Source organism: Ptychodera flava, chromosome 5 (genome assembly GCF_041260155.1).
Source record: "Ptychodera flava strain L36383 chromosome 5, AS_Pfla_20210202, whole genome shotgun sequence".
NCBI lineage: Eukaryota > Metazoa > Hemichordata > Enteropneusta > Ptychoderidae > Ptychodera > Ptychodera flava.
Genome location: NC_091932.1, coordinates 28,697,869 through 28,769,957, shown reverse-complemented (window position 1 = coordinate 28,769,957; position 72,089 = coordinate 28,697,869). Strand labels below are relative to the sequence as shown.

Genomic DNA, 72,089 nt, shown 5'->3' with positions numbered 1-72,089 from the left:
AGCTCCGGTATTGGTGCAGTCTTCAGGTCCGATATTGGTGCAGTCTTCAGGTTCGATATTGGTATATTTATTTTGCGTGTTTTTCAGGTATTTGACCCAGACTCAAACACAAGCAAAACGAAACGATTTACCTTAACAAATGGACGTCAAATTATTATATTAAATTTCATCAGATAGGCTGCCCTAGAGAAATCGGCTGAAAAAGTAATACAAATCATTCTACACAAACTAGACCACTTAACTGTAACAATTTTTAGTGCACTTAAAGTATTCAGTAAGAAAATTACAATGCGTGTGTACCAGTGCAATTGAAATTCTATCTATCCGAGTATCGATTAGATGCTAATGTCAATCGGCCTATCGTACTTGGCAAAGCACTGAGACTGCTTTACACCATGTAGATAACGAAATCGCGTTACCTTTAGATTCATACAAGCATGTGATTTTGGTGATACTCGACCTGTCAGCGGCATTTTGAGACAATGTGAATCATCGCGTTTTATTACACAGATTAGAACGTCGATTTGGTGTCACAGGTTAGGGCCCTTCAGTGGTTTTTATTCATATCTGTCAAATCGACTGCCACTTGTTACCATTGAAGGCAATACATCATGTAAGGCAAGTCTGAAATGTTCTGAAAACATGCCCTTTACACTTCACTACCGGCTTGTATGTAAATCTACAAGAAGCATAATGTCATTATCATATTTATATCCTCGATCAGTATAAATTAGGCCAAAGTAATTAAATTCTTTGTTTTGCGTCCCAACCCGTTTAAGGTTTTCATAAAAAACACCGTACACAGTGTATTTGAATAGGAAATTTTAGGACATGGCCGCTTAGCTTTTCTGAAATAAAATTTTGTACAATTTTTTATTTGCTGCCATCAAATTACAATGTGTTAATTTTCTTGTGTGTGTTTTTCAGCCGCTTAGACGCGTACCTTTTCCCATTTAGAGTGGACGCAAAACAAAGAATTTACTTACTTTGGCGTACTGATATTATCCCTATCTATATCTTTATTATAGTGAATGAAATAGAAATAAAGAAACTGATTAGGGATGCTCAACATTGATAGGTAATTATTGCTAATACATACACAGAGAAGAAAACAGTCTTCGCCTCGCACATCGTGAAAGGGACGACAAAGTGTATAGCAAAGAGAACTTAAACTGATTGAAGAATCTTGATTGCTCTGCGCAAGCCACACGAGTATTCCCGAAGACGAGGGTGAAGTTAGATTGTCGACAGTACCTTGTACCTTCTCTTTTCAATTAGGCTGATTGGTACAGCCTCTAGCACATACGAAGACTGGAGGTTTCGCAAGCGTAGCGCCGAAGGAAGGCGCTAGTCAGTAAGGGACTGGTCAGTTTCTTCGGCCTGGGGGGGGGGGGGCGGTGGATTATTTTTTGCCAACGTCAAAAAGTGGCTGAACCCCCAATTTTTAAAACAGGGTGAGCCCCCGCTATTCCAAATTTCGAAAACAGGGTGACCCCCCCCCCCGCACGCGACAACTGTTAAACAAAAGGTGGACACAATTTTTTTATATATATGCATATATATATGTATATATATATATATAATATATATATACATGTATATATTTATATATAATATTTTACATACATTTATATTTTAACAGTCATTCTGTGTTTTAAAGAAAGTGTTGACATGTCAGCTGTTATATAGGAATTTCAAAGTGTCAATCTTACAGTTTGAATACAGTACATTTTGAATGAGCTGTGAATTTATTTCACATTTTCTATGCTTAACCAGATGTCCTGAAACTGTTGTCATTTTTCTATCTCTAAAATAAGTCACTCTATCAAATATATATTGTGAAATATTTGTGCATGTTGCTTTCTCATACTGAACTCTCATAGAGAGAACAGAAAAGTATCAGGAATTTGTCTTTTAATTGCTTATCATATGAAATGCAGATTTCATAACGGTACACTTTCACTTAGCAAACATCAAGATATCTCTGGCATATATCTCTGATTTATGAAAGTATGGCGCCCGAAGGGCGCGAAGAAAAATATGAAACATCCTGATATCTCTGATACATATGTCTTGTATATTAAAGTCATGCACAGGAAGGGCGTGCTGAAAAATGTCTGATATATTAAAGTAATGCGCTCAAAGAGCATGCTGTAAAATATTGAACATACAGATATCTCTGATATATGTATGCTTGATATGTTAAAATTGGGCGTGCTGGAAAATATGTCTGATTATTAAAGTTACGCGCCCTTCGGTCGCGCCGAAAAATGCAACTGAATGATGAAATTTGAGGCTGACACGATGCATTTTAGGCAATGATGAGCCTGTATCGAAATTCAAAAACACACTGACCCCCCTATTGGGCATTTCAAAAACATGGTGACCCCCCACCACCACAAAAGTCAAAAACACTGTGACCCCTCCCTCCAATGAATCCACCGCCCTCCCCCTAGGCCGAAGAAACTGACCAGTCCCTAATGCAGCTGGCATGAGCACGAGTGCCGAATCAGCTGTATTCAGCTCCAACGGTTAACTCGGATGGCGGCCATATTGAATTTCAAAAATACTATTATTACATGCCTCGTATATCGAACGTCGCGCGCTCCATAGGATTCAATGGTAACTTGCCGATGATGTCGCGGGCCGCATAGTCATCACTTGACTGAAAGTGAACCGGAACTATTTTCAACTTGCAAAGTTTTGGATGTGAAAGTCTTGAAATTTCATCTTTTGCACAGAAAATCCGGGTTTTGGAAAATTTCGCATAAAAATATCGATCAACCGCATAACAGTAGTTTAAATATAGCAATGCGCCATTCGATGATGAAAATCGTTCTATTTCTAACAGTTTTTCGTCTAAAATGAAAATATTGCATTTAACTAAAATTTGCCAATAAACGTAAATATTTGTGGTGCAAACTGAATAAGAGAGGCATGTAATAAAAATATTATAGCCCAAACAAGAGACTATGTACCCCCGGGGCAGGAGACCATTTGCCCTCCTTACGTCGGGCAAATGGTCACCTAGTACCCTCGGGCACATAGTCCCATGTTTGGGCTATAATATATAATATTTGCATGTGACCCCTGTTTTTTATTCTTGATGTGTTCAGAGTATACAGTTGAAAGTTTCCTTGACGAAATTTGAACAAAAGCTTCAGTTGCTTCTCTTTCAAGTTTGAGGCGCGTTCTGCCTTATGAGGTAGAACGTGCCTCGGGGGCAGACAATCGGACTCTCAAATTTCTACAATTCTTTTCTGATCTACCACTTGTGGGGGCTCATTCTAAAGCTCTCGAAGAAATAAAAACTTTTGCCGTCTTAGTTTTTCAAAAATCCAAAATTTAATTTTACCCCATAGAGTTAACACGGGGATGGCGGCCATTTTGAATTTCAAAAATTGCAAAATGTTGGGCAATTGTTTCGCTAGTTCCGAACTTTGCACGGTGACCCCCGATTTTTATTGTTGATTTGGCAAGAGAATGGTTGAAAGTCTCGTTTAAGAAAGTTTGAGCAAATGTTTAAGTCTTTCACTTTCGAGGCGCAGACTACCTTAAAGGAACACTGGGGGTTCGCAAACAGCTTTATCACTGAACAACATGATTAACTGAACGCAACTTCCAAAGCAGAACAGAGAATGAAAATCAGACAAATAGTCGATGTCAACCTATACTGACGCGAGAACATGGATTGAAGACTGTCGCTTTGACGTGTTTTGTCCTCTGTGAATGTCTTTGTACAGGCACAGCTATGGAACTCCACTCCTACATATGATGCCGTTACACACAACAATATATCAGAAAACATTTATCACAAGAATTTCGAATAGCCTTTCATGTTGGTGTCAGTATCGTGAATTTCTTTGTGCTTACAGAACTATTGAAAGTCATGTCACCACATGACGCCGTTGTCTTTTATGACTTCTTCTACGTATTTGTCGTTTGTGATTTTTTTAGTATTGTTTTCTTTCTCATGAATATGTATATTATTTGTTTTGCCTCCGGTGGGTTTATTGTACAGTTGTAGGTCTGGGTTCCGGTGTTCCGTTGTATTGTTCTGGTGACATGGCTATTTTGTCATTTCCGACTTCTTGTAATTCTGTTTTCCCTTTCCTTTCATTGGCTTTCTCTCGCCTGGAATTTGATGGGGAATTCTCGGTGCCTCAAATTCGATTTGCCACCTACGTGAGCCATAAAATAACTTGGGCGAGAGATGACTGGTGACTTATTCTGATCTCTTGTAAGTTTCAACCTTGGTAACTGAAGGTTGGACACAGTTATGGCTGCCTCTTTCCTCCACGGTAGTTGATGTGTAAACAATGCATCTTTTGACACAATGCAATATTTGTGAGCAAAGCAGCGTGCCTCCCAGCTATATTGATTCAAAATAAAAATAGCTGTAATCAGGGAAAATGTTACATTGTCCATGTACTGACATGGTATAATGCGAGTGGGATGCGGGATTGCTGGATAGCTGAATAGCCCCTAAATAGCTAGGTAGCTAATAGCTACGTTAGCCATAAGAATAGCAGGGCCGCTCCAGGCCGAAAGGGGTCTTAGGGTCAAAATTGTCGATTTTGAGATTTTTACATTTTTCAATAGCTGACATGGTCATCTTTCACAAAAAACGTCTTTTCTGCTCAATTCACTCTATAACCATGATTTTAGCCCTTCTGAAAATGTGACCTTTGACCTCTGTTGACACACTTTTTATTGTGATTTCCCTCGGGATCAGTTGTGGTTGCATGTGAAAACATTATCATTTAAAAAGTGTTAATCCCAATTCCTTTTGGTATTTCCATATATTACCAGAGATCAACATCTTCTGTATATAAAGGTAATGTCGTTTGATGGTGGACGATTCCATTTTATTCATGGGGGAGGCAATGTCTACATGCATTCATTTTTATATGGAAAGGGGAACATTTCAGTACAGATGCAAACGTAAAGTCATCATTGACTACAGATTTTGTGAATGACCACAAATGTGATAGTGTGCTTTAGAACAATTTGTCACTTCCTACTAAAATCACTTTATTAGTGACAAATAACCCTTACTAAAATGACAACCAACATCTCTCATGTCAAGGGCATTTGACGGTGGTTTTGAACAACCTGAAGGGGTCAGTGTGTTTTAATTGTAGGAATGAAAGTGTTCAGTGATGTTGTAGTTAAGTCTTAGCATTTTATTCAATGACCGGTGACGTCATATGCATAACAATATACTTTCTATTAGTTGGGTTATTCTATTTTTCATAGGGGTGGTAAGGATTCACAAGCACAAAGCTCTCATATTTAAACAAAAGCTCTTTTATTTACACGTGTACACACAATAAACATGTAAAAACTAATGATTGTGGTACGGTGTTACTTCAAAATTACATTAATACCACCAACAGGAGTATTTGTTGAAGGTATGATGCAGCTATTCATAACCCAAGAAACATTCATATTTCCCAAGTCAAGAGCATAAAAATACATTTTATATTAAACTGCACCGAGTTTGCTTCAATTGCCCTAACTGACATTAAGGGCATATAAGGAGTAATTCCTACCACAAATATTGCATTTAAGAACTCTTGGACAATTCACCATAAATGTAAATGCATGATAATATGAAATATATTTCAAAGCACTGGCATGAAACAAAATGTGACACGTTTTATGGACAACAGAAAAATTAGGTACCACTTCCTCAGGAAATGCACATAAAAAGCACCCTAAAGTGGGCGGCCCATCCATTAAAGGGGGCACTATCTCTATCTTTTGTCTATTTTTCAAATTTGTTGTTTTGTGTTATCAACTACAATTTCTCTTCTAGTACCCCACAGAATAGTAAAATTCCCGATATACAATTGATTGATTGATTGATTGATTGATTGCACAAGGTATTTGTTGGATGCTATTAATGGAAAATTCATATGCTTTCTAAAAGTTATATTGGCCAAAGTCCAGTAAGAGTACCCTACGCCATTGAATTTCTTTTAATGATATGAAGTGTCTTATTCCAAAACTGACAACAATAAAATCATTGCAGTTTATTTTACATACTTGGTGTCTACCAGATAAAATAGTTTTTATTGCAATGTTACTGTAATATGTCTGCATTTACTCCTCAGGGCAAAATTCATGTCTGTAGGGCTCTCTTACATATGGAGCTATGATTTAGTCAGCTCCCTCCATCTTGCCAGACTAAGACCACCAACAGGCAACAAGTCTGGCTTACAGATGGGAGATGGAGGCCATGAAACACCTTGCTTTACAAGATCAATTCTTTCCTCGCTGTCTGTTAATACTCTCCGTACAAAGACACAACCAGGGTTATCCTTGGTAAATCTGAAGTGATGGTAGCCTCGAATTCCCTTAACAGGTTTCAAATATGTAGAAAGAAACTTGTCCCATTTGTACCACTGAAAATTTGGTTCAGAAGACCCATGGCACATGTACAGTTTTGAATTATTGATTTTTGCACTTTTATTTACTAGTTCACCTAACTGGCTTACAGTATCAACATCACTTCTACGATAACTTTGACGAATCTTTCAAAAACAAGCATCGCATATACATTTAGTGTGGCCTGGCTCTAAGAAATGGTAATTGATTTCATCGTGTAATCCTGTACTTGTGCGAAAACAAAAATAATGAACTACAGTTTTATTCTTATTTTGACCTCCACAATTATCTGCATGACAGTGACAGGATGATTAAAATAATTGTCGAGCATACAAACAACATTGTTAGCACCATGACAACTCTTGTTGTCGATACCTATAGTCTGTGACTCATCAAAAAGATAATTCATTTGTAATTTAAGCCCATCATTGCATATGCGAAAGCAGTTGACACGCAAGGGATTCAAAAAATACAGCTGACTGACCTGACGAGACTGGTGAGGTAAAACAAAACTCTGAGCAAAGTCAAAAGTGTAATGAACTGAGTATAAATCTTGTGAACATGCAGTAGCAGGTAAACTAAAATCTCTATCACGTAACTCATCCTGTGCTTTCCTGATACACTCATTCAAAAATTTCCTTTCATTCTGGGCTTTTAAAATGTGTTCAGAAAAGGATAAACTATTGATCAATTTGTCGTCCTCAGTTACTGCATACTTTAAATTATTTCGGAACTGTTCACACTTAGCACAAACATCTGTACACGGTTCCATCTTCTGTATATGGGGGACACATGACAGCCAAATGTTCCGAAAAGTTGTCTCACCAACATGCTGTTTGATTGGCTCACAGTCATTGCATGCATCGACATATTTATTGTACACATCTGCAAATCTGTCACTCGAAGGTAAGTAAACAGGGGCCCTCCCATCTCGACCACGGGGTGCAGCTGGCATAGGTAACCCGTTCTCTTCACCATATCGTACCAAAAACTGCACTACATCTTGACTTACCTGAAAGAGTAAGGAGAAAGGACTATTATTTTGCATCAAGGAGCAGGGGGAACAATATTACTATGTAATATAATAAGAATTCAGTAAACTACTACATATGAAAACCTGACACAGGGCTCAAATTAAACTTTTTTGAATGGTATCCCACTGGGACTACAGCTCATAGCCCAAAGCCTATGATTGGTAGCCCACAAATATTGGCAATTATACAGTCCATGTGACACTTCTTACTTTGTATTAGTCATGCAACAGCAAGTCTGGATTTTTGTTGCAAGTCTGATAGAGAACAATATAAAGTAATATTTGTAAATATTTTGTCAAATTTTCTTGTTTTCAATCTGGAAGAAAACTATGAACTTTCACAAATAGGTAAGTATCTGTACTAACAATGAAATTCCTGACAGAAAAAAAAAATGAATAAATTTTATGAATGTTAAATGTCAATTATGTCCTGTGTTCAATCTTGACAAAACCATGAACTTTCACAAATAGGTAAGTATTTGTACGTACTAGTAACAATACAATTTCCGACAGAGAATTAAAAAAAATGAATTCCAAGTGTCAAATCTGTCCTGTGTTCAATCTTCAAGAAAACTTTCAACTTTCACAAATACTAGTATCTCTACGTACTCGAAATTTGCGGTAGCCTAAGAGGGCTACAAAACTGGATATGGTAGCCCCTGTGTCATCAGATATGTATGTTTATACATACTACACAATTCCATGATTCACAGGAAAAATCCATTTTAATTAACTATAAAAATTCTATCTTGCAGACTACACAGTTAGTTAAAGTTTTAACATGACTAATTTACTTACTTCAAAAGAAAATGCATTTGCTGGTCTCTTGCCCTTCAAGCCATGATGATCTCTCGGAACTACACCATGCAACTTGTAATGTGACTTTAAATTACCAAATCTCTTCTTTCCTAATAAATGCAAAGAAAATACTTAACATTAAATTGCATAACTGTAAAAAGTAATATCTATTTCACTTTAACCAAAATGATCAACAAAGAATGACCATAGCATGATCAAATACTATACATAAAATGAACCCATGCAGTTGCCTGGGTTTTCCAGTTAATGTTTCAAAGTTCTCTCCTTTTATGATAAGGATACAATTGTCAGCATTCTATTTAGACTCTCTAAACTTTTCTCTTTATTGTCTTAGCAAATTTAACATGCAAATCGTAGAAAAATAACTAAATTCATTAATACACGCAATATTCTAGGGACTGAAATAATTTCTTAAAATTAAAAATGGTAGGAAACTAGTTGAATACACAAAGGTCATGTAGTACGCCCCCACGAGTTGGGAGGCACCACCATACTACTCTGAAATGGCACATAGGGCTGGAAAACCATGGTACTTCCGACAATGATCAATACGCAGTGAAAATCGTGACATTTTTCACTTTCGAGAACTTTGCTTTTTTGTGAATTCTGTCTGGCTGTATGTATTTCAATCAGAACCATGGCGGCTGAGCGACATCTGGTTTGTTTACTTTACTATGCATCTGCGTTTCGATAGCTGATTTCGACGGTAACATAACGATCAAATTCTACACGTCCTCGAAATTCAATTCCAAAAGACTTGTAGCTCATTCTGATACGGTAAAATGAATAAAAATGAACCGAAGTGTACAATTTTGAAAACAGGCACCGTCGATTTCTACAAACACTGACACATTCAAATCTTACTGTAAGAAACTGTACGTGCAATGACGCAAACCAAAGAAACGAAATACGAGTGATGACTTACCAATATTATGAATGTACCGCCAAGCTTTTTCACACACAATCTGACCGGAAAATCTATACTGGAAATGTTGTCGTTCTCTTTTCCCTCCTCCTTTTGGATCACCCATAACTTCGCTCTGCTCCAACTTTGACAAGATCAACACATCAAACTGCTCTTTCGGGAACTCGGCCATGTTGATTCGGGACTCCCACACACGGTCAACATCTACACCGTTGAACTTGAAGCAGTGATTTGTACAACCGCAACCCGTCTGCATCGTTGCTTGTACAGATGCCTTACTCAGATCATCCCTGGGTCCTTGGTCATCCCGAACTTCATCGGATGAGGGATATAAACGGGCTAATGCGGCAACATCGGGTGTTTCCGTGCCCTCATCGTCGCCAGAATCGTCGTGCACCTCAGCGGTATTGGTTGATGCATCGACAAGGTCATCAATATTCTGGGAGTTTGAGCGAGATCCAGGTAGACTAAAGGTTTCTGCGATGTTATTTTGAAGTTCTTCGAGCAGAAATCGTATTTCAGGATCGATTGTATCATCAATAGGTACTTCTAGAGACATATTGGCTGATGCTAGAGGATTTATACTGTGCGATAAGACTACAGACGACACGATCAGTTGATCGACGACACGATCAGTTGATCACGTGTCGCCTAGTGGCGGGAACCCGGCCGCGGGAACCGCTGTCAAGACTGTAATAAACACCAAAAACACGAAATAAAACTCCAGAAATCGGAAAAACACACATTAAGAAAGGTTTAGAATTTGTTAAATAAAAAACTGTCGAAAATATCATATGTATGTAGAAAAACCATTTTCTTTTTGTTGAGGTTCACTTTATTTCAATGTCAGTGGTGCAGTGCAGTAAATATTGATACTTTGTATTCGAACGCATTGTATTCGAAACGACGCGCACTCCGCTAAGACCCCTTTCTGCTTATATTTAGCTGTCTGTGGATATTACGTTATAAAGCTAATATGTAACAGGTCTGACCTGAGAGCGAGCGCAGCGTAGTATATCGTCATTGATGTTTTCAGGCAATAGCATGCTAATTTCTGTGTTTGGATGCATGATTCATAACTTACCCATTGACTCGTTGAGGTTGAATTGTTATCAATTGTTTTCTAGAATAACATTTATAGCAATTTAACTCGGAAATGCCAAGTTCACCAACGAAAATTATTTAAAACTGGTAAATTATATGATTCCGATCAGTTTATTATATTAAACAGGGGCGGGAACAGAGGCAGTCTAATGTAAAACACGTACTTGATATTCCCGTCGGTAGCTAGCTCTCAGCACACTATTTTTAATTCTCGTGTGAGTTGACCGTTCGTTCTCGCGAGAGTAGGCTTGTTTCAAAATGGCGGCGCCTAGTGATGACCGATCCGGGCCTTCAAAAGTGATCGAAAATAGTCATTTTGAAACAAATTTCACACTTTCTTTGGAAGAGAGAGATTCTTTTGTCGGCAATACACATTGTCGAGTAGTTTTTATGGTAGATGATATCTTTAATTTCACGCAATCCGTGTAAAAGTATTCAAAATGGTCGCCTCCATGGAACTGTGCTCTCTTTTCAAACTCGTAGGTATATAGAGATTCCATTCTAAATTTCTTGTACACGCATTAGTCTTAATGCTCGCTTCGCGAGCGGCCTTTGGCCGCTCTCGCTGCGCTCGCTATTATTAATTTCCACAGGACACTTTTAGCTGCTAATAAACGTAGTAGGTAGCTATTCAGCTAAAAATAAATGATTATGGTAGGGCTAGCTATTGAGCTATTCAAGCTATTAGCAGGTTTTAGCCGCTATTAACTGTTATTAGCTAGCTGTTATCTGGCTACCAGCTAAGAAGTGGACACGTCTGAAAAGGCCTGACAACTACTTACAAAGGAAGTTACGAGCGTGACTTTTACTTAGGTGTACAAAGAATTAGACATCTTATAAATATACTGAATAAATATTGACAACCAAGAACGTAGTATTGAGTTCTATATGGAAGATATTTTCTTTCATGCAAGTGTAAGTTTCTACTAAGCACAGCACATGGCATATTTTCTGCATTGAGAGCTAAAGAAATCACAAATTGTACGTATTGAGGATTTCATTCACTGGCATAAAAAGATTTGTTGTAAAACGAACTGGTCATGAGAATTTTGCGATTGGTAGAACCAACTTAAATCCTATTTGACTTCACGAAAACAATTTGTAAAATTTCAAGTCGCTGTTCTAAAATCACAAATTTAGAGGTTGGCGTTCCACAGGGATCGATTCTCGGCCCTCTACTATTCATTACGTACGTCAATGATTTGCCACTGTATTTGAAAAACTCAAAATCAACATCATTTGCTGATGATACCACAATTTATGTTACTGGTAATAATATTGGAAAAATTACGACGGCACTTAACACAGATCTTACGAACATGCGTGGCTGGTGCTTGAATAATAGATTATGTATAAATGCAAACAAATCAAAGTCTATGTTTATCCAGAACCTTATCAAGCAGAAAAAGGTCTCTGTAGCTCGTACTTTCAACCTTACATTTAGATACATAGACGATGTTATTTCATTGAATAACTCTGAATTCAGTAAATATCTCGCTATGATTTATCCTCCAGAATTGGAGATTAAAGAAACTACAGAAACGGCCTCTTCTGCTTCATATCTGGACATTTTACTTGAATTTGACTCCAATGGTCACCTTTCTACTAGGCTATATGACAAGAGAGATGATTTCAACTTTAGTATAATTAATTTTCCACACCTCATCAGTAATATTCCACTCTCACCTGCTTATGGGGTATACATTTCCCAGCTTATACGATATGCAAGAGCATGCAGTTCATATGGTGATTTTGTAGAGAGACATGGCCATCTCTCTTTGAAACTGTTAAATCAAGGTTACACCAGAGCAAGACTTGTCTCTACATTCAAACGCTTTTTTGGCAGGTATCGCAAGCTGGTAGATAAATACAATATCTCTCTTCGACAAATGATCACTGATGGCATCGGTGACATGGGGCCTTAGTTAGTGACCACTACCTATCTGACTTACAGATTGATATATGGCGGGTGCCACATGTGGGGCAGGATGCGCTTACTATTTTCGAAACACCTGACATCACTTCTTGGTCTTTTGGCCAGAGGTCCATATATCTTTCTTTCATGAATTTGACTTTGTTTGTGTACCGTCTATTTACTGTCTGTTCTGTGCTGTTTTGTGTCTATGTTTACAACTATTGTCTTACAAATTTTGACCTAGTGTTATTGGATTATGGATTGGTATGATTGCGATTATTTTAATAGCATCTGCGCACAAACGTTCTCACTTGAATGCGCAGTCTCTGTCTGTTCTGTAAATAATATAAATTTAGACTGTGCTAAGAGCGAAAAACTACTTGGTGTCATGATAAACCATACACTGGATTGGTCTGACCATATCCGATCGATTGAATCTACAGTTAAGCCCAAATTATACCTTTTATCAAGATTTAAGCGATTCTTGACTCTACATTCAAGGAAGATATTTTATTGTAGTTTTATTTTACCTTACCTTTGTTACTGCTCTATTGTTTGGGGTTCAACATCAAATACTAATTTACAGATTTTAGAGGGTCTACAAAGACGTGCAATTCGTATTATTCTTGATACTGATTCCAGTGTGCCAACCAAGGATCTTTATCATAGATTAAGATGGTTACCACTCGCTTTTAAAATTCAATTAAACAGGCTGGTCCTAGTTTTTAAAGCTAGGAAAAAGCTCGCACCAACCAATATTAATGAACTTTTTAACGAATACCGTCCTTCGAGAAACTTACGATCTGCAAATAAGCATCTTTAAACATTCCAAGAGCCAGAACAGAGTTTTTCAGAAAGTCTTTTCAAGTAACAGGTGCAATTGAATTTAATAATTTACCTTTTTATCTTAGGGAGCTGGAAGATGTTAATGATTTTAAAAAGGCTTGTCATAATTATTTATTGACCAAGTACATCGAAACTTGTTAATGCTGTTTTCTCACGCACTGTATCATTTCTTGCGTGATTTGTACTGTGTCTCTTTTAATGTTTGATTGTATTTGTGTTTTTAAGTCTTTTTGTGTCTCGACCTCCATTAAAAGAGGTTTTCGTAACCTATGGAGTTATCGAGATTAATAAATAAAGTTTAAATAAAAATAAAATAAAACTTGAGCAAATATATTAAGTCACATGGCTGGTTGAGCGGTAGAGTAGTTATGGTCAGTTAGTCTCTGTTTGAAAAGCTTTCATGTGATTGCTTGTGTCTGAAAAAGTTTCATATGATTACATGTACTGATAGAGGCCACAGGCGGCCCAATCACTATTAATAAGCTTATTATTGAGTTTTTCTCAGTTTTCTCTGTCGCTGTCAGTCCCTCCTCTTTTCTTGATGCTCTGAGTGATCGTAGTAAATGAAATAAATGACTATATAGCCTAACCTTTAGCCTCTTGATTCTTTATTTACTTTAAACTCCATTACAAGGACGTTTATCTCTCATATACACATCTTGTAATTAATTAGTAAACACAACTAATTATGCTAATCCATGAAATTATCAAGGGTTGGTCAACATTGCAAAGATAGAGATGTAAATGAAAAAGGAGTAACCTTTCCTATCTTTCGCGATGTTGACAACCCGTAAAATCCCTGATAAGTTCACGGATTAGCATAATTAGTTGTGTTGACTAATTAATTACGACATGTGTGTATGAGAGATATACGTCCTTATAATGGGGTGTAAAATAAATAAAGAGTGACAGAGGCTAGGTTAGGTTATATAACCATTTATTTTATTTACTCCGATCAGTCAGAGCACGAAGAAAAGGAGAGAAAATGATAGAGAAAACAGCGAGAAAAACACAGTAATAGTTTTTGGGCCGCCTGTGCAGAGGCTTATACCTTGTACCTGGAACAGGTTTTGCATTATCTTTTGTTCAAAGATTTATCAAATATGCATGTCAGTTTGCTGCCGAACACAAAAATTGTTTGTAGAAGACTTCTCACAACTGACAAGTGCATATACATAGGAAGATACACAAGTGTTTGGACGATAAGCTGTTGTTTTGGCTTGACCTCTGTATTAAATAAAAGATGTGCGAGAATATGGGTAAAACCAAGAAAGTAATATCAAAATGTCAGGTTACTTTAGAAATACCTAATTGCATTGAGCATTTCTTGTCGAGCGGGGCTCTACGGAGGAAATGGTGAACGAGGTAATCATTTTTAGCTCACGTGTGTAAACACGTGGGCTATTGTCATAGCGATGTCTGTCTGTCTGTCCGTGTGTGTGTGTGTGTGTGTGTTAGTGTGTGTGTGTGTGTGTGTGTCTGTCTGTCTGTCTGTTTACACGATAACTCAAAAACGCCTGAACGGATTCAAGTCAGATTTGGTACACAGGTACCATATGCTACTTGCAAGAAATGATTAGATTTTGGTTGGTGTGGCTTGCATATTAATGAAGTTATGCAATATCGTTTTTTTCCGTACAATGGTTTCCCTATGGAGACGGTAATGACAGTGTAGACATATATCAAGAAATACTGCACAAAATTTCATGAAACTTTTCACAGATGACAATCTCAGAACATTATGATGATACTGTGAGTGTCATGTCAATTGCCTTCTCATTTGCATATTTAATGAACTTTTGTTATTAGTGGGATAACTCTGAAACTTCTGCACCAAACTTGATGATAGTTGCAACAAATATTGATCTGATATATATCTAATTATACTTAGAAGCATTGGACAGTGTCAAGTTAATAAATAGGTCATTTGCATATTTTATGAAGTTTTGTAATTAGTCATATAACTTCGATATAACTTCACCAAATGTGATGACATCTGCTGCAGATACTGATCCGACTGATATCTAACTGTAGTGTAAAGCATTCAGTAGTGTGAAATTAATTAAGGGTTCATTTGCATATTGAATGAACTTTGTAATTAGGTATATAACTCTGAAATTACAGAGCCAAAGTCTTTAAAATTGGGTACAGATATTGTTTTGATAAATATCTAATTGTACTGAGAAGTATTTGGCAGTGTCAAGTTAACAAATAGGTCATTTGCATATTTTATGAAGTTTTGTAATTAGTGATATAACTCCAAAATAACTGCACCAAATGTTATGAAATCTGCTGCAGATACTGATCCGACAGATATCTAATTGTGGTGTAGAGCATTTACTTGTGTGAAGTTAATTAAGGGTTTATTTGCATATTTAATGAACTTTGTAATTAGTGATATTACTCCAAAATTACAGCGTTAAATTTGATGAAACTTGCTACAGATGTTGATCTGATAAATATCCAATTGTACTGAGAAGCATTGAACAGTGTCAAGTTAATAATTAGCTCATTTGCATATTTCATGAAGTTTTATAAGAAGTCATATAACTCCGAAATAACTGCATCAAATGTGATGAAAACTGCTGCATATACTGATCTGACAGATATCTAACTGTGTTGCAAAGCATTTAGTAGTGTAAAGTTAATTAAGGGTTCATTTGCATATTTAATAAACTTTGTAATTAGGTATATAACTCTGAAATTACGGCACCAAATTTTGTGAAACGTGCTACAGATATTGATTTGATAAATATTTAATTGTGCTATAAATCATTGAACAGTGTCAAGTTAATATAGGGATTATTTGCATATTTAATGAACTTCGTAATTAGTGACATTACTCTAAAATTACTGCATTAAATTAAGTTAAATTAAACGTGCTACAAATGTTGATCTGAACGATATGTAATTGTCCCATGAAGCATTGAGTAGTATCAAGTCAATTAACAGCTCATTTGCATATTAAATAAAGTTTTGTAATTAGTGATTAAAATCTGAGAGTACTGTGCGATGTTGAAAAAACCTGCTTCATTTAGTGATAACATATATCTATTAATGAACCTGTTGTAAAAACACGTGAGCATATTCAGTTCATATTTTGTTTATTGTCTTTAAGTTATAAGCGAAGGGTAGAATCACGTCAAAAGACCACACTCTACATGAGAATTGGTAATGTTTATGCTCACTTTACAGGTTTTCACAGATACTAATAACGGCGACAAACATGAATGAATAATTTCACAGGTTCTAAATCAGACAAAGAACTGTGACCAGTAAGTTCATGTGGAAAAGCGGGAGCGCAGCTGCGAGATCACTCAGATCGGCAGTGGGGATAATTTTAGTAAATAAGAAAGATATCGACAAACAGGTGCTTCATTGCAAGAGTATAATCACACTGTAAGACATTGCAAGACTTCTCAAGTTTAAAAGTTCGTAAGCAAATGTTGGAAATGTAATGAGAAAGTCAGATAATACACGTACGAATTGTATGTCACCTCATTCGGCGTGTTAATGATGATAGTATAAATTTCCAGGCAAGGCAATAATTAATACGGGAAAACATGACAGTGATTTTGCATGAATAAAATTGTTAAGAAAATAGCTGATTAGCTAGCTAATAGCCCGCTAATATTGGCTAATAGCGGCTAAAAACGGCTATTAGCTTGAATAGCTGAATAGCCAAGGATTTTGGTATCATAGCAGAATAGCTGAATAGCTGCTCAACAGCCCCGAAGCAGCTATTAAGTTTCCGTCATTAGGTTCCAAACATTAATAGCTGAATAGCCGCTAATTATCCCTTGAGTCATAGCTGTAAACCCTCTTAGCTGAATAGCTGCTAAATATGTCAAAGCTGGCTATTTTGTCTATCCAGCAATCCCGCACCTTTATGGAGTCGCTGACTGGATAAAAGTTTAGGAAATTACTACATTTACGGACACAGTAAATGCGTTGAAAAGTGGAAAGTACACTGCTAAGGGAGTTAGCCTGGCGGAAGATTACTTTGCAGGGGGGCCAAATGTGAACTACAGTGGATAACCTATTGCAGCAGCGGTACGATAACATCGACTGTGAAAAATACTAGGATCTGCAGTCCATTAAGATCATTTACATAGAGCACATTGTTGCAGCTCCATGGTCTCTGCGTGGAGTTTCGTCACATTTTCCGTTAACGGCGGGTGCAAGGTTCATTTCCTCGATATACTGATTTTTAAATAATGCCTAAAATGACTTTCCAACAGGTGTAACGCCCATCCCTGTGAAGATTTTATCTCGAAGCGTCCCTCACGTGGCCAAGGCGTGTGAAGTTCATTGACTCAGATCTAACGAGAAGCAGATAAGAGATAGTGTGGTAGTTTATTAATATATTCAATAAGAACAATCGAGAACGGGATATTCCATTGTGTGATTTTATTTAAGAGACAGGTCAGTTTCTTCGGCCTGGTGGGGTGTAGGGGGTGGGCGGTGGATTATTTTTGCCGACGTCAAAAGTGGCTGACCCTCCCCCTATTCGGACTTTCGAAAACAGGGTGACCCCCCCCCCCCTGCGCGCGACAAAGGTAAAACAAAAGGTGGAATATAAATTGAATAATTCAGTGTTTATATTTTATATATATATATATATATATATATATATATATATATATATATATATATACAGTTTTTGGGGGTATAATTTAAACACTCAGTCATTCTGTGTTTTAATTAAATTGTTGTCATGTCAGTTGTAAGATAGGAACTTAAATGTGTCAATTCTAAAGTTTGAATTCAGTATTTTGAATGAGCTGTGAATGTATTCCACTCTTTTTATGCAAAACCAGATGTCCTGAACTGTTGTAAGAAAAATGTGATAATGAAATATTAGTGCATGTTGCTTTCTAATACTGAATTATCATAGAAAAACAGAAAACAGAAAAGTGTCAGCAACTTGTAATGCTTTTCATATGAACTGCAGATTTCATAATGATTAGTACACTTTGCAAAACAGACTTTCAATTTACAGACATCAAGATATATCTGACATATATCTCTGATATATTAATTTCCTGCGCCCGAAGGGCGCGCCGAAAAATATTAAACATCCAGATATCTCTGATATATATACATATCTGATATATGAAAATCATGCAGCTGAAAGGCATGCTGAAAATTATTGTTTGATATTTTAAAGAAATGTGCTCGAAGGGCGCACCGAAAAATGCAACTGAATGATGAAATTTGTGGCTGACACAACGCATTTTTCGCAAGTATGAGCCATGTCGAAATTAAAAAACAAACTGACCCCCCCCCCTATTGGGCATTTCAAAAACATGGTGACCCCCCCCATCACCAAAGTCAAAAACAGGGTGACCCCCCCCCCATGAATCCACCGGCCCCTCCCCCTGGCCGAAGAAACTGACCAGTCCCTAATCTTAAGAAACAATCAAAGACTGGCGGCAAAATTACCTCGTGATAACCATTGTAATAATGTAAGATTTAGAGACGTAAGTTTATTTAACTTTGTAGAGAACTTACTAGAGACATTACTTATCAGAGCTGAGTCGGTGAACGACACGGTCGCCATCTTGTAATAAAGTACAAGGTTGTGTTACAATCTACATCTTGGTGTGTCAGCTTCAGTTACTGAAAGCATTACGATCCAGACTGGTACCTCAACTCGTAATTCCCCTAGCCCTGCGTACAGGTCTGTGTGTTCCCGGCGTTATACGGCCGGCCTCCATCACAACAACTCGCCCTTCACAGAAGTGCACATCATAGTAATAGCGATCTGGCTTATTTATGTGCATGTCAGAGAAAATATTTCCCTTAATTTCTCCAAATTATGTCGCTGCAAATACATGTGGAGGCCGTATAACGCCGGAAACACACAGACCTGTACGCACACAGCGTGAAAAGGTAAAATACAGAATAGTTCTAGATTTTGGTAAATTATTACTAAGATTACAAGAATTGGATGACATAAAAATGGTATTCACTTTTCATTGAATTACCTACAAAAACTTGGAATTGGAAAATGTAAAACATAAAAGGGAACCGAAAAATTTTAAGTCCCCCCTACATGCAGAGCAAAATTTTCAAGTCCCCCCTACTACCCCCAAAATTTTCGAATCCCCCTAAATTCCTCCAGCCCCCCCCCCAACTGTTTTTTTTGTGAACGCAGCCTAAGCCAGTGAAAACGTTTTTACTCCATAAACTTCGAAATGAGCTCCCACAAGTGGTAAGTCAAAGGAATATTGTACAGGGTTTGGGAGTCCGAATGTCTGTCCCCGAGAAGTATTCTATCTTAATGTAAATACACGTATTGCTATATTGAAGACGGAAAGACACAATAGATGTATATGCTCACAGTCACGTGTTTCCCCAAAGTCGAACTCCTCACGTCTTCCCCGGTTACACTTGTAATCTTAATATTGATCCTCTCCCCCTATTTTCTCACACTCCAGAAAACACTCTGCCACGTCCACGTAGTTCGCCGCCAAAGCCACGTCCAACGGCTGACAGCCGTTCTGGTCCTCGCATGTAACATCGGCCCCTCTCTCAATCAGAAACACAGCGACGTCAGTGTGCCAACATCGTGCTACCTGTGGAAGCGAACAAAGTCTGTCAAATATACAAACATACTAGATACTAAGCAGAATACTCATCCGCTATTAGGACGAATGCTGTTGTGCATTAAACATCTTAAGTAATGTTGTTTCGAATAGGAGTTCATCATTTCATTACAGTAACTGTTGTTATTGTTCTTAATGTCCCATTCCATGACTCCAGTAACTTCTAATTCATTTTCCATTGTGTTTGTGCTGTTTTTAACCCTTGGAGCGCCAAAGTCAATTTTTCACTTTTATAAAATATACCCCAGTCAATTTATTTCGAGATTTTGCCAAAATTTTCATTGAATAATGTAGGCAATGAAATGTGATGTCCATTCGGTCCAAAATTATCAAAAAAATACAGAAAAATTATAAATTTTTGGTGTGAAAAATTACAGCATCCATAGGGCAAAAAATATATTTTGTACCTCTTCTTGAAATAAAAGTCGTATCGAAATCCCGAGTGAACGCTTCTACGTCCGTGACATTGAATTTAATTCACGTTAGAATTCATTTGTCGACAGTAACAATGTATTTGTACACAATATTTTGCATTTGCAAGACGTATACTTCGTATCTCGACACACGTCAGAGGGAAGAAAAATGTACCAATTTTCTAGCACAAAACTGTACATCAAATAAAATAAGTTACAGCTGTTACATTCAGCAGTGTTCCTTTCTACATTGCGAAGATAACCTTGATTAGTAAGCGTTCATAGACAGTAGCAAGAGGTTATTGGTGATTGAGTCTTGATTACTTTGAGGGCGCCTTTCAGTACCGCTATGAAACTTCAGACCTTGCCCCTGCAAGGTCTCGTTACTTCAAGCTCGACACCTCACACAACTAGCTTGACACTGAAATATTTCATAGAATGGTATTTGCCGTAACTTTTGCTTCCTGGATTTTCGATCTGTACACGCAGTGTAGGTTATTTTTACTTCCAGAGCCTACTGCCTTTTGACGTGGCCTTTTATATCTTAAATGTTTGAGAAGTGAATGAACGTGAATTAAATGGCCAACAGTATAAATGCAGGCTTATCATTTAAAGGGGATATATTCACTAATTGTTTTGAAGCAATGGATAATTGTTGGTTGCCGTTTTACGAAAACGGTATGACATTTATAATATGGTTGAGGCGTAAGGCGTGACTTCATACTTCATTTTCTTGAAGTACTAATGGCTGACATTACAATGTACTTTAAAAGTTGACTCTAAGAACGGTTGCGCATGTGTGTTTTTGAAAACGAACAGAAATGTTAAATCGTCCACTAGCATCCTAATAATGGCCTATCGCCCTTCTGCCGCCAAGAAATTTCCAACCCTTGAAGTTCTTTCGAACCTCAACCCGTAATTGAAGCATTTGCAAAAAGAGCGCGTCTCGATTGAAATTATCGAAAAATCTGTTTGTATGTTTGACAGAAAATATATATCTCTGTTTACATTTATTGCAGATAGAGAAGCTCAAATATATGTGGAAGCTATAATCCAAAGACAATGCGACTTGTAAATTTCGATCTTTCCAGTGTATTACAAATGGAATATCAAACAACTTTATCGTACCCACATTCACCAAGACTGCAATGGATGTACCACCAACAAATATAGATTAGATAATCTCTCTCTCTCTCTCTCTCTCTCTCTCTCTCTCTCTCTCTCTCTCTCTCTCTCTCTCTCTCTCTCTCTCTCTCTCACACACACACACACACACACAAAGCGCATAAATACTGATATAGAAAAGGCGATGTAGCGTAACTATCCACGGATACAACGCTAGCTACAAAGGCAGTTCAAATGTAAGAAATTGATGTTGGTTAAATAGTAATGTAACCCCGGTTACGAAGTAAGTCACGTGATTTGATCTTCCATCCCATCTGGCAGTTAAGTAATCAGATGGAATTCCTTGATTGCCGTTATCTCCCACAATGCACTGCAAGCAGACAGATACACAGCGTGAAAAGGTTAAAATACAGAATGTATTGACCCTGTATTTTGGCTGTATTTGCTGCAAATTCAGACAGATACAGGTAAATACAGCCATGTATTTATGGTAAATACAGGGAAATTCAGCCTGTATTTACCTGTATATGCACTATTTATACATGGTAAATACATCTCCTGTATTTGCCTATATTTACTGTAAATAAAGGGCTACATTTGCCTGTATTTACGTGTATTTCCAGCCAATGTGCTTGCAGCGCTTCCTGTTTATTTTTCAGGATTTACATAAATTCTGTATTAATATTCCAACATTACCATATACTGCATCTGTAATTATTTAATGGAAAAAATGTCTTCTGAGAAACTGCCACTCGACTGATTGCTTTCAAATTTTGCACGCAGGTAGCCATGTGTGATCATGGAGGTCTCTCCTTTTACCTCCATGGCATGATATATTTGCGCTTCTCAAAAGTTGGAATGCTGGCAGTGAACAATACTGGATTTTCACGGAATATTTTTAGCCTCTGATGACCGGTGTTGTCTGTTTGGTGTCCACTTTCACAGTGAACGCCGCCATAGCTTCGCCCCGGGTGGAGGGAGGGACAGGTGGACGGCTAAGAGATAATCAGCTATTTGAAAACTTTGAGTCAACTGTGGTGGTGAAAACTGGGCAATCATAATGCGTTGATGAGATGAGATCTGCTGCGTATTTCCTCACTGTTTTCAGATGCAATGAGTAGAATGACTGCCTTCCTCTTAGAATTTTAAAATACACTTTTTCTGTTAGACAGGCATCTAATGTACATAAAAGTTCATTCAACGGGTTTGCTCTTCAAGCAGGAGACCACAAGATGACAAATCCATCCTCCTCTTTTTCATTCAGGAGTAAACTCGTCAAAAGAGTCATGTTGTCATCATTCAGAAGCACACGACGAATCGTCTTCATTGCCTGCAAGGCAAAAAAAATTGAAAAACAGATTAGTAAAAAGGGTAATTAATAACAGAGGCAGTAATGAATAAATAAGAGATAAGAGTCATCGCATTACTGAATAACAGTGTTATTTAAATTTGTCTTTGCAATTATCTATGAAAATTCTGTGTTATTTCTATCTCTTGATTCTTCATTTTAAAATTTCGGCTTCTTAACATTGCTGAAAAAGATCGATCTGATATCTTATTATTTGCTATAAAACAATACTGCATTAACATTGGCTAAAGAAATTGTGTGAAAGTATCAGCGCTAAAGCATCAGATTAACTTTGGTGTTACATACAGAAACCCAAATTTTTAGACGTTTGGAAAGGTTTGGTCAGGTGTAAAAAGTGTTCTCCCAAGGAATTTGGGAATTTCTGATAGCAAAGTGGCTAATTTGCGTAACAATGCGATTAATTATAGTAGGGGATGGATTGTATGAATGGAGATGCACATGCCTCTCAGAATGCTACCAAAAAGACTAAAAAAAAATTGAATGGCCTCTTTCTATGATGGAACCATAATACATAGTATATAAATTTGAGATATAGGAATTAAGAGTCTGGTCAGATTAATCAAAAATCAACGCAACATTTTTATACAATGACTTCAATTTTAGAGGAAAACAAAAGACAGAAACGCATAGTCTTCTCGAGGACACCGCGACATTGCACTTTTATATGATATCCGATATTTACGACTACTAGATTATACAATATCAAAGTTAGATTGACTAAGCTACATCTATAAAGGGCTGAAATCTCCGATATATATCGGATATTTACTTGCGATTTGACTGAATCTAGTATCGTCTAGTATCGAAGCTAGAGTCAGTCCTTGGAAGTCGGGTTTTGCCAGAACTGTGAAGCGCGAAATCTCCGATATATATCGGATATTTACTTGCGATTTGATGGAATCTAGTATCGTCTAGTATCGAAGCTAGAGTCAGTCCTTGGAAGTCGGGTTTGGCCAGAACTGTGAGGTGGTGAAATCTCCGATATATATCGGATATTTACTTGCGATCCGACTGAATCTATTATCGTCTAGTATCGAAGCTAAAGAGTCAGTCCTTGGAAGTCGGGTTTGGCCAGAACTGTGAGGTGGTGATCTCCGATATATATCGGATATTTACGAGCGATTTGACTGAATCTTTTATCGTCTAGTATCGAAGCTAGAGTCAGTCCTTGATGGTCGGGCTTGGCCAGAACTGTGAGGTGGTAAAATCTCCGATATATATCGGATATTTACTTTCGATTTGAATGAATCTAGTATCGTCTAGTATCGAAGCTAGAGTCAGTCCTTGGAAGTCGGGTTTGGCCAGAACTGTGAGGTGGTGAAATCTCCGATATATATCGGATATTTACTTTCGATTTGAATGAATCTAGTATCGTCTAGTATCGAAGCTAGAGTCAGTCCTTGATAGTCGGGTTTGGCCAGAACTGTGAGGTGGTGAAATCTCCGATATATATTGGATATTTACTTTCGATTTGAATGAATCTAGTATCGTCTAGTATCGATATCAGAGTCCCGAAATAAATATCGGGTAAATATCGGAGATTTCACAGATCTGGCGTGCCGAGGCACGAGGCAAGTCATTCTATTATCGTAGTATCGATATTAGAGCCCCCAAATCGCCGAAAAATTTAGGGTAAATATCGGAGATTTCACAGATCCGGCATACTGAGATACAAGGCAAGTCATTCAAGTATCGTCTATAGTATCGATATTAGAGTCCCCAAATCGCCGAAAAATATCGGGTAAATATCGAAGATTTCACAGATCCGGCGTGCCGAGGTACAATTTACACTTTTCCTTGGGTCTGATGTACGGTATGACATGAAAAGGTCACATTAGCATAAAGAGCTTGGGACAGGAAGCTAGGAATTTGGTGTTCATTTGCACATTGAGCTACCAAATTAAGGTAGCTCCAGGATTTGCAACAGTCAGGAATATTGATGAATGAAAACATATAAAAATGTTAGATACTTGTATCTGATAAAGACATTGCTATACAGAGCTATATAAGAAAAAGTATCAAAAACACTGGGACTTGGGAGAATAACGATACATACCTGGATTAAACAGCTGTCCAGCTGATGTTGTGTCACTATGAAAACGGCTTTTTTAGGTACTTGTCGAAATGTCGCTGTTGTTGAAAAGATTGCTCTCTTCCGTCCAAGTTTCGAAAATGGGTTGTGTAGTTTCGCCCTGGTTAAACGGGGGTTGAACTGAGAATAAAACGTGTTGCTAGTCGAACTGAACGGCTCGTAACTGCATGACGACCCACTCAGGGGACCAACTACAACTTTAGCACAGGTGCAGCATAGTCATCAAGGTGGCGCTACAGGAAGAATTGGCTTAGACGTTATTATTAATTATGTTCAATTATGACAAAATGCAATTTTTGTCACTCTCGTAAGACAAAAATATTACAGAATGCACCATATATTTGTGATTCAGATTAATTAAGTGACAAGTGACAGTTAGGTGGTCAATTTTACATACAGACATGCCTGTCCCGTCCGTCTAATTACGGATTCACTGGCTAGTTCTTGCTCTTTGGGTCAATCGATAAAAGTATTTTATCTTCAATATTAAATTGACCGATATAGTATCCTAAATTACTGTGGCGGGTTCCTTGTGAAAGTACACAGATGTGTCAGATGCAATAAACCGGAAAGTTGACGAGATCTTTGGCAAAACAACCATGTGTTGGCCTGAGTGAGTAATACGGCGGAGGCTAAAACCTTCATACTGACTGAGGACAGAGTATTCACACATGGAAACGGAGATGTCAAGGAAAGGCGAAGTTTACTTTTTAGAAGAATAAAACGTATATTCTCGTTATGTCAGTCAATAAATCGATATATTTTCGTTCCCTGTTTGATGAAATCCTAGAAGTCTCACGTCTTGGGACGGCCGACTGTGATTAGATATTTGACACATGCTTTGATAAAAAGTATTTTTATCTTCAATATTATATTCTTATTTGACCGAAATAATATCCCAATCTAACATTACAAAGACGTAGCCCGTGCTTCAAAGTTGATACTTGGCGAGATGTTTTGCAAAGCGGCGAAGAAATGTTGTATTTGTAAGCACGGCCGCGCCCTGAACCAGGTCTATCTACTATGCGTGTGCACAGACAAGGAGAAGTATCTGTGCGTGAGAGAGAAATAGATTTCACAACAAGCATGTGTGTCTAGGCAAATGCGATAAATCAGTTCGATTGAATAAAACAAAACTGTTTTTTTTTGGTCGGCAGAAAATGAACTATACATTCATGATTTATGCAATCCATCATCGGGGCAGAGCCTCGGACTAAGCTAGGAATTCTTGACCACTTGACGTGGGATTCGATTGAGAAACTAGAAAATAAAATTTCTTGCGCCGCTGTTGGACTCAGTCACGATGTCACGATGTTCTTGAATGAGCATTATTACTTTGAAAAACGTAGAACCCTAAGGTTATATTTTTGATTCGATGTACGACTGTACGGTACACTGTCGGATGAACGGATATATCAGACGTATTATATGCTCTCAAAACCAATATAAATTCCACCACAGACACGTCACTTGTGTCTCTTCCTGAACGTCCTTCGAATTCGACCCGTGACTGCGACCCTTGTGTTTGATGCATTCGGTAGTTGAGTATTATAATTGATTAATTTACAGATTCACGTGACTGAACGATCCTGTTGATGTGTAGGAGCGAGACGGCAAAAGTACAAGCCAAAAGGGGGCAGTAAGTAATACATCGCATGTTTTCTGAGAAAACCACCGGTTTCCATAGCTACCATGCAAAATCCGGGCTTGATCAATGTTACTGTCCTGTTTCCGACAACAACTTTCGGGCGTGCGGTGAAGGTAGTTATATCGAGGTTCAGATATTCGAATGTTTTATATTCAAATTAATAGCAATCACACCCATCTGTAATCCAAAAACAGTCATGTTAAACAGTTATTGTACAGGTCAAACACAGAACAGCACAGCAACATTATCAACCAAAGTACCGGTATACATGTCGGTCAAAGTCGTGAGAGAAAGATATGTGGACCTCCAGTAAAAAATCACGAAATGACGCCACGTGCGTCTTGATTACATAGAGATTACAGTTACCTCTACGTTGTTAGTTTTGACATAAACCTAGAGAAATGTCTCTTGGGTCTATGGTTTGAGGACCAAACAAGCCTCAAGGTTGTAAAATTTCTACAACTATCGCCTGCTGTTGCGATGTAAAAAAATCATGCTGTTTCTCTGAAGTCGGTATCATTTCTCCGTCATGTTATATTCCAGGTCCCTCCCGTGTTGTCATACACATTCTCAGCGGTAAAAAATTATATTGCCATTCAAATATGAGCTTGCTCGTGCGTTAAAGTTTATTGACTTTCAATGGTGATAACTTGCTCCATGCCTTGACATGTCATCAGTTACGAATTCTACTGGCTTTCAAGACTAAAGACGCAATATTATCAGCGTTGCTCATGTTCTGAGTGTCTGATATTGAACACGGCAGGAATACCCGTTCAGAAATGGACATCAACATTGAGTTGTGACCGCGAACCCAAAATAAATGTCGACAAACCAAACATCGAAACGGCCAGACTGAGAGAGAGAGAGAGAGAGAGAGAGAGAGAGAGAGAGAGAGAGAGAGAGAGAGAGAGAGAGAGATTTTACGTTTCCACGAACCGATCATGTTCTTTCGGAAATCGCCGTCGGGTTGCACGATTACGCCGTACGATTACGAAAATGTACGGATACTTTCCTGAAATTTGACTGACATTAAACATGTAGAACACAGCAAAAGAGTTAAAGTCTTCTGATGTTGGTTTCGTAAGTTTGCAAACTTAGAATACTCACGGGAAAATATTCTTCATCATCGCGTTTCTTACGATAGGTGATGTCAATTATAATTATTTGATCGACGTAGATAATGCACTACACGTCTCGATCATATTACCTGCCTGCCACAAGTTACCTTTTTCGATTGGAGAGAAAATACACATTTCCCAACACATATTTGTATTCTATAGCTGTGTTTATACTGTGCCAACCTCAGACCATATTTTGATGTAGCTCTGGAAATGCAGTCTGCACTGTGTGTAAAGTCCCTCCATCACGGATCTGTGCTCTGTTGAAAACCACCTAGGAATCTAATATGTAATTTTTCGCTTTTTTTAAATACTTTACAACTTATTGTAAATGTACGACTTCTAACTTTCTTTACACTTTAAGATGTAACTAGTTTATGGATAACAATGCGGGACGAATTGCTTGAAAGACGGAGAGTGTTACGGAGATATTTTATCTCAGACAAATGTTAATGAACCTAGCGGTCTTGGTAAAATGTACAATTTTTATTCACTTTTCTTAGGCTTGATGTAGCCATCAAGGTATGGGCAGACCTCCATGGTGTAGCTAAACTGCAATACAGAAGCCGTAAATTGGCTTCACTCGTTATCACTGTTTGGGGGTACGTCCGGATGCATGCCAGCCGTCATTTTTCACAATGGAGACTCATAGCTTGCATTGTTCATCACATTATATTTTTGAGCCAGTCCGTCTTGGAATTTGGGGCATAGTTCGGCAGAATGAGGTATATTTAAACATGGAAAGAGTAGCAGAAAATCTGTTCAGTGATTGGAGATCTGATCATGGACGTAAAAATGAGGGTTGACTTGAGAATGGATGTAAAAAAGAGATGATTGTGGTCGAGATGACTGTGACTTGGTCACCTTGTCCCAAACCAAAGTACCAAGCCACAGTCCCTCCACCCACGGACGGTGACAAAGCCTTGCTTCTGTGATCATCATTGGCTGTCATAGTTTCACCGGTTTATACTTTCATAGTTTTTCCATTTTTACAGAGCCATTGTCGGTATTATGAATGAGAAATGTAACGCCCCGAAGACCATGCCACAATCTATTCAAAAAAATTATGTCACCATGTTTCCACATGTACTGAAAGAATTTTGTCATCAAAAAAACCGAAGAAAATATATATGTTGGGGAGGACAGGGATTCACTGGCAGCCCAGGGAATTTGTTCAACCGGGCACGATACACTAAGTGTACGTCACGGTCCCGTGTGTATGGAGGTAAAAAAGCGAACACGCTGACCAGAAATGTTTAAAGGCTGTATTGGAGAGAAAATACACATTTCCCAACACAGATTTGTATTCTATTGCTAATTTATTTTCTATTTACTATTTATTTTCAAAGGCCGACACAACTTACGCGACGTCCACCGATCGGCCGGTCGCGATGTGTCTTGAAACAGCGGCCACTTTGATTTTGACATGCCCGTGCATCCAATTTGTTTTCGTTTGTGACCTAGAGCATAGAACTACTGAATGACGACCATTTGTCGATGTCGGGGCACCAAAAAATTCATCCATTCTTTGAAGCAATCTCCATATAGAAACATGTTTGATGTGAAATTTCACAATCGTCTCGTTATTAATTCGACCATTATTTCGGCGGTGTTAATTTCCCATTTAATTCGATCCGACGATTTAAAATCATAATCATTTTTGTGCTCGAAATAATGGGTTTTTACGGTGATATTAAGATCCCGTACACATTGACAACGCTGGAATTTTACCTGCAATTTGGCAATTGAGTGAACAACTGAAGTGCGTCCAGCACATGCCCGATTTTCAGTCTTGAGACAGGAAGCTGAACTAGCGCACTAAATTACCATTCTTCCTATTATAATCAATGTATAGTTATTATTCAACAGGTATCACAGGGCGTGGCAGGAATTATTAGTGTAGAAGTTATGAATATGATCAATAAATGTCTTGTATTAAACTATTTTTCATTATACAAGCCTTACCTATGTCTAGTGTGTGCCTATTACTTTACGCTAGCTATCTCTGTATAGTATTTCAAAGAAAACAGTCTATATCTGTTAATTGCCCTCCCTAATCCCCTTCATTAATTTGTTCTGCCGATCACTGACGCGGGGCTTTATCGCCCTGACCAAATACCTCGTTAGCAACTCATAAGGTAGTCCATCTACTACCTTATGAGCTGCTAAGGAGGTATTTGGTCAGGGCGATAAGCCCCCGCGTCAGTGATCGGCAGAACAAATTAATGAAGGGGATTAGGGAGGGCAATTAACAGATATAGACTGTTTTCTTTGAAATCCTATACAGAGATAGCTAGCGTAAAGTAATAGGCACACACTAGACACAGGTAAGGCTTGTATAATGAAAAATAGTTTAATACAAGACATTTATTGATCATATTCATAACTTCTACACTAATAATTCCTGCCACGCCCTGTGCAGGTATCTGTTAATAGATAACGCTCGCTAATTGACCAATCTGTTGACACTAGTAGCTGTTTGACAAGCCCGCAGCCTCCGTACAGGCCCTGGTACTAACCACATTTGTCAGTGGGCGAGGCCGAACAAAAAAATTGAGCTGTTTCGATAGCCCGACCTACCCTATTTTTAACTGCCGACCCTAAACTTTTTAGAGCTACGTAAACACGGAAGAAAAAAAGAAGAAAAAAATGTATACTACATATGAAAGGAAAAACGAAACATAAAAAACATCTTTGTTCAAGCAAAAATCAAATGTCAAGTAACGAAAGCGTGATTTTATGGATTTTTTCCTTCTTTTTTCGGCCTCATCCTCTGACAAATGTGGTTAGTGCCAGGGCCTGTACGGAGGCTGCGTCCATGATCAGATCTCCAATCACTGAACAGATTTTCTGCTACTCTTTCCATGTTTAAATATACCTCATTCTGCCGATCTATGCCCCAAATTCCAAGACGGACTGGCTCAAAAATATAATGTGATGAACAATGCATGCTATGAGTCTCCATTGTGAAAATGACGGCTGACATGCATCCGGACGTACCCCAAAACAGTGATAACCAGTGAATCCAATTTACGGCTTCGTATTGCAGTTAAGCTACACCATGGAGGTCTGCCCATACCTTGATGGCTACATCAAGCCTAAGAAAGTGAATAAAATTGTACATTTTACTAAGACCGCTAGGTTCATTAACCTTTGTCTGAGATAAAATACCTCCGTAACACTCTCCGTCTTTCAAGCAAATCGTCCCCATTGTTATCCATAAACTAGTTACATCTTATAGTGTAAAGAAAGTTAGAAGTCGTACATGTACAATAAGTTGTAAAGTCTTTAAAAAAAGCGAAAAATTACATATTAAATTCCTTCTTTACATCGAGTTTTAAACGGCATAAAGATGGCCATCCTCGCAACTCTGAAGAAAATAAGTGCAATTTTGTTTCATTTCCCTTACTTCGTCATCATCACATTGTCTTCTCATTATGACAATACCATCATTCTTATATTCAACTTAAATATTTTCTTACAACTTAATTGCGCATATTCGTCATATAATGAGGCAGAGTGGGATAATCGCCGATTTCTCATATCAGTTTCAGAGATTGGCGGCTTAAATATTCCCGTCCTTTTTCACCTCGTGTGGCTCCCTTTAGGGGGCACAATAATCATAAATTCTCATGTATCTGTTTCTGTCCCTTTTTTGAAATTCTAAAGACGCAAAGAATAGAATAGCATCACAAAAGAATTCCGTGAGCTTAGTTATGCAAAAAGAATGGGCAACTTGAATCGCAACATCGTAATACGCATTCACTTTGTGTAAAATAATGCTCAAATCCAAAAATATCTCAGTTTCGTAACACCGATGCTCCAACAAATACATCGTCGCTATAACTTAAATAAAATCATCTCTACGATATGAAGTTTTCCCATAACTTCGTACGTAAAAGTCACTTTTACTCATCGTGACTATATGAAATTCTCCTAAAACTCTTAAATCTCTTGAAAACTCGTCTTCTCAGACATATGTTGACATATGTTGTTTTAATTAACCATTTTACTGGTGTCGATGACCGCGATGTTCACTGTCTGAGATAAAATATCTCCGTAACACAATCAGTTATCACTTTTATGTCATACATGTCCGTTTCTGTCTCAAGGCTTCGGCACGATAAGTCTACACATGCCTTGTGAATGTTCAATTCTACAATGCGTCAAGCCATTTAGCCAAACGATTCACTCAGGTTTCTTTGGGACTAAGAAATTCATGGCAAATCTAGGCCTAATACATAGTAAATTCAACCCATGGAAATACATCCCAAATACAGGAATGTATATAGATGAATTTAAACCATACAAATTCATGTATGAATTGTTTATTTAACCAGATAAAGGTACAGTTACAAGAAAAATATTACAGTGACAGTATGACTTTATCTGGTTTGGACCATAGAAATAGTCCATCAGGACTAGTCGAGTCCATGGCCCACTATCATCTCATAACTGTAAACAATGATGCCACATGATTGATACAGATTGTATTTATAATCTGTATTAACCTTCATTTACCTGTATTTACAATGTATTTGTAAGAGTGCATATACAGGTAAATACAGGCAAAAATACAGGGCCTGTATTTGTGTTTCCTGTATTACTCTGTATTGCCCTTTATTTACATGTATTTACCCTAAATACAGGCTACAATACGTGCCTGTATTGTCCTGTATTATAGGGTTTTCACCCAGTGGCAGGGTTCGTAATTCCCCTAACTACGAGCGTGACACAGGCACATTTGAAGCAATGAAAAGAGTCTCGCTCCCCGTGCATTTGCGAGAGTGCGAATTAATGTATGTAACCCCAAAACCAGACGAGAGGTATATTTGTCGATAAGGGGAACTCAACCTTGTAAATTTCACACTATTGATCGCACGGAGCACGATTCCCATTCTACCGCTGGCTGCGCTGTTCTCGCGAATGGTGCATGGTGGCGCCCTTACGATGCTCACCCTACGGAGTCAACACAGTACATAGGATAGACTGCTGGTGGAAGACTTGACGCCTTCAGCGCGGTTTCATTACTTTTACATTACAGTTAAGTAACGACAATTTCCAGCTATTAATACCTGTAAATGCCGATAAAGCCTTTGCAAGAATATTGCGGACATCACAGCTCATTTTATGTTTTCCGGGCATATTGTGCTGTTTTCTGTTTTTATATATTTATTTCCGGGTTCAAAAGTCAAACCAGCTTGGTTTAAAGTGTACATCTGCAATCTCCCTTCTAACGCAAACTAACAGTGTCTTTTAAAGCAAAAATTGTCGCTGTTTACATGTCTATAGACATCTCAAGTTGGCTACAATCACTGCACAAAAGAGATGCAGTTATTCCAATTTATAAGTCCACTACCAGTATGGCGTCATGAAGATAGGCTCGGCAGTTGTGGTGATATCGTAGTTTCCACTCCAGTGCCCATGGTTTGGTGGTATATTTGCAGCGACTTAATTTGGAGAATTATATTTCTCTGACATTCACATAAATAGGCTGGATCGCTATTACTATAATGTGCACTTCTGTGAACGGCGAGTTGTTGTTCTGTTTTTTGTGAAACATATGATAACGCTCGCAAATGGCGCTCTACTGAGCCTTGAACTGCACAGCCTTGAGTGACACGCACTCTTACATTATGTGTACGTATCGATAAACCAATGGACCAGCCGATAGAGGGCTAAATATTGGGGCAAGGAAAGGGGTACCAATGCTCCTCAAGTGTAGAATTTATCACTCAGAATGAGCTGGTCTTTTTCAACAGAATTTCTTTGAAGTACCATGGCAACGGCCGATGGGTTTACCGAGCAGGATTTAGAAGAGGGCGCCGCACACGGTGAAGATTTACAAGAATCAGATGAATCTCAGGACAACAACCCCAGTGAAGATAGTTATTGGTCTAGGCTCAAACGGTTAATCGATGAAAGGGTACCTGAAGGTAAACTCAAACTAAAAATGTGTCCACTTTAATGGCATTGAACTTTATTTACATTCAAGCACTTGACAGCCATTTTCCCGTAGATTTATATGCATATCAAAACACTCCAACAATATAACGGCTTGTGTTGAACAATTCGATACTAGCAACTGGACATATAGTCATTAACAATACTTTAAACTGAACGATACAGGATATCAATATTGTTCACAATATAAACATGTAGGTCTAAAGATGTATGAGACTGTCAAAACAGAAAAGTTGCGCTACCAAATATCAATTAATCTATAAGCGCTTCAACTGCACTTAGGCCTAAGTACAAAAAATGGTGTACTACGAGACGATTGACATCAGTACAGATATTTAAGTTTCAATCGCTTGTCCTTTGATATATAATCTAAGAAACGTATTTTATGTTCAAAAAGTGTTTTGTGTACATGTAGTAGCTCGTCAATGCGTCGATATCTTTGATTTTTAAACACTTTGATATGTCAATACAAGCTTGATACACTTTATTATACATTATAAGTATTAATACATATTGATTACCTATTTTGATTTAATAGGCATTTTTACTGTATCTAAACATCTGAATTTATTTACTATAAATTGTTTAAAATGAACAGTAAAGCCCCACTAGCTGTAACTCTTGAAATTTGTTGACCTCAAAATATCTTCCTATTCTCTCCTGGTTTTCTCTGAATTCTACCCTCTGAAGGGATATGGGCTTTCATCGCATTAGGAAACCATTCCTTTGTGAAACATTTGTTAAGTAGTTAAATTCAAATTTTAACGGCCATTTTGATTTCCCGCCATTTTCAAAACTTGGTAATATTACAAATGAAACACAACATACAATGTCACAGTCGAAACATTCACTCCTATGCATTACATTGGACAACTCTGTGCAGTGTATGTGAAGATTTCAGTGCTGTCAGAAAACGTGCAAAGTAGGCGGACATGCCAGATATTGCATAATTTATGACAGTACAAACATCAGCAAGCAATATTAGTGTACTATATTTCTTTGTCTGTAGTATCATGTATACGTTAGATAAACAATTGTGTATCCTCTATTACCACAGTTGTTCCAAAGATATAATGGGCAAACCATGTCTTCTGACACCTCCATGTCCAAACCTAGTAGCCCAAAAGACAATAGATTACAAGAGAACGCAATTTTAAAGGTCATCAACTCTTACCTGAACTTGACTCATCATTTCAAATTTCAGCAGAACACCTACATTTCATACAGTCGTATTACAGTTCGGGGGCTACATAATATCGTAAACATGATCTTCACGTCACAAATAGTGAGAAGATACAGTATTTTTTTCAAATCCAGGCTAAACAGCGTCGCATATCGACCCGGAGGCTCAGTTTTGGTGACTACGCACAAGAAAAAAAACTGAATATGCATAAGACACTCAATTCTGTAAAGATCAGAGTACGAATATCCTAGCCTTAGGTTTACAGAAATGAATAATTTTGTGAGAGAGATAAATAGAAAATTGGGTTGTAGCCGGGCGGCTGTTTGACACGCCGCCATATTGATTAGTGATTGTCGCTTAGCAACATACTACGTCAAAGGTCATAGCCTCATTTTGATGAAAATTTACCAGGTGGAGTAAAAATCCAATTCACTGTATTTGGTTACTTCCCTAACTGTATTAGCTGAGAACAAGCATTGTCTGAAGTTTGACGATAACAACTGCAAGACGAAATACTGTATCGTTGTTCTCATGCGGTTCCACAGCTTACAAAGTATACGTTTCCCTTCACTGTTTCAGAATCGGAGAAGTTCGAAACGTTCAAGAAGCTGAGCAGCCAGTTTATCGATGAAAAATCTCGAAAACATGCGCAAGCCATCTGATATAATTTGTGAATTTGAGCGAAAGAAAACCGTTGAATTCGGCAAGGGCTATCACACGGACATTCTGCAGAAACTTTTGCAAAAGATTGGTCACGATGAACTCGCCCTCATACTCAAGTTAAATGAAGGTAAACACGTGTAGTTATTTAATCATGTGAAATTGCTCTTTTTCACTTTTACTTTGGAACAAAGATCACTTTGACTTTGATTTTGGCGATAATGATTTTAATTGTTGGCTCTCCATGTTTCGTGCAGTTGTGAATTTACTCTTCGGCACGATGCCGATGTCGAAAAGATTGGCATTGAATCGAACAACAAGGGTATCTTACAGAAAGTGGTTCTGCTAGCCCAGTATAGAATACTGTCGGTATACGTAACTGTTATCTTTTCTTTCTTCCTTTGCCCGCCTGAACATTTGTAATATCAACTCTTCCGGAGCACAGTAAGTGTATCGTTCCTTTATATTAGTTTTCTAATGAAGACGCTTACTCGAGATTAGAACTTAATTAGTACTCGAGCATTGCATCGGGGGAGGGGGAGCTTATTGTGTTTTGCCATGCATGTCCTGCCATCTGTCAGTTCGCAAGCATTTCTCGGAGATGCCTCCACAGAACTGTTCCCAAATTGGTTCTTGGGCGTAATCTTATGTACAAATACACATCGATCTGTTTATCGATGTGATCTTATACGGCCGCAGGGAGGCAATTGTTTTAAGCTTTCATGTCAAGAACGATTACTAAAACATTGGACCGATGTCAAATCGACAATCTTTCGATCTGGCGTTTTCCGTAGTTTACCATCTTGTCCTGCAATAAAAATTTCAGCAGTAATATAAACATCATTTTCTTTTCTCCCCTACATCGATGAATTCTACGTGTTCAGCCGGTAAGTATCGTAATTATATAAATTTATTACACCCATCCATACTCACCTATCTACCTAAGACTTTTGACCTTTTTCATACATGTCCTAAGTTAAGTAATGAAATGAACAGAAGACATAAATTATTTTTAATCGCAAATTCAATGATTTGGTCACAATATGTAGTAAGTACATGAGTTATTCTCTCTCTCTCCCTCTCATTCCCCCCCCTCTCTCTCTCTCTCTCTCTCTCTCTCTCTCTCTCTCTCTCTCTCTCTCTCTCTCTCTCTCTCTCTCTCACTCTCACATATATTCACAAATGCAGCAAACAATCGTAAGTATAACGCTTCTAAAATATATGACGATATCTATTTATTTAAAACAGAAACTGAAGAAAAAAAACCAATATTGTCAAGTAGAAATGCATTTCAACATTTCTCAGAATTAGGTTTTGGTTGACATTTGTAGATACTCAGAATTGACCTAATACTAATTGAGAAACATGTGTCGGCTGTTTTATTCTTTGTTACTTTCTTTCTATTTGCATTTTATATGCACTTCCTTATTTCATGTCAATTAACAGGCTTTCTGTCTGTCTGTCTGTCTGTCTATCTATCTGTGTGTCTCTCCGTCTCTGTCTCTCTGTCTCCGTCCCTCTGTCTCTCTCAGATGGTAAGTACTATACAAACATTGTAGAATCAGAGGATACAAATGACTAGCGAATGTATTCGAAGGCATTTTGGCAGGAAATCACGAAGCACAGTAATGTGATTATTAACACGAAATATGCTTATTTCCCTTGGGGTTATGTAAGGTATCCGCAAGCAAATACAAGAGAAAACCGTTTGTACCCTTTGTGTAGGGAAAAGAATACGACAAATGCTTGATACAGGTGTTATTTTAAACGCGAAGTTAATGTAGGTGACAGTCTCGCGCACTCAAGTAAATACCCTCATCTCAGTATGGCGCCCTCAAACTGTAATGATACACTTGCTATACATGTAGTTACATTGGCGGCGAACCCTTCGTCACTAGCGCCTTCTATCTGTATACTTAGGAAAGGTCGGGTGTCCATGCATGAAAACCCAATAATACTTTCTGTATTATCATGGATTATTGCCTGTATTTTAGCTGAACAGTGCTTATACAGATGAATACAGTTAAGAATCCATTGTTGTATTCAGCAAGCCTGATAGAGATGTTCTGTGCTCCTGTGGCCAATGACTGCGAGGTAAACAGCCACGGATCTTTTTTGTTAACCCGGACGGATTACACGCAAAGTGTTTTTAGATGACAGCACTTGATATCAGTCAAATGAAGCCTACTATTTTGCGGCATTGTCAAATTCCCCCTGCTGGGTGTATTGTGACGATTTGCAATCAACCTCCAATTGCCTGCACAAGGGGAAAACATTGATGATTTAAAATTGATAAGAGTTGACCAGAGTCCGCAGTGTTGAGCTCTTCGAATTTAAGAGTTGGTAAAAGTGTACAGATACAGTGTAAACAATAATTTTAATCATCCAATCATACAGTAAGATTTTCAGTTGTTGTTTATTTTACACAGTTCAGGGCTCAAGTTTTCAAGTTGAGAATATGAACCCGGGCGTGAGCCATTCAGATTAGATGGATTCAGTCAGGGCATGATACAAGTACAAATATCTGTCACTTAACAAGCGTTCTTTTCAGTTTGTTTTTTCAAAAGTAGTTCAACAGTTAATATGCCTGTTGCTTTCACTTTATCTTCACATGTTGAAAAGTGATATATTCAGGCTAATGGGCCCTTGCATGTGCGTTCCATTTTATCCCCTCTTTGGAAACTTTTGGTTTTCGATTGTTTTCAAAAACCAGTTCTATTTGATTGCACGCAACTGAATCAAATCTTTCTTCTCTCTTTTCCTCAAATGCACAATACAAATAGGGGGTAAGTCTTTTAACCTGGCATTAGACATCCTTGAAAATTTGATAATTATTCCACTAAAAACTTGCACACCTGCTAGAAGTTCCGAACGAAGCAGAACACATTGTTATGGGCAACGGCGATTGATTTCTGTAGCATTATTAATGGAAGTATTAAGGTACCATGCAGGTATCTGATGTCAGGAAACTATCTACACATGTCATTATAGCCTGAATGGCTAGAGACGTATCTAACGGCAAGAAGCCGAGTCTGTAATGTAAGCAAGGAGGACAAATTATCTTCTACTCTGTGAGTGTACATGTACGTATCCGGCTGCAAATTTGTAACAATAGATGGCTCGAAGCATGGAGCTAAACGCAATGATTTTGAAAGAAATTATCATCAGTACACATATACGTGACATCTTCTCAGGATTACTGACTTTTCTCTCTCTCTGTCTGTCTGTCTGTCTGTCTGTCTGTCTGTCTCTCTCTCTCTCTCTCTCTCTCTCTCTCTCTCTCTCTCTCTTGCTCCCCCAGGAGGTAAGTATCACGTATCACGTATTCTAAAACTTTTAATTTTAACAACGATTGGAACTTATTTGGGTAATTGGATATTCATAATTTTCAAATTTCTCGAAAAATGTTATATGCCCTATAGCTGAATGTCTCAATATTACAAATTATTGATAAAAACAAGTGTGTAACTTAAAAAGAAAAGCAGATGAGATAACATTTGCAGATTTTAAAGACATTACTTTACCATCCAATTATCCCAAATTAGTTCCTATCGTGTTTTTTTGTAGTTTAAATGTCATCAATTCATTCGTTGTCAAATATGGCATTTGACGCACGGTGTTGAATCAAAATCAAAATCTCAACATCCAGAATTAGGCCAAAGTAATTAAATTCTTTGTTTTGCGTCCCCACCCGCTTAGGTTTTTAAGGTTTTCATGAAAAACACACACAGTGTATTTGAATAGGGAATTTTAGGACATAACCACTTACCTTTTCTGAACTAAAATTTTGTTACAATTTTTTATTTGCTGCAATCAAATTACATTGTGTTAATTTTCTTGTGTGTGTTTTTCAGCCGCTTAGACGCGTACCTTTTCCCATTTAGAGTGGACGTAAAACAAAGAATTTAATTACTTTGGCCTTATTGACAGTAAAAAACATATACCATTCTTCTTAAGTACCGTTTAATCCTAATTAATCTAATCGCGTGCTGACGTTTTAATCCTTTTTGCACTGGAAGAGCAGTGCTATAACAATTGTCATCAGGCAATTGTACACAATAATAAGTGTATTTTTTTTCTCTTTTACTGTCCTCCTGTCACTCGAACATGAATGTACAGCCGGTAAGTAACAACAATGTCGGCATCTACCAAAAAATGTCTTATACCTATTTATTTGTCCCTGATGTTTCTTCATCCAAGTTTCCTTGAGAAGGAAGACGTACTTGGCCTCAAAACGTTACTGTTTTTATCTAAATACAAGACAATCTTCTGAATGATTGCATTATAATATCACTTAGCTCACAGTAAATTGTTGTCATAACGTTATGAAGTAAATGCATACATAGTCAAAGAAATATTAAAAAAGCTCAAACATTAGGCCAAACCTTCGGGACGTTTAAGGAAACAACAGTTGTATCATACCAGTCTATTGATGGCGCAAATGCTGCGATCTGATAGGATGATACGCCAAAAGAACCGTTTTAAATTCGTGATATACCACGCTTGGCACACGCATGAGCTTTCGGCAAGAGCAAAAATCCTTTGTTGACGTTATATGCCAGAATTTCTACATACTCTTATGATATAATAGCAATAAATCACACCAAGTGACGGTATACCACTCGGTTTTGACGAGTTCACTTCATATATGCACTCGTTATCGCTCGTGCATATATATGTCGTGAACTGGTTAAAATTGAGTGGTATACCGTCGCTGGGTGTGCTTTATTGCTTAATTATATATTATATGTTTCGCACTTTTATTCTGCATATTTGTTTTCATTGTTTTGTTCTATTAAGAAAAGCGTATTGAACTGCTCATAATTGATTTTGTGAACACTACCCGTACATGACATGCATTATTGTTGTCAACATAAAAGTCATCAATATCAGTGTGCCTTTATATGCAGGGAGTTTTACATTAACTAGCAAAATGTTTGCCATCTGCTTAACATACTCAACCTTGAACCCATTCTCATCTGAACGGAATCTACTTTAACATAGAAAGCAATAAGTTCAATTCATACCATATATATAGACTAAATGGTTTAAGTAAGTAGACCATATTAAGCACGATGCACGACAAAAATTCTGAAAAACCCTCGAGTTTCATCTACTTCTTCCTTTGAATCAAATGCTTCATCACTCTCTCTCTGTCTCTCTCTCTGTCTCTCTCTGTCTCTCTCTCTCTTATTTTGTTACAGTTGGTGAGTATCGTACATAGACATTTTGAATTATTCAAGCATCAACTTTTCATTCAAGTTTTTACAATATTTTTAGTAGTCACTTGAACACAATTGTGATTACTTCAAAATATCAAACACTACGATGTGTTCACATCCTCTCTCTCTCTCTCTCTCTCTCTCTCTCTCTCTCTCTCTCTCTCTCTTCTCTCTCTCTCTCTCTCCTCTCTCTCTTCTCTCTCTCTCTCTCTCTCTCTCTCTCTCTCTCTCTCTCTCTCTCTCTCTCTCTCTCTCTCTCTGATGGATGACAAACAAACTTACTCTGTAGCCGGTAAGTACACAAGTTTACAAACTTGTCAGCATTAAATCAGAGTGCACCGTAAAGTTTCTCTTTAAATCCTAACTGCTTGAAGTAACCAAAAGCACTAAAAGCAAAATCGTTTGGTTTGTACATTTTATCTGTTTTACGATTTCTCAACAGAGGATCAAATATGTTTTGGACTTAAGTCGGGTTTATCAATAACTAGCGAAAATTATCAGCATTTATTAAAAGTAAAAACTCCCTGATCTATATGAAGTAAAAAGGTGGAAAAGGTTATTTTTGTATATTCGAGCGTACAGTATTTTCTGTTACAATTAATGACATATTTTTATTTTCATACACAGAGTATATTTCAACACTCAAGACCAAAATTTAATATGTGACTCCTTTGTCAAATCGGAAAACAAACTTGAAAAAAGCCTAAAGTTAGTTGATGTTAAAAATTTGCTAACTTCCTTTGTTTCGAACAGTTACATATGCCTGTATTATGCAAATAAAGTGTGATGTAATATTCATTTTCTTTACTATCATTTTCTTCTTTGACTTGTCGCTGGCTGTTCCTTGCTGCCCGCCTGAAGATGGTGAGTACCACAATGCATGATACTATTACTGAACAGTAATTAATCAACAATATGACTTGAAACTTTTAGGGTTTGCCATTCTTCAAATTAGAGTTCTTTCATGCTACGGACTAATGTTTTGAGGTGAATCCTATTGCAAAGTGCTTTTAAGATCAACAAGGACTGTCAACGGTTAGTTGGCCACATTCAAAGTTCCGTAATTATTGGGTAATAAGGTCACGTGGATAGTACCAACCTCTTCAGAGTCATCCCTCTCACTTCGATAAACACGAAATGTTAGCGTTGTGTGAGGTTGCTTAAATGTACCATTTTACGCAAAAATTTTACAAAGTTCAAACTTCTCACTTCAAAAGAGAGATATAAGTTGCACATAGCACATGTTAAATGTAAAATGATATATCTAGAACAATGTCTGTTCTTCCGTAGGCCAACTTGAACAACAAATTAAAGAGGACTGTGAATGATCCTGGGGTGAAAAAGAAGATATTCCGAGGAAGAGTGATGTTGGTTGGTGCCTTTGGTTCTGGAAAAACGTCCACTAAAAGGAGTCTGTTCAATGAGGACTTTGAAGCGAATCATATCAGCACGGATGGGGCCGATATTTATGGTGTTGATATAACTGAGTGGATATGCAAAGGTACATCATTGCAATTACAGACCATAATATACTTGTAACGCAATCTCGAGCACCATCGTTATTATATTTATACTTAGTCCTGTAAAATAGCAAATTCGACTTCAAAATTATAATACTCAGTTATGGCCGATGCTGTTTTTACACTTAGAAAAGCTAATACCTACTTCTATACTTCTATGAAACATCTATTATACCAACATCAGACGATACATTTATCATCTGGGTCACGTTTTGCATGTCATAGTGAATTCACATTAAGCTTACTTCGTCAGTGGGCTAAAGCGTCCCAAGGTTTCCAAACTACATCGCTGTTTACCAAGGGTCGTAGGCTGAGGGAAATAGCCATGAGTTTGTGGCGATGCATGACCACAGTGTTAATAAAAATGGCGCTATAAACCCGAACAAAAACCATGCATGATGCCATATGCTCATTCTGTGTCATGATGCTCCATTACAAACTTTTGTGACAAGAATACAAATAAATCTGGTGCCCACTGGCTCGAAAGAAGTGATGCTTGAGGGTTACGGTATGTTTAAAGGTTATTTCCCTAGGGAAATGGTTTGTGAAAAGATGCCCGGTCATGTGCCCATGCATGAAGTGTCGTCTGCAGCTATGGAACGATCGTGGGTGGTACGATCGCGATGAGCGACGAACTTCTGTAATAAGGCCAAAGTAATTAAATTCTTTGTTTTGCGTCCACTCTAAATGGGAAAAGGTATGCGTCTAAGCGGCTGAAAAACACACACAAGAAAATAAACACAATGTAATTTGATTACAGCAAATAAAACATTGTATCAAAATTTTAGTTCAGAAAAGCTAAGCGGTCCTAAAATGTCCTAAAAAGTCCTATTCAAATACATTGTGTGTGTTTTTCATGAAAACCTTAAAAACCTACGCGGGTGGGGACGCAAAACAAAGAATTTAATTACTTTGGCCTAAACCAACTGCACAGGAACTTGAAGAGCTCATTGACAACAACGATTTAGTGCAGAAAAGGACACACTTCGATATGCTATGGAAACTTTTTCGCTTCTTCGTCGAAACTAGTATACTATGGCAGCTGTCATGATTTCCCAAGTAAACTTCTCAATTCCATAGTTAAACAATATCTTAATAAGCAGGTGAAGTGTTTTAAAACTCTATTCCGTGTTTTTATCTGGCTACTTTGTTCGTTTATTATTATTATTAACATCTATTATTAACATGTTGCCGTGAGGGTGTGGGGGTTCGAATCCCGTTTGGGTTATAGTAAAAAAATATATACATCCTTCGGCACAAGAAACACAATCCCTGTTTCACCTACAGCCTCAGCAAATAGCGACGTATTTCTGGTAACGCACAGACCTTCAGGTTAAGTAAAGACCACTCCTGCCTTCATGATCGGGTAATAGGCATTTATTATTTATCACATACCTATGCCCTGTATTATGTCTGTACTGAGTTCAGTGACATGATTTATCATGTTGATTTGCATGTCAATAAAGTGATACGCCTTGTTGATTTGCATATGAAAGGAATGATCAGCGCGTCTTTCTTTCATTCAATTGAATATTTGCATATGAAAAAGTGATACGACCTGTCGATTTACATACCGGACTACTTACATGGTGGCGCCCTAATCAAAACAAACCATGGTGCCCGTCTATGATTTTGACTTTGACTACGATATCATGTCCGATCTCCAAAAGTGGCAGGGTTTTGAAGCATAGGGAAATGCGGGGTTACTAAATTAAACACATGTGTCGATATCGGATTAACCTGCTAGTAGTGCTACCAATTTGAACAAATTAAAGAGCAGAGCATCACACCGTACGGGCACTGACAGATCGATGACAGACCAGCTGTTCCGTCCGTGCATAAGCACAGACGCGCAGACGACAAGCAAAAGTGCTATCGGACATGTCGGAGGACCGGCAAATTCAAAAGCACAACTTTCAAAAATATCATGTATTCATGGTAAATGCGTTCTGGAAAATAATACCAAACACAACACTTGCATGTACCGTACCGATTCGGTAGATATCCTACATGTTTGATGACAGAGTTCAAGCATTTCTCTGCTCAACCGTAAAATAATTGTCAATGAGCCAGCTGATAGATTACGTCAGACGCTAGTATATCAATCCGCCTTAGCAAGATGACGCAAACAAATGTAGTCCATCAAGAAAAACCACAGTGAAACGTATCATATTTTAATATACGAGATTTATTCATTCAATAACGTTGGCATAGGTATATAATAAAGAGGTTATCCCTCGATATCACCTCTTGGTAGGGTCGTATTGCTGCGAGTGCGGTTGTGGGCCGCATCACACGAGTCGAAGACGAGTGTGATGCGGCCCACAACCGCACTCGCAGCAATACGACCCCGCCAAGAGATGATATCGAGGGATAACCTCATAATATCACATAATGTGCGCATTAGAACAATACTACCGTGGCCGAAAACGACACAGACCCTCTTCAGTTTGTAATTGCGTCGTTCTGTTTGAGCTTCGTCGTTCTGTTTTGATCTGCACTCTTCAGTTTGTAATTGCGTCATTCTGTTTGAGCTGCGTCGTTCTGTTTCGACCTGCGCTCTTCAGTTTGTAATTGCGTCATTCTGTTTGAGCTGCGTCGTTCTGTTTCGACCTGCGCTCTTCAGTTTGTAATTGCGTCGTTCTGTTTGAGCTGCGTCGTTCTGTTTCGACCTGCGCTCTTCAGTTTGTAATTGCGTCGTTCTGTTTGAGCTGCGTCGTTCTGTTTCGACCTGCGCTCTTCAGTTTGTAATTGCGTCGTTCTGTTTGAGCTGCGTCGTTCTGTTTTGAACTGCGCTCTTCAGTTTGTAATTGCGTCGTTCTGTTTGAGCTGCGTCGTTCTATTTTGACCTGCGATCTTCAGTTTGTAATTGTGCGGTCTGTTAGACCTGTGTCGTTCTGTTTGAACTGCATCGTTCTTTTTGATCTGTGCTCTTCAGTTTGTTTTCAGCATAACACGGAAGTACTGGAGTAAACATTTTGTAACAAACATTGAATGGTCACTTGGAGAATACCATTGCAACTTGGCATGGGTGCCCGTGGAGTCATAGGTAGTAGAGGGAGAGCAACTCCACATATCGTTCACATATTGGTTGTTTGCGTTTAATGTATTATGGTGTTTATTTTTTGTTTCACTGTCTTGTGTTCAGAACATAATAGGTACGGCGAGACAGCTGAATATGAATGTCAGTGCAGTCTGTACTCCAGAGTTGAGACACTGCGTACGACACTTACGCTATGTTTCGAAAGTTTGCCAGACTTTCTTTATCAATCGCCTAAAGTCAGGTTCAGTGGATAAATTTCGTGGTATAATGGCAGATTGTACGTATTCCTATGTTGTCCCACTGAAGGTTTGTTCTTTCATTCTGGAAGCTAGGATGTCTAACTTTGTTTTATTGTGTTAAAGGTTGTGTTCGTATTGTGTTTACCAGACTGATATATATATATATATATATATATATATATATATATATATATATATATATATATATATATATAATTTACAAACAAGAGAAAAAGGTACGAAAAAGACAACGGAAACAGAACACAGACAAAAGATAAAGAACAAGGATAGCACTTACAAAAAAAAGACATTCTCAATCTATGATTCAAAGTACATTACCAGAATATGCCAGCGGGTCCTATACTTTTCAGTTGTGCTATTTTTGTAGGAAATGTTTCTCTCAACTTTGTGCTTTTGTTTGACCTCCGTTATAAATAAGTAGAACGGAGGAATTTTCTTTTTGTCTACACTTTTAGACAAGAACTGTTTCCCTAAGATAATGTGCACAGTAACAACATGTTTTTACTGTAATTTAAATAGCAGGGAAAGAGGTTATGCCTCCACTGTTACCCTTGCACGAGGCAACCTCGTGGTCGTCATCATCACTTGCCACACATGGTAGAGCAGACAGTTTACATCCTGAGCATTTTTGAGCAATTTTATAAGAAGGAAAGTGAGGGCAACTTCACACATCGTTTCTACCTTTGTTAAATGATGCGGTACATTGAGTCGATTGATGTGTGTATATACAATCTCTCTTTCTACCTAATCATAGTGCGTCACTCTTTTCCTTATTGATCTTCTGGCCGGGGATGTTGCCGAATGAGTCAACTGCTCTGAGAAATTCTTCGGCAGATTTCACATCTGATAACATTCGAGTGGTGTCATCTGCATATTGTGCAATTTTAACTGATTTTATTCGATTTGAATGCCTTAATTGTTTTGTTGTGACGAATGGCGATGGACAAAATTTCTAAACTAAAAACAAGTAAGGTGAAAGAGTATCACCTTGTCTTGAACCGCTGCTAACTTAAAACTAAACAGAGGTGACACCGTTATTAATGACTGAAAATATCGCAGTATAAAACTTTGACCATAGAATAAAAGATTCACCAAAATTAGATTTCTTTATAGCAAAGTACAGGAAAGGCCACTCGATAGAGTCAAATGCTTTGGCAAAATCAATACAAAGTAGAATACCAGGAATATCGTTTTCTTTTGTAAAGTGTATTGAGTCTAAAATCTTGCAAACAGCGGCACCGATGTAGCGACCTTTCACATATTAACCAGCTTGATTTGGGTAAATTATTTCCGATAAAACTTTGAAATTTGAATTAAAAGGGCCTTGGCAACAATTTTTATAATAAAAGTTTAAAAGAGAAATAGGTCCCCAATTTTTCAGCTACAGACGATCTTTTTCTTTTTTATCAATCAAAGTAATGGTTGGAAAATGACACTGACAACTCTCCATATGAACGTGTACATATAGTTGAAAGTCAGTACATACAAGGGCCAGGAACGCCATCCCCCGGGCTTTTATTACTGGACATGTTTTTCGAAGCTTGGTAGCACTCTTCGAGACTCAAATAACCCTCACAAATATTTGTTCTGTAATTCAGACAGTAAAGGAATTGCAAATCGCCAGTGAACTCTTCTGGTTTTTCTTCAGGAAAACAATGTGTAGTCTGGTATAAATATCGATAAAATTCTTTCTGCGTGTTTAAAATTTCATTTGTAGATGCTTGAAGTTTACGAATGTGATTTGTGTAATGATTTCTCTTTTCAAGCTTCAAAAATAAACATTGCTTTTTTCACCAAGCTCGCCATGTCATCTTACTTTAGCACGTTGAGTAATACCTTGTGTTTTGACTTCGTAAATATCATCTAAAGCTCTCTGACTTCATCAATGTCTTGTCATGTTTTTCTATTTCACTTTCTTGATTTCGAGGTCCTTTTTTGTTGCTCCAGCTTTTTTCCCTTGTGTCTTTGACACTTAGCCCATTTTTGCGGTATTTTATACAGAAGTCCATGATTTTATACTATTTAAGCCTTGGATCAAGAACGTCAGTGAAATCTTGTCCCAAATATATTTTTCATGCTGCAAACCTTCGAGCAACCAATAATCGCAAACAGAAGGAACAGAAGTATGCGATACACTTACAAATGCCAGACTTCACAAAAGCTACAAGAGATGGCACTCCGATTCACATGAGCATACAACAAGACCAAACCGTAGACATAGCTTCCGTAATTGAACAACAAACTTCAGTGGAACAACATATTAACACATAAAATCAATCAATCATTCAACATGTCTCACCAATCAAAAATGAATTTTAAGTGACTGATGAAGAAATATTGTTTTTCGAAACGTAGTTTCAAAGGATCGCAGTTAACGCTAGTCTCTCCGTTCCAATGTGGGTTAACAGCAAGACACGTAAATTACGGGTACGTCTCGCCATGGCTAATCAACCCTTTACATAAAACAGCTAAACATTATATACACACACATAGAATCATACACAAAACGCAAAGAATTCACATATGAACGATGTGAGGAGTTGCTTTCCCTTATTTACATTCGCCATGGCTAACCAATACTCACATAAAACAATCAAACATGATACACACTCACAATATACACAATATCATACACAAAATGCAAACAACTCAGATATGAACGATGTGTGGAGTTGCTTTCCCTTTATTACAACAAAACAAACTGAAGAGCGACGATCAAACAGAACGATGCAGTTCAAACAGTACAACACAATTACAAACTGAAGAGCGCAGGACAAAACAGAACGACGCAGCTCAAACAGAACGACGCAATTACAAACCGAAGAGCGCAGGTCAAAACAGAACGACGCAGCTCAAACAGAACGACGCAATTACAAACTGAAGAGCGCAGGTCAAAACAGAACGACGCAGCTCAAACAGAACGACGCAATTACAAACTGAAGAGGGTCTGTGTCGTTTTCGGCCACGGTACAATACATATTACATCATCTTCAACGGGCGGGTTGTCCACACCGGTAGTGCTAGTGGTGAAAAGGTCGTCTACAAAATGTCCTAAACATACCGAGTGACGCGTACGCCCAGTGTTTCACTTGAATCTCTGTTGTCATGAGCTTTTCAGGCTGTTGGGATGGAAATCTTGTTCTATTTTTCAGAGTCTCGTGGCTTATCGCGCTCTAACAAGCCAACATTATTTCAAAGCTGCAGGCAACACACACTCTGCGCATGGCTATGTAACCAGGATATATATTTTGAATAAATACCCTACGTCATTACTTTTTTCTGAAACAGTGGGAACCAGCCTCATCTATTTAATCATCACTCGACTTGTTCCAGCGCATTATGACACATAATGAGCATGTTGCATTTTATTATTAAATTAACTGGACAGAAGCAAAACATTAGGGCTTGAGTGTGGCACAGCAGCTCTTCCGCAACTGTTGTGGAAAGGTAGATAAAGTTGTCGTCATACGTAGCACGATTCACGATGCCAAAGCACTATAGTCATGGTGCTGAATGGATAAGGTTTGGATGGCGGCGAAAGTTGTGTCCATAAGCGACAGAAAGTCAAAAACCATTGCACAGCTCTGAACATTTCAGAAGGCAACTATCTGACCTTGTTGTGCTGATATTGTTCCCCGGGCTCAATATGACAACTAGATCAGAAACGACACTATAGTTCGGTTAGGACTGCACATTATATTTATGTAGATGACCGTTTATTTCAGGTACCATATGAACGAATTCAAACGGAGGGGTTGTCACGTACAACGGGCCTATTGCGTATGCACAACATATCCCAAAATCCTTTGCTCATATCCAAAATTTAAAAACTGGTGTTGTATTCAAACTGGTGACCACGGCCGAAGTAGCTTCATATAAACGGAGGGAGGCAACTTAGGCAACAAAGTCTTGCACCGATTAGATGGCTACAAAACAGGTAAACTATGAACACGCATCAAATTTAAATTTACTTCGTATTTTGGAAGAGGCAATGTTTATCAACAAGAAAATCGCGGAGCCGCGGATGAAACTCCTCCTCCCTGTAAAATATTGACGGCAATGGTGGTTAATCGGCGTAGGTCTTTACACTGAAAAAGATATGTTCGCAAAATGTGGTTTATTGTACCAATTTTTGCCTCCGAACGCCCTTTCATGCAGTTCCCCAAATAATGACCCCTACCACTGCAATAGGACTTCAGCACTCATTTTGAAGTACCTCGTCACTAATGAATTAGTCACTTGAAAGAGATCAGAGATAATGCGATTTTGTCAAAGTTGATGACATAAATTTGTAAGAACAATATAAAGCAAAAGAACTAGGCCAGGTTCAGTGTAAATAGGGTTAAATTATTTTGTGAAATGGATCATATTACTGTACTATGTTTGTATTTTAATAACAGCACTTATGCAAGCTTATGTGCAATGTTTGAACATATTTCTTTACTGTGAATATAACAGCAAAATTTCTATCCATTCACCGTTCTGACATATCAACGCGTATTTATATAGCCATTTTACCTCATGTCTGCAGAGTTAGTCCTTGGAAAGATATGGGGTTTTTTGCGAGGTAGCTGCATTAAGGCGAGAATATGACTATTCGGAAATTTTCCACCTAAAGTTATCATTTCAGATGAGAAAAAATTGCATCTGTAAAATCTACAATGTTTCTCTTTATAGTGCAGCTAATATTGGATATGGTGGAATAATCAAGCGAATGTTACTTGTTAGAAGGCTGTAGTTCAACGCATTAATTTTCCTAATGTTCTTTCGAAGGTTACTTTTTGCACATATGTCTTTCGTGTCTTTTACAGAAACTGAACTTACAATTTTCCCTAATTATCCTGTGAATATGCTTACTTACCTCTCTGAAAGGAAATTATTGTGCACTCTTGATTTATTCTTTTCCTGTCATACACAACAGGAAATAGAACTGAGCATCATAGTCAGCCTGATCCAAAAGAAATACAAGAGATGTTGGAAGACACAATCATATCTGACATGAAAAAGCAAACTCCTATCATTTACGGTGATGAAGAAACACAAGATCAACAACGTCCCGCGACTTTGGAAGGGGGACCACAACAATCCATCGAGGCGGACTTAAAACATCAAGGGGAGACAGACAGTGTCTTTTTTTCTCGTATTCAGGACCGTCTCAGGAAAGTACAAGATGTTGGACTCATCGATACACACTACAGCCTTTGGGACTTTGCTGGAGAGAGCCTGTATTATATAACTCACCAGGTATATATCTGACTATGTGAGAGTTGTTCCTAAGAAATGAACCCTTGTTCTGCAGCAATTTGGTTAGCAAAGTCAGGACAGAACCACTGAGGTTACGTCTGCTCTATATTTTCTGTACTATCAAAAGCAGGTGTTTTATGGTGTACTACTAGGAGATGTGTGTGTGTAGCTTGATCATAGTTCAGAGTTTTTTACAATATCCAAGTCAAATTTTAGCTCATTTTTATGAGAATTTCTGGCTCTTTGCTTGAATTGGTGAATGCAAGTGTGAATAATCAACACTATCAGACCATCGTAGATTGTGGCAAAGATAACTGAACTGACAATGTCCACTTCGCTCCTCATGAAATTGCACTTTTGAAAAACAGAACTCCTCATTCATGTTTTCTTTAAGGAAATTTTCTCATCACAAAACATCAACCTTTTCAAAAATACATTTGGTCAACGAACAGCTCCTAATCAGCTAATATCGTCTTATGATTTCCATACTTTAGGCATTTCTTGGGAACAGGGTTATATATTTACTGGTAACCGATTTGACAAAATCACTGGATGACATTGTGACTGCGACTTTGAATGTCCAAAAAAGTGGGGGTGAAGGACACTCAGTACATACAGTAGGGGAATGGACGGTTAAAGGTATGCTACATATTTTATTTTTGTGAAGAGCCTGACAACTTCTAAGCTCCTCGAACAATGTATATGGGGAATGTAAGTGCAAGTTGATCAGCATTCCTGTATTGAACATTGAAGTACATACATCTGTTTGACTGTATAAGACAAACGTGTAAGGGTTTTCACACATGAGTGTGAAGGTATCTTCAAATACATACCTTCATAAGATTTACCTCCTTCTTATATATTGGTATTTCCGAATCTTCAATTTCACCGCATAAGCACATTTTTATTACATTTCACTCTAACTGAATGATCATTACATACATTGAACACTTTAATAGTGTGATTGAACATTTTTCTAAGTACATATTCAATAATTTCATAACTCTTACTTTTTCTTTCTCGGATCATCTGGTTAATTCTATGATTATGATTTTTTAAAGAGTGAGCAGCATCGTCATTTACCTGTCTCACTTGAGTTGTGCATCCATATATCTTATTCCATTGCTTAGCCTGTTGAATATCTCTTTCTTGATCAATTATTAGCGGTCACGTAAACACTACTATAAACTTAGTTTCAAAAACATATTATTTAGCAAAAATTGAAGCACATGTCATTTTAATGTCAATTATGTTTTTGTTTGCTTGCTTGTTTTAAAATGTGACTATACTTTTCTCCAGTATATATAATAATGCAAGAAAAGATATTTGATTGAAAATGATTTAACGAAAACGCATTGCCTTTAGGAGGAAAATCTCGATTATCGTGAGCAAAATCGTACAAGCGATATACCACAGTCAAGCCATGTATTTGCCTGATATTAAACTACCATGCACATTTTGGCATGATATGTTTGCTTTACAAAATCAATTAAGAGCTTAACCTTTGACAACCTATCTCAGCAATTTTTTGTCAATCAAGGAAGTTTAAGTCACAAAATCATCATCAGATTTTCACACTTGCAAGCTTTCTTTCACTTCATTGAGAGTTCAACGGTAGCCAGTTTCGTTTACCATACGGATGTATCATTGTAACACACACCCTTATGGATATGAATGTGGTGGTATGAGTCAACCGATCGTAGTTAACTTAGTGTTCAATAATCTACGCTCTGGGGTATCAAGATGTCCTCTTCTTGGTTTTGTAGCCCTGGTCCATATATCGTTCTTAGATTTGACTTCTACAGGTTTTATGAAGGCTGCTAACTTACTAGTGCTTCGCATTATGAACGTCTTTCTCGACGTCTAATATCCATAAGTACAAACAAATTCCAACGTCAATGGTTGATAAAATAAGGTCTGCGTTATTTTTATTCAGACTTCCTGTGCTTCTGGATGAATTCCATCCATTCCTACCGATGCCTTCATGGCAAGACAAGGAATAAGAAAGGAAGAAAAGTATCAGCTCCACCAGTCATTATTGTTGGAACTAAGAAGGATCTGCTTCAAGAGGTATTGATCTGCTTACATATTTATTCTATACTTTTGAACCAGTTATCAGAGCAAGGGTTTTAATGAATGTTGTCTCTATGCTTTTGTTTATGTGTGAGCGTACATGTGTCCGCACGGCTATATAATACAGCGACATCTTTAGAATGGATGATCAGGTGGAATGAAATACGGTTATGTGATTCATTTTTGAAGGCTAGAATTGATTAGAATTTCATGTCTGCAGCTTGCATGATAATGAAGTCAGAGAGGTCTCACTTATTACGAAGATGGTTTTGACGGAGGAAATCAGGGTGTTCCACTATGTAAAATAACTTTCTTCGAATACCCCTTTCTGAAATGTTAGTGTCCCCCTTCAAAATGAAAAAACATAACGCCGCCAAATGCTCAAAATGTTAAAGTTTAAAATGTGTCTATGACACAATGGAAACTTTGACGTTGTTTAGCCCTAAATAAGTAAGGAGCCGATCAGATATCTCAGAGCGGGATCCTTCCCTTGACTTTTTCTGCATTGGTTCTAGATACAAGCACATAACAATTACAGGGGGAGCAAAGAAAATGAGAGGTGGACGAAAAAGAAATTGTTGTTCCTAAAAGCCCTAAATTCCAGAAAACAAGATGAGTCGTCGATATTTTATTCAATTCAAATCATGCAGATAACCACACTAATCAGACAGCAAACTATACTAATTCTTTCTTAAACCTTCTCCACCTACACGTTATCCAATGAAAAGGTTATATTTCAATTACTGACTTTAACCATTGTGCAATAATGGAGACACAATTCATCTCAAGTGTATATGGGTCACTATTGTAACCTCCCTTAATGCCTGCCTGCCTGCCTGCCTACCAACCCACTAACCTAAAAATGATTGGAACTAATTTGAGATAGGCTAATTGGATCTTCATATTTTGCAAATTTCTTAAAAGTGTTTGGTGCCGTATAGCTGAATGTTGCAATATTACAAATTACTCATAAAAGCAAGTGTATAACTTAAAACGAAAAGCAGATGAGCTTATAGGCCTATTTGCAGATTAAACGGCCATCACTTCACCATCAAATCATCCAAAATTACTTCCAATCGTATTCTACGTTTTTTGTATCGTTGTTTTGACCTGGTCATTTACTTGCTTTGAATGATAACGATTATACAGTGTTTTCAATCACGTTCATATTCCTACCAGAACAATGTACTGAGATATACATGTCAAATGATTTAGAAACAATTAGATGTGGCAACTGGCTACATGTTGCATTTTTCCTCGTAACACGATTGGAACTAATTTGGGATAATTGGATCTTTATATTTTTCAAATTTCTCAAAAGCGGTGTGTCCTATATCTGAAGGTTGCGACATTACAAAATACTCATAAAACAAGTGTGTAACTTACAAAAAGCAGATGAGCTTACATTTGCAGATTAAATTGACATTACTTCACCATCCAATTATCCCAAGTTAGTTCCTATCGTCTTTAGTCATATTCAATCACTCAAACATGCATTTGCCAGTTTGTCGATACCAGCCCAACTACAGTGTACTCGTGCTGTTTTATAGTTGAGGTTCGATACATATGTCCTGTGCTCTCTCTACTGGTCTTCCAACGTGTTAGTAAATTTACGAATTGGGTTCGGAAAATTAGTAAGCACAAATTATGGATAAGTATATAAAGGAGGCAGTTCAACCATTACTCTTTGTCTTCTTACGATCTTTATTTAAAAAATAACAACGTTTCTGCAACACACAAGATTTTAGTTGCCTTCTTCAGGTTACAAGCTGATAAACAAAAGTGAGCACATACAAAAATTAAATAGGGTTGATAAATGACGTAAAAATGAAAAAGGTAACAGGTAAACTGTGGATTGAATTGAAAAACAATACATCGGGGAAATGAAAAGAGGACTTAAGAGACGTATTTACGAACACATATATGTTTGCACCTAGTTCGACAATGACGTGAAGACAATGGCAGAGACTCAATGTTCACTAAGAAACGTACAGTCGATCACGTTGATGGTCTTATTTTACACTACGCGTTTGTTGTCCACCATTTGCTAGTGTTGAACATCTGGGAGTGGAACGGCGCGATATGTGTTTATTTTTCTGCGCGCACATCCTTTACTGATATACTGACTTGTGATAGTTGGGGGACTTTAAAATGTTGATCGTATTAAGGGGATTTAAAATGTTTGAGGGTATTGAGGGAGGTCTGAAAGAAATTCAATCGCGATTCCTCCAGGCCCCCATCGTTATTTGTGAACGCAGCCTCAGTCTTCGATTGTGCAACCATAGACCACAGATATACCAAATATTGCCTACATTAACAGGGATTGAAATATAATTTTTATCAACTTGCACACTGTGCTCATCAATTTTTGCATCTACATAAACCAGGCTTCGATTAACTGCACAACTGTAAGAGTTAGAGTTTATCCTAAAAATATATAAACTCGTCATCCCTATTGTCCCATGCCAGTTCCTTTGTGAACATAGTAGCTGTGGGTATGGCTAAGTTTCATGTGCGATGACACATTTCTACCGTTTTCCAATTAGTTAAACTTAAAAATGAGTGACTGACGTTAAACATTGGTACCGATGAAACACAAGAGGTCGAATCTTGGGGCCCCCTGCGATATTGTTTGCTAGATGTACACTAATGTTATTTATGGCACAGGGATATATATTAAGGGAAAATAAATACTAATATTTAAAAAAAAAACAAATAAGTTTCGTTGTCTACAGGTTTTCTTTTCTATCTGCCTTTCTATTACCTATACGCTCTGCTCGCTCGAGACGTGATGGACTGCCCACTGTGTATGTGTAAGTGCGTGCATAGTAAGATTCGCCCTCTTTCGAAGAACTCTTCCGCGCATGACCTGAACATTTTGCAGGTTAATCGAGTCTGCTGGATTATCGAGTCTGATTCCCCATGGGGAGACAGCTGGCTGACTCGCCGTATAACTCAAAGTAGTCGGTTATTTGCTATGCATAATGAATATTCAGATGTTTCGGTGGGCATGTTCTTGCATAAATTAGCGTGTGCGTCAATTTGGGCAACCAGCTACTCGAGTATGGAGCAATGTGTCACTCCTCTAGTCACGATCTGTAGCAACGCAATGGTGAACGAGTATGGTTGTGCATTAAATTGGTCAAGGCTGTACAAAACATGTGCTGGCCTATTATTGTATCATGGCTACGACATTTTGTCTCTTCTTAGCTCAAAACACACAAAAAATTATCAACAAGAAAGGGTAAATCAGAATGATTGACCACTGGGGAGAAGTACACACCAAACGAATTTTGACATGTACACTTTGGCTGAATTTCAGCTTGCAGAAAGTTTGTAAAAGTCTCCCATAAAGTTAAAGTGGAAATAGCCTGAAAGTGGTATACTTACACATCAATCTGATGATGTTAACAGTGTACAGCCTCTTTCGTTACACATTATGAAAAATTGCTCAGGAAATGTGCAGCTCGGTTGGCATACTGATTCAGACTTTATTGAACTGATCGTGGACTGTACCTTGTCGCCTAAGTCAGTTGTAATGACTTACCTCGCAGCGAAATGACCACATCGTAATCTTCCTGTTTGTATACATGTTTATTTCTTGTTTATTCCACAGCTTAGGCACGCTGTCATTCATCAGATTTAATAAGTGTTGCTTGCTCATTAGAAATTATAATGAAGGTCGGCTCACGGGCAAGTTGAGGTTCACATCGTTCGTGTCTTAATGTATAATGTAACAGTTCCGATCATCATCAACAACACCATAAAACCAATGAAAATATGTGGGGTATTCGTAAAATTACTTGCGATTGACTGATTTCGCCAGCCAGTGAAATCACAGTCAGCCCACTGTCTCCCCTTGGGGAATCACAACGGATTCAGGTCACACGCAGAAGCAAGAAAGAGGGCGCATTTAATACGCATATCTGACACAGTGGGCAGTCCGTCACGTCCCAAGCGAGTAGAGCTTATAGGTAAGAGAAACGCAGACGGAAAATAAACTTGTAAAACTTGTAGACAACGAAACTCATTTGGTCTTTATCACATTAGTATCTATTGTCCCTGAATATATCCCTGTGGTTATGGTAGGCGAGACTCCAGAAAACCTCAGGCCTCATTTAGCTTTGTACGTTAACTTCTGCCTCCAGGATTTCTGCATTGATTTTTTGACCGCTCAAGATCGTAATTGGTATTTTGTTTTATTCTATGACAGGAAATCAAAATGTAATGACCGTATACCGCGACAAAGACATGATAATCCAGAATATTCAGGTTATACCGATTATAGTCCCGCAATATTTTCAACCTGCACGGCGTGTACATTGCTTTCGAAATCCATCTACACCGAGGTAAAATTGACCTGCCACAGTGAGTGGTGCCCTGGGTTTTTCAAACCCCGAATTAATAAATGTGCAATGCATTATTATAAGGGACGCCTTTAGTTAGGTATAGGAGATCATATCACAACTTATAATGTACTCGGTTATATGGTATTGTGTAAGTGTGTGTGATCAACAGTTGCAACAGTTGCCAACCATTTCGTACTTCAATGCATCTTTTTTTTTCAAATGGATGACTATGAATATCAAAAGTTAAGGTTCTTAGATGCTATTAAATGTCGTGTATACACTCACTCCGGCTTGCCATATAACTAAATGTGAGCAAAGTGTCATTGAAGCTATTTTTGTAATATCTTTCAATGTCGGCGCGTTCTTCGGGTACCTTATTTTCATAACAACTCTCTTTTTAGGCACATCCTTCGGACACAATATTTTCATAACATTCAATTCATTACATTACATTTTATTTCATTAATACCCTGATTTGGTTCATATTTTAAGTCACACTTTTGCTGTCGTTTCAATTGAAATATTAAGAAGCATTATTCATTTATTGTGCTTCTGCTACAGTTTCTCATCCTTTCATATGAAAATATCTTAAATTCAGCTTGTCCACATAGCCTGCATTGCATATCGTGTCTATTGTTGTTCTTTACAGTGATGTGCCACGCTTACCATGACTCGTCAACAAAAATATATGCCATACATACATAAAGTGGTTCCAGCACTCACCCAAATATTGAAGTTTTCTAGAACTACTCTTTTTTAATTTTCGAACACCTTTAAGCACAACATATTTGCAATGCAATGTGACGAGGCTTTGAGAAGGATTCAAGCATTTGCCGAAAACAGACCTACAGGCTACTTATAGATGTTTTAATAATATCCTTAAGCTTGATTTATGATTTTTTTCTTTCAAAGCATGTTATAGGATTCTGCTGTTAATATCCAAATAGAAGCTGCATGCAAAAATGAATAGCAATACCCTGAATTTGAACCAATATGTCACATAAACTTTTGAAACATTAGAAATCCCAAGCACTTCTGTGACATAATCATATGCAGAAGCTGCATTTTGATTTCTGTGCAATAATATACATTTCTTCACATTGACCGGTCAAAAAATAGAAATTTTTCCTATCGGGATATTCACTAGTCTCTGTTGACAAAGTAATAATGGAAAATCATTTTGTGTCTAAATATATTTTTAGTCTACAAGAAAACTCTGTTAAAAAACACTCAAAATGGCACCAAATATCCACATTTTAATATGTAAAATTCAAAATTTTCTGTATCAGCAGGGGACCCCCTCCTAACCATCCCCAAGTTATTTAACTAGTTGTGTTATTTCAGTCTACAACTACCTCTACGCACTTGCAGTCTTTCATATCTTCGGTCGGGTTTGCCACATGCTTTTAGCCTACTACCTGCAACAAACTTCATCACTAACAGTGGTAGTGGTTTTCTTACAGATTGAGACCTCGATGACTTCTTATTTGTCCCCATCAGTAATTTTGCTTCCTAAGAGGATGCTTCTATTTTCTTTTCAACTTTCCAGCATTCTGAAGCAGATGCTTTTTGCCTATAGTTTCATGTAAACTTTGTGCTGCTTTACATTTCTTTCCTTATTCAGTTTTGTCATGTCATGTGAAGAAAAACATCTTAACAAAAAAACAGCAAATATTAAGCGTATGCGTGCAAAAAATGTTCCCCTGAGAGGGGAAGTGATAAAAGATGCCACACAGTTGAAGCAGGGAGAAAACAAATTATGCTCAAGAGTCAATCTTCCGCACCCATATCCCACAGAATATCAAATGGCCCACCCCTAAGGACACATAAGAGAAAGGGTCCAGCGGATGAGTACGCTGTAAGTGGACCTTACAGGACCACAAAAACTAATAGCTGCGGCGAGTACATCTGCCTAGAGCCATAGATCCTAGGGAAACGTTTTCTCTACAGTCTATGCTAGAACATAAATCGTAGCTTAATTTGAATAGCGCTATTAAGGCGTACGTATTTGGGACAATTTAAAGTTATTTGTAAGTATTAAAAGGGTGTCTTATCCCATTTTAAAACATATTCAAATATCGTTTAGTCAGTTAAAATTTAACAGCAAAGTAGACTGTTACCATTTCATTACATCTTACTAAATAAAATAATAGATCACTCATTGATTTTAATTCTTATAGGTGTTGACGTCAACAGATAAAGTTGATACTCTTGCTGAAGAGCAGTTAAAGAATATCAAAAAATATATAGATTCAAATGTTTTCAGTGCAGCAAATACACACATAGTCGGATACATTGCAATCGATAACAAGTCAAGACAGAACTGCCAGACAAGTGATGCTGCAGTTGAAGAGCTCCGTCAAAGGATAAAAGACTTATCAACTGATGATTATTTCTGTGACGAAGTTCCAGTAAAATGGATTCATTTAGAGCTTTTACTCAGGAAGGAGGAGAAAGATACCTTGGAGTTACAAGCAGCTTACAAACTTGGAGCAGATCTTGGACTAGACACAAATGAAGTGGATAAAGCCCTGGTTTATCTTCATAACGTTGGCGAGATCTTGCACTATGACAGTTTACCCGAACTTAAAGAAACCGTGATTGTGAATGTTTGTTGGTTGGTCAACCTGTTCAAGGTACTCATTACAAAGGCCATCACTTGCGAGGACGATTTGCAAGCCACTACATTAATATCTGGTCAGGCAAAAGCACTACGTGAGGGAATATTATATGAGACCTTAGTCGACGACGTGTTGAAAAAGGAAAATCGACTGAATGACAAGAAAATCATCCTGAAGACTATGGAGCTGTATGACATCCTATCAGAGGTAGCCTGCGAAACTTCAGGTGCTCAAAACAAAGCGAAATACTATGTTCCGTGCTTTTTAACGAAAGATCTTGATGAAAAAGAAAACATCGTTGTATCAAAAAAAAGTGAGCCATTTTGTCCAATCTACTTTCATTTTCCAGGAAACTTCTTACCTGAAGGCCTTTTTTATAGATTTGTTGTCCGCTGTCTACGGATATGGCCAAGCGAATCGATTCCCCTCTACAAGAATTATGCCCGCTTCTTTGTACGAGATAAAAGATTTCACTTCATCGTACATCGGATTGGAGCCGACATCATGTTACGAGCACTTACACAGTCAGAGGATCAGCAGTTTGATCCGACAACATTTCACGACCTCCGTTGTACAACTGAAGGCGAGTTACGGCATGTCGTCGGTACCTATGCACCTGGCTTATCATTTTGTGTTTGTGTGAAGTGCCCCGAGGATATCCACAAACACGAAGGCTTACGGCCCGATTCTATGGATGTAGACGATGGGTGTGTTCAAATTGAAGAAAAGGATGGCTCTGCTTCAGCTGTCTGTAGGATATTGCAAGACGATATACATCCCCCAAATTTGAAGTCATGGTATTTTAAAACCAGTCGTAAGTGTCAGTTTCTTTTTTTGCCGTAAAGTATGATCCCATACTGATGTGAAGTGATTGTCCAGTGTATGTGTTTAAATGGAGTAATCTGTGAAACTCAGCGAGAAAAAAAATTTATGAGTAACATCTTTAGAGTCATAATAAGATATATGTAAACAACGACATATGAGAAAATGACAGACTTGGAAAATGACGGGATATTTCAGTCAATTTTTATTTACTTTTATATGACAGTTGCGAAATAATATTTCTGACTCTATGAATAAATTGTATTGAGAATGAATCTTTTAATACATTTTTCGTCATTGCAGTAATCATTTACTTGTACTAGCATTTAATTGCTTTGTTCATTTAAAGCCTTTAAAATATTAACCATTTCGACCAATTACACAATACTATGGTCACAACATGCAAAACAAATAATTTACCGTTCTATGTCATATTCTGTGAATAGTAGAATACAAAACTTCAAGAAATGATGGCAATCAATTAAGAGTATGATTCTGCTTTATTTATGTTGCAGAGATGCTATTTGCAACACCTTGGGTCAAACCTTCAGAACAGCCCGAAGAAATACAGAGAAAGCGGTAATATTCTTTGAAAACAGTACCTCACAATAGTGTTAGATTTCGTATATCTGCCTTTTTCTTTACAATACGAACATTTTTTGTCATCTTGCTATCTCGTACCTCGTTTTTCTACTTTTCAGTTGCAGTACTTTTGTCAGTCTCGATTTTATTTGATATATTCTCCATCACTTTTCAACTTGTAGATCATTGCATAGAAATGGGGCATCGTTCACACATGTTCATGTTTTAATCGCAAACTTCAGTTTACGTGTATTGATCAGATATACTTACGAAGGAAAATGCACACACTTACTGTGGCACTCCTACAAGATATGGACACTTTTGAGTGTGTAAAACGATGTTTGGTTGGCAATCCAAAAAGTACGGTTACCTTATGAGCAGTACTCAGATTCACGGGTTCTATCTCCTAGTGCAGGTTCAGTGAGATTGCAAAGAAACATGATAAACAGTTTCAAACAACAATGTCAAACTGCTCTGCTGTACACAAAACTCCAGCTAGCTAACGGAAACGAAAGAGAAGCTTCATACCATTGATCTGCAAGAGAGAGTAGAGTGGATGCATTTTCTAAGTGACAAAATACCAAGAGGTGGCAATGATTTAATCTTTAAAAGATTAGAGAGCTGCAAAAGTTATTAGCTAAATACGGTTTATTACAATGCGTTGTTATATCTCTGATCTTTTTGTATTGTTCTTCTCCACTTTTGTCACAGGCCTCGTTTCAGTAGCAGAAGTCTACTATTCATCAATGACGAGTTGGGAACCCAAAAGGGGGAATCTCGACAGTAAATAGGCTTATCTCTGGGTTAGCTACTGAAACTGGTAAAGTTTATGCAACAGCTCTGAACACGGACGATACTGATGATGTATGCAGAAAGGGAATAAAGCTGATACTACCAAAAGCCTTGGACGAAGGAAGTCCAAACTTAGATTGGCTCAAGTCATACTACACTGTTCACTTCCCTAAAATACGAACAATTCCAGATCTTGAAGTCATCATAGGTCACCAACCCGTCACATCTCGGGCTGCGCTGAACATTCGCAATGAATGGTTTCGTTCAAAGAAGGTAATACTGTTCAACCATGTCATACCAGAAGACACGGACGTGCATAAAGATAAATGGGCACCAAGCACAGTGCAGCAGAAAGAAGATGAACTTTGCAAACAAGCAAAGAAAGCAGATGTCATATTCTCCGTTGGCCATAGGATATACAGTCACTTTCAAACAAGTTCCGTAGTCATAGATCCATCATACATGAACTTTTCATTCCCAGCCTGATGAAAGTTTTTTTGAAATCGACATACAGAAACCATTACCGTCAGCCAAGGTACAGATATTGACCTTCGGCAGAGTCGACGGTGTACAAGGTTTAAAGGGTTATGATATTGCCGCGGCAGCTTTAGGAAAGGTGGTGAAATATTTCAAGAGTAAAAATAAACCAGCTTACGAGATTCCTGTATGGAAAATCCGTGGTATTCAGCAAGAGCTCGACAAGCAGAAAGAACAAGAAAACGCTGAAAACATCATGAAGCTAATCAACGATGGTCACCTACAATCCATTCCAGCACCGTACGCAACGCAAAAAGAAATTAGAGAGGATTTACAAGAGAGTCACCTGTGTTTGATGCCATCCCGCAATGAGCCATTTGGTATGGTGGGGATGGAAGCCATGGCTGCTGGTTTTGCCAGTCCTCATTACAAGTAATTCTGGCCTTGCTGACTTTCTGAAGGAACACTCCCCCGAGAGTTATTCCAAGGTTATAGTTGATACCTGTCTGAATGATGCAGGGAAGGAGAAAACCATCAAAAATTGGAAAAAGAGCATCAAGAAGGTTTTGAACAACTATGATGCAGCATTTGACAGGGCACAGGAAATGAAGACATGGCTACAAAATTGTGAGGAAATAAGAAAAACACATGAAGATTTTAAACGCGTGTGCTGTGGTGAGCTTGAATGACCTTGTACCAGTAAAAACAGGTCATGTCAGATTCATAGTTTGACAAAGTGAACAATACATTGGAGAATACAGCGAATCGCTCCTATTCACTGACGTAGCAGCAGAATTATCAAGGCAGAAGATTCAAGATGATTGGTGTGCATCGTAGAAAAGGGCAATCTCAAAGTAATTTAAACCAAATTTTAAAAGATGAAGCATTGCAATAGAAAGATAATTGTGATACATGGTTTTATTTTGTATTGTGAGAAGCAACCAATTAAAAAAGGGATCTTTGTTTTAGATTACCACAATATGTTTAGACATTCCACAGCTGTATCATATCCATTTCTCTCAAGAATTTTTACTAACTTTATCACAGTTTGAATTTCTAAAGAATCTTGGGGCCATCTTCCCGTTGATCAGTGTTTGATGAGGCTGGCTCTTGTGATGAATACAAACAATGTCTAATGATAATACTATATGATGCTGTAGCTTAGTATTAGCGCAGTGTGATCCAGTCTTGCCTTTGAGATTTGCTGTCTTCTTGAAATGCATCTTAAGTGTAAAACTGTGGCTAAATATGCAAAATCAGTGCAATGTGGTACTTGAGCTGTTCGTAGATTTACATAAATCATTGATTATGTAAACACAGCACAATTATGTAAGCAACCACTACAACCAAGTATTAATTACTTGTAATCCCAAACAGCACATAGCAACAAAGATTGAATTTATTTTGATCCAACTTTCCATTCTTGAGATATTTTTGATACAGGTAATCATTATGCATAGTGCTGCATTCTAACATTAACTAATAATGTTATAACATGTTAGAGATCAGTGTTCACATTTACTTTCAAGATAGTAAGACTTTAGTCCATTAATTTCATAGCTTAAGTGGAAGATGAGTTTTGGGGATGCAACGGAGAAAAGCGTTGACTTGAGACTCAAACTACATTTACTGCACTGATCAAATGTCTACGACAGATTGTCCAAAATCCAGGACATGTCATTTTGTTGTACTAGAAGATGAGAATCACAGGTGTGGGGCCGATTGCTTTAATAGTCATGAGTTTGGTATTGCACTGGAAAGATTTCACAGAACAGCTCATCACTGACCATGGTGGTTACTTGAAATGGCAGACTGAAGGGACACATCTTCTGTTTTCAATTGAGAATGATATTGTAAATGACTGAAACATCTCTTGGATTCCTCTGATGGTACTGTTTATTGTAGCTCAATCAGGTTCTCTCCTGCACAGCATTTTCTCTTCGAGAATAGTAACTTGTTAGTTTATTTTTGCTTCGACCTTAACTACAATACTATAGCATCATGGTTTTAAGCAGTATTTTAAGATAAACTTTCCCTCAATAAGTATATAAAATTTGGAAGCTCTTAGTTTGTAAAAAAGAAAGATAATGTTTTGAGATTAATAGAAGGCAGTTGGTATACTAAGTTCAAAGTACAACCTTGCAACTTACTCAAATTAGGTAGGAATATGTAATCAATAGCTAAAATACGATAGGTTGTGAGTTGAAAAACAGCCGTATTTGAGATACATTATTACAGTTTATGCAAATTACATTTGCGTTGTACACAGAGAGTAGCTATGAAGCCAAGATTGCTCAGAAAATGATGGACCAAGTGATGTAAACTGAATTATTGTAACCAACTGGAAGTGTACAGATTAAACTTTGAATATGTCGAATGAAGAAGTACCTCTAGCCTCTGAGTAATTATCAATCTCTACGTGTGCATATGTGATAGCGACAACCATCACCACTGGCAACAATGTACTTGCCCAATGATAACTTCAAACCAACAGCTTCACAATATAATTTTATAAAGACATTGTCAGAAAAAAGCATAAAATACTGCTATAAACGTACAAGTGTGAAAGAAACTGACTCGACCAAAGTTTCCACATAATGACAATATGGCAAGATGTATGACAATATACGGACGACATAAGTGCTGACTAATGGAAATTGAATTGTGACCACTTTTAATCAAATTCTCCCCCCTGCCGTTACGTATGCACATTATAAATAAGGTGTATTCACAGACACCATACTTGTTTAACGGTTGAAATGGTCGTCACTTGTTTGAAAATATACAACCAGTGACTTTGCAAAACCTTGCACCAAGCTGCTGCTCCGAAGCAGAGTTTCACATTGTTGGTAAGTGTTTTATTATTTCCAAGAGGGCTGCCAAACTACGCAAGCAATTAAAACGGTGTTTGCGAACCACCCAGTGGTTAGACTATTGATCATATCTTTTGAGAAGATTTTAAGATTATCGTAAGTTTTGCACAAATCGCAATATGGCCGGCGAATTAATTGACCGATTAAATGCCTTCTGCAAACTAGCAAGTACTGAAATGATAAATGAGTGAATTTTAGCACAAATAGATTTCAAGATTAAATTTGATTTTTTTTTTCAAACGTCACAACGACCGACATATCACATGACCAGCCGAAACTCGAATGGTTTGGTACATATAATGATATAACCTCCTGTAATTCTGACCTTTACTATAACAATTGAATATTGGTAGCGTTGTCTTTGATCATGACATGTGCTACATGTACACGTAAATTTGTTTCGATATCATTCTGCCTGTTGATGAATGCATGTTTCATGCATAAAAAAATTGCTAAGTGATTAAAAGATTGATTTGAAATCATTGTGTGTCTGCTATTTTATTCGTATCACAGGCCTTTATTTAATCTTATGCATGATCCTAGATGTAGAAAAAGGTTCATTGAAATTGCCTGCTGTGGTCTCGTATTGGCTTGTTCAGGGAACACTGGGTTTCTGTTTGACATGTTTTCATCTTCAACATTTACCACTTGAAGCATATGTTCGTACTACACAAGGGTCACGAAGGAGCAGTAATGTGGTTGAAATTGAGTTGTATGCTTCATGGACATAGTAATAATATTCATGATACACTATCATGTTACACTATCAGTCATCCTAGGAAAACTCACTATGTCCTGTGTAGCCTTTATACATGTATAGTATGTAAATGTGTTAAACTGTCACATTTGTGCAGTTTAGTATCAAATGACAGATCATCGAGGAATCAGGTTTTTTAGATTTTTGTCTTTGTTGATTGCAATTTCCGTAAAAAGACTTGCATAAAAGACTTGAAAAGTGAAAAATTATGTTTAATTTTCGTCCATTAGGTAACCACAGGAATGACAATACTATCAGGGGATCCATTATTTAAAGCGTAAGTACAAAGCAGAGATGAAAATGGCGCTCACTGTAAATGTCAAAGTGCTTTTTTGCTATATACTGTAAGTAATCCCATCATTGGCTTGAACCACAGTAAGTGTACAAGGGTCGAGTTTTCCTGTCATCAGTGTCTGCACTTTTAAGAGTGTTTCGTGACTTCACTTATTTTGATCTGCATACACAATTAACTCTTTTCTGTTGCTAGGACCTTTATTGCCATAGCCATAACTCTGTCATGCAAATTCTTCTATTTTAGTCTGAGTATTTGTTTAACGAATTCACAGTCTGTCAGCTGTGATATCAATCATGAGAGAAAATGCCGAGAGAGTTTGACCGGTTGACCTCGCTGTTAATTTTATGCAGGAAATTACAATAACAATGCTTGGTCGAATGACGTATTGCCTTGAGGGCGGGATAGCCAGGGGGAGGAGTACCTTCAAGATAGTGATAAGTGGTGCGGATTACCGTCGCCTAGGTGTCTGGCGTATACGCGTGCCAAAAGACACCTATGGTTGATTTTCGGTTGACCAGTCTGATGGCACAGTTGCAAATACCTGGACTGAACTATTCTGTATTTTGTAGGTGTCGTTGGCACTTTGACAATAAAAGTAAAGATGCACACATATTGAGTCTTGTTTATGAGCGGCCAGTATTTCCAACGGCTTAAATTGTGTGCATTTGCCCTAGAATAAATGATTTCGAATAAAACATCGCGAATGTAACCACATTCCTTAAGCTCGACGTACACTTAATTGCCCCAAAGAGCCATGGAATCGCCCGACTTCGATATGAGCCTACAGAAATTTCAAAATGCCAGATGACTTTATTTTTATAAACATAGACAGTATAGCGAGAACTGTCTATGGTAGAAGAGAAGAGTTCAATGGCTCAATGGCTCCCCCAAGTGTTTACACGACCGAAAGTGCGAGGTAAGTTGATATTGTACACTTTAAAAATGCGATACGTTATCTCGTCACATGCACCCGTCCTTTACATTTGTTTGGGTTTTTTTTTCAATTACTGTTTGTCAGTGATTTTATATGGCAAGAGCCATCTTCGGCTGTTGATGATGATTTATTGTTGGTGGTAGCGGTGGCGGTATTGCTGTTTTTATCCCTGAAGTTATTGGTTTTATAGTTCTGGTGTCAAACTTCGAATGTCGTTGGTCCGATACCCTATTGACACCTCCGTGCGTTCCCGTCATGTCTTTCAAACGCGTAGAGGCGATAACAACGGCGCCAAGGATGCTGGATCTCGAGCATACTTAAATTAAAACGAATCGGTGAATCTTATTTGCTATAGGTCTATTCTGCCCTTTTAAAAAATAGATGTCTACATTACTATGTTATTCACGTAAGTGAGTCTTATTTGGCTATGACTATCGCCTAAGCTTTTAACTCTTTCTTTCACAACGCAAAAAACACTGGTCGTTTTAGGGGGGCGTTTCTCAGCAAACTATAATGAACAGAAATTGCAGATGGCTTGACCTAAAAAAAGTTGAAAAGTTTGGGATCCAGCGGAACACGTGGAAAAAGCTATGTCAACACCCCCCCCCCCCCGGGCACGCCCGCGGTTTCGGCAGTTGACGAGTTACGTGACAACGCCTTCACGGTGACCACAATAGAATGATGGAAAGTTACGAACACTTGTCAAAAGAAAAGACACACACTTGTTAAGTTGTGGAAATTTTATTGGGTGCTCCGAAACCGATCGTCACTTCGGCAGTTTTTCTTCTCATGTTGAGCGTGCCGACAAAGATCGGTGTTTGATTATGAACTTACAGAACATTCATAAAAGAAATCGTTTAAATTGATGCGTCCATTTACAAGTTCAATGACACGATGGCAAGGGCAAAGACGCGGCCTGTGCACAATAAGCCGTGAACCAGACAGCTTGTAAAGCTCAACAAACTTTGATTCACGAATCCCGTTCGTGTCCCAGTTAGTTTTTCTAAAAACTTGGACTATGGTCTTGAATATGCCTTTTTTTTCTCGGCCAGACCAAATTTAATACCTACCCAGACAAAAGTGTCGTAATGTTTGTGTATCGAACAGGCGCACTGCAGAGTAAATTAAAGTTCTATCGCCCAATGGTCATGAAATCATTCAGGATCACCATTTTGCCTTGACTTTTGACAATGAACGGACATAGACGAATAGAACTTTGCTTTTAATACTCCTTTATTTCCCCGCATGATCGACTTCACTATTACATACATTTGGTCACAGGTCACCCAGAAAAAAATGAGTGGGTTCAATGATACTGTGGCCGGAAATTTTTCAGAGGGAGAAATTTTCGCAAACTTCGCGAGGGCAAAAGAAAGCGAAAACAAATCCTTGGGATATATGTAAAAAAAAAACATTGCGTGATTTACATCATGACATGTAACACACTCAATGCCATGATCACTGAACTTTTATAGTAAGCCTGTCACCTTGAAGGTAATACTGTAGATAACACGAGGGCTTCAAACGCACAATGGTACAAACAACACCACAAGTGTGGCCGTCCCCGTCTCGGGGCTGTTCTCGGAGCGGGACCGTTTTCTCTGGTTTTCCGTCAATGTTTTCCACCACGGACAAATGGTAACAACACTGAACAAAACCTGAATTATATGCTTGTCAAACCAGTTTGTGTCAGTGCCGCCGGTCACGTGCACCACCCAAAAGTTTGACCGTCACTTAATATCGAACAGTATTCAAAGAAACAGTCCTACTAATTACTGCCTTCCCTGCCCGTCATTCTTCTAGCAATGCCCGTCACGAAATTGGCCTTTTCAATACAGTAATAGGTCGATATCTTAATATTCCACAACATTTGTTTGTGATATAGTCTAGGGCCCCCAAACCGCCGATCGATTTACGACCCGATAGTTATGCCGCTGACGCTTGTATCACCCCTATTTGTAACAATCAACCCTATTTGTAACAAAATTTAATTTTCAAAAAAACTTTGCCGTATATGTTGAAATATTAATAAAATATGCATATTTGTATGTTTGAGGGCAATTTTCTTTTTTTTCCTTGTCAAAACTCATTTTTCCGAAACTGCTTTTGTTACAAATTGGGTTGATTGTTACAAATAGGGGTGACATGTGTCAACCCTATTTGTAACAATCAACCCTATTTGTAACAAAACCTAAATTTCAAAGAAACTTGGCCGTATTTGATGAAATCTTGATGAAATATATATATTAGTATGTTCGGGGGCAATTTTCTTTGTTTTCCTTGTTGAAACTCATTTTTCTGAAAATGCTCGTGAGATTAAATTTCGTTGTGCAGGTTCCTAGGGATAAGAGCCCTACTCGTAAGATATAATCAAGTCGTGCAGATACATGCCAAAGGTTTGTTTTGGGGCGATTTTCACCATTTTCGGTCAAAAATGTTAAAAATCTTGTTTTCTGACCGAAATCATACTAAACCTATATGGGGTTAACTTTTGTTACAAATTGGGTTGATTGTTACAAATAGGGTTGACGTGTCAACCCTATTTGTAACAATCAACCCTATTTGTAACAATCAACCCTATTTGTAACAAAATTTAACCAACTTGAAACAAAACCTAATTTTCTACAAAACTTGGCCGTATTTGATGAAATCTTGATGAAATGTACATATTAGTATGTTTTGGGGCAATGTTCTTTGTTTTCCTTGTCGAAACTCATTTTTTCCGAAAATGCCGTTAGATTAACTTTCGTTGTGCAGGTTGCCTAGTATAAGAGGCCTACTCGTAAGATATAATCGAGTTGAGCAGATAGGTTTTTTCCGGGGCAATTTTCACCAATTTCGGTCAAAATGTTAAAAATCTTGTTTTCTGACCGAAATCATACTAAACCTATATGGGGTTAACTTTTGTTACAAATTGGGTTGATTGTTACAAATAGGGTTGACGTGTCAACCCTATTTGTAACAATCAACCCTATTTGTAACAAAACCTAAATTTCAAAGAAACTTGGCCGTATTTGATAAAATCTTGATGAAATATACATATTAGTATGTTCGGGGGCAATTTTCTTTGTTTTCCTTGTTGAAACTCATTTTTCCGAAAATGCTCGTGAGATTAAATTTCGTTGTGCAGGTTCCTAGGGATAAGAGCCCTACTCGTAAGATATAATCAAGTCATGCAGATACATGCCAAAGGTTTGTTTCGGGGCAATTTTCACCATTTTCGGTCAAAAATGTTAAAAATCTTGTTTTCTGACCGAAATCATACTAAACCTATATGGGGTTAACTTTTGTTACAAATTGGGTTAATTGTTACAAATAGGGTTGACGTGTCAACCCTATTTGTAACAATCAACCCTATTTGTAACAATCAACCCTATTTGTAACAAAATTTAACCAACTTGAAACAAAACCTAATTTTCTACAAAACTTGGCCGTACTTGATGAAATCTTGATGAAATATGCATATCAGTATGTTTTGGGGCAATTTTTTTTTTTTCCTTGTCGAATTTTTTCCGAAAATGCTCTTTAGATTAACTTTCGTTGCGCAGGTTGCCAAGTATAAGAGGCCTACTCGTAAGATATAATCGAGTTGTGCAGATAGGTTTGTTTTGGGGCGATATTCACCATTTTCGGTCAAAAATGTTAAACATCTAGTTTTCTGACCGAAATCATACTAAACCTATATGGGGTTAACTTTTGTTACAAATTGGATTGATTGTTACAAATAGGGTTGACGTGTCAACCCTATTTGTAACAATCAACCCTATTTGTAACAAAATTTAACCAACTTGAAACAAAACCTAATTTTCTACAAAACTTGGCCGTATTTGATGAAATCTTGATGAATTGTACATATTAATATGTTTTGGGGCAATGTTCTTTGTTTTCCTTGTCGAAACTCATTTTTTCCGCAAATGCTCGTTAGATTAACTTTCGTTGTGCAGGTTGCCTAGTATAAGAGGCCTACTCGTAAGATATAATCGAGTTGAGCAGATAGGTTTGTTTCGGGGCAATTTTCACCAATTTCGGTCAAAAATGTTAAAAATCTTGTTTTCTGACCGAAATCATACTAAACCTATATGGGGTTAACTTTTGTTACAAATTGGTTGATTGTTACAAATAGGGTTGACGTGTCAACCCTATTTGTAACAATCAACCCTATTTGTAACAAAATTTAACCAACTTGAAACAAAACCTAATTTTCTACAAAACTTGGCCGTATTTGATGAAATCTTGATGAAATGTACATATTAGTATGTTTTGGGGCAATGTTCTTTGTTTTCCTTGTCGAAACTCATTTTTTCCGAAAATGCCGTTAGATTAACTTTCGTTGTGCAGGTTGACTGGTATAAGAGGCCTACTCGTAAGATATAATCGAGTTGAGCGGATAGGTTTGTTTCTGGGCAAGTTTCACCATTTTCGGTCAAAAATGTTAAAAATCTTGTTTCCTGACCGAAATCATACTAAACCTATATGGGGTTAACTTTTGTTACAAATTGGGTTAATTGTTACAAATAGGGTTGACGTGTCAACCCTATTTGTAACAATCAACCCTATTTGTAACAAAATTTAACCAACTTGAAACAAAACCTAATTTTCTACAAAACTTGGCCGTATTTGATGAAATCTTGATGAAATGTACATATTAGTATGTTTTTGGGCAATGTTCTTTGTTTTCCTTGTCGAAACTCATTTTTTCCGAAAATGCCGTTAGATTCACTTTCGTTGTGCAGGTTGACTGGTATAAGAGGCCTACTCGTAAGATATAATCGAGTTGAGCAGATAGGTTTGTTTCGGGGCAATTTTCACCAATTTCGGTCAAAAATGTTAAAAATCTTGTTTTCTGACCGAAATCATACTAAACCTATATGGGGTTAACTTTTGTTACAAATTGGGTTGATTGTTACAAATAGGGTTGACGTGTCAACCCTATTTGTAACAATCAACCCTATTTGTAACAAAATTTAACCAACTTGAAACAAAACCTAATTTTCTACAAAACTTGGC

General features: G+C 37.7%; 2 protein-coding genes across 2 annotated transcripts; one reads left to right on the top strand and one right to left on the bottom strand.

Moving 5' to 3' along the window:
• Positions 1-6,104: 6,104 nt before the first annotated feature.
• Positions 6,105-9,899, bottom strand: LOC139133441 (uncharacterized). Its single transcript, XM_070700035.1, has 3 exons — positions 9,171-9,899; positions 8,225-8,334; positions 6,105-7,405 (listed from the first exon to the last, which is right to left on the bottom strand). Exons 1-3 carry the CDS (start codon positions 9,727-9,729, stop codon positions 6,647-6,649), a joined length of 1,428 nt encoding a protein of 475 aa, XP_070556136.1. The 5' UTR covers positions 9,730-9,899; the 3' UTR covers positions 6,105-6,646.
• Positions 9,900-32,354: 22,455 nt separating this feature from the next.
• Positions 32,355-64,610, top strand: LOC139133440 (probable serine/threonine-protein kinase roco11). The gene is made up of 11 exons (XM_070700034.1): positions 32,355-32,454; positions 33,174-33,347; positions 35,138-35,348; positions 35,664-36,415; positions 41,709-41,941; positions 50,185-50,507; positions 51,002-51,146; positions 52,444-52,577; positions 59,110-60,364; positions 60,888-60,951; positions 61,666-64,610. Exons 5-11 carry the CDS (start codon positions 41,806-41,808, stop codon positions 61,739-61,741), a joined length of 2,133 nt encoding a protein of 710 aa, XP_070556135.1. The 5' UTR covers positions 32,355-32,454; positions 33,174-33,347; positions 35,138-35,348; positions 35,664-36,415; positions 41,709-41,805; the 3' UTR covers positions 61,742-64,610.
• The last annotated feature ends 7,479 nt before the right edge of the window (positions 64,611-72,089 follow it).

What these genes read in the sequence shown, in the direction of transcription:
- LOC139133441 (XM_070700035.1), bottom strand. Translation starts at nt 9,729, where the DNA reads ATGTCTCTAGAAGTACCTATTGATGATACAATCGATCCTGAAATACGA. An exon ending in GCGGTACATTCATAATATTG is followed by an intron (nt 8,335 to 9,170) that starts GTAAGTCATCAC and finishes TGCATTTATTAG; the next exon opens with GAAAGAAGAGATTTGGTAAT. An exon ending in CAAATGCATTTTCTTTTGAA is followed by an intron (nt 7,406 to 8,224) that starts GTAAGTAAATTA and finishes TTACTCTTTCAG; the next exon opens with GTAAGTCAAGATGTAGTGCA.
- LOC139133440 (XM_070700034.1), top strand. Translation starts at nt 41,806, where the DNA reads ATGTTGGTTGGTGCCTTTGGTTCTGGAAAAACGTCCACTAAAAGGAGT. An exon ending in TGTATTATATAACTCACCAG is followed by an intron (nt 50,508 to 51,001) that starts GTATATATCTGA and finishes TCCATACTTTAG; the next exon opens with GCATTTCTTGGGAACAGGGT. An exon ending in GAAGAAATACAGAGAAAGCG is followed by an intron (nt 60,952 to 61,665) that starts GTAATATTCTTT and finishes CTTTTGTCACAG; the next exon opens with GCCTCGTTTCAGTAGCAGAA.